General features: G+C 40.3%; 1 protein-coding gene across 2 annotated transcripts; it reads left to right on the top strand.

The window, feature by feature from the left end:
• The first annotated feature begins 15,496 nt into the window (after window positions 1-15,496).
• Window positions 15,497-46,183, top strand: SOX30 (SRY-box transcription factor 30). 2 transcript variants are annotated; one of them, XM_005558395.5, is made up of 5 exons: window positions 15,497-21,084; window positions 23,271-23,510; window positions 25,335-25,514; window positions 33,525-34,017; window positions 45,143-46,183. In XM_005558395.5, the coding sequence occupies exons 1-5, from the start codon at window positions 20,118-20,120 to the stop codon at window positions 45,522-45,524; spliced, it is 2,262 nt and encodes a 753-aa protein (XP_005558452.2). In that variant the 5' UTR covers window positions 15,497-20,117; the 3' UTR covers window positions 45,525-46,183. The 2 variants fall into 2 exon arrangements, with proteins under 2 accessions (XP_005558452.2, XP_005558453.2); XM_005558396.5 differs by lacking the exon at window positions 33,525-34,017 and having other exon boundaries at window positions 45,143-45,377.
• The last annotated feature ends 20,257 nt before the right edge of the window (window positions 46,184-66,440 follow it).

Here is a 66,440-nt window from a genome sequence, read left to right as displayed (position 1 = left end):
TTAGAACTATTATTCCAGAATAAATTTATGATTACCGAGAGTTATAATTAGTATATTTGTCCTGCATTTTTGAGGCATTGCTTACATAGGTCTGGGGGAATGGATTTTTTTTCTAAAGAGTCATTGATTGTGTGTCCTTAAAAGGACACATTCAAGTTAACTACTCATTCTTTCTCTACTTAACAGGGGTTCCAGAAGTCATGAGGAAGTGGTTGATGGAGGGCTTGGAAAAAGACGTTAGGAAAAGAGAAAGAGGAAATTAAATGTATGTTGCCTATTCACACTTAACCTCGTTCCCTTTAATTCCACAAATGTACTCATTCATTTAACAAGTATTTCTTGATTTATTTCTATGTACCACGCACCACGGCTATCATGCAACAGCAAACCAGACAGCCATGCTACCTGCGCTGTGGGGTTCGCCGTCAGTTGGGAAAGACAGACCTGAGGACAGACAATTGAGTGAAGTGTTGTGAATCAGGCTGGAGAACTGGGGCAGGGGGTGGGTGTGGCTGGGGATAGTCCATGAAGTTTCCCCTGAGGAAGCAGTACTTACATTGAGACCCAGTAATGAGATCACCAGACAGCTGGCTTACAGATTTCTGGAATCCTTGAATTTTAATGTTGGGTGAACGTTTTGACACAACATTTTGCTTGTGTAAGACTTTGGAAAGGAACCCTGAGTCGTGTGAATTTCTATATCATGGGTCAGCCAATTAATAAACACTGATTGAGCCCCTTCAATGTGTGAGGGCACTGGACAATGTGTGAGGTGTCTGGGCCAACTGAGAATCTATTCTGATTTTTCAGATATCCAGGACTGATTGAATGGAAGAGATAGACAAAAGAAAAAAAAAAAAAGAACTTTGTGTCCATAGGTACTGACTAGGAGGATATAATTGATAATAATAATACCTTTTGGATATAAGAAACATTCCAAACCATATTCTCATACGTTATTAATTTTTTCCTCTCTCAGTGAATCTGTAGGGGAGGTAGGACAATAGTGTTCTCCATTTCATAAGAAAGGAAACAAATGTTGTGGGAATTAGTTAAGTGATTTGCCTAATGTCCAAAAACTTCCCAAACTAGGATTAGAACTCAGGCCTTTTGACACCAAGTCCAAGGTCCCCTCCACTCTGCCACCTTGCCTTTCCATGCTTCTAAGGAATGAAGTAGATAGCTGTTGTCTTTGCCTGCCCAGCATTTAACTTTTCTGACTTTGAACCAGGGAAGCCCAACTGTCCTTTCCCCACCTTCAGGCCATGTAGTCCAGGTGGAGATAATCCCTCCTCACCTCTTGCTCCAGGGTGAGCACACGGCCAAGACCACTGTCAAGTCCTAGTGTGAACTGGGTAAAGATCCCTCTCTCCTGCCACACACAGTCCTGCACCAGGATAAAGCCTTGCTGAATGCGGCCCTCGCTGGATTTCAGCCCCTGCTTGTCCTTTTTGCAGTGAACAACCTGCACCAATATTTGTGGCCTTACTGATGACTGAGATCTAGCCAGTCAGGTTCTGAGATGTGGATGTGACCCAAGCCAGATAAATTAGACAGTCTGAACTTTTGCTAGGACGATCAGGAAAGACAGGCTCTCTTCCCATTAGAATTGTTACACTGGTGGCCATTTGCCTTCAAGAGGGAAGAGACCACCCGAGATTTCAGTTTACAGAAAGGAAAGAAAATATGACAGATGGAGAAAAAAATTGTGATAACATTGAGCACCATGCTTGGAGCCAGTGCTACCCCTGGACTCATACGTTCCTGAAGGGGAGGACTTTGCTTAATATTTTTCAAAGCCTAGAACAGTACCTGGCACAAGGGAAGCAATCAGCAAATATTTGTTGAACGATTGAGCTGATAAATTCTTTTTTTTTGTTTTTGTTTTTTTGTATATGTAACTGGTTTGTTAGAAGTCTCAATTCACTGGGGAGTATAAATAAAAGGTAACTTTATTTTTCCCAGTAACTGTTCTCTCATGTTCTCCTTTCTTACTGGTTAGCAATTTCCTTGGAGCATGGCTGGGTGCAGTGGCTCACACCTGTAATCCCAACACTTTGGGAGGCTGAGGTGGACAGATTGCTTGAACCCAAGAGTTCTAGACCAGCCTAGACAAATGTGGCGAAATCCCATTTCTACCAAAACAAACAAACAAACAAGCAAACAACCAGAATCTCGAGCAGATCCCACAACTTCCCAGGTAGAAAAATGTTCTAGTATTCGTTTTCAAGATTGGCTAGCCGGGCATGGTGGCTCATGTCTGTAATCTTAGCACTTTGGGAGGCTGAGGCCCCACTCACTTGAGGTCAGGAGTTCAAGACCAGACTGGCCAACATGGCGAAACTCTGTCTCTACTAAAAATACACAAGTTAGCCGGGTGTGGTGGGCACCTGTAATCCCAACTAATCATAAGGCTGAGGCACAGAATTGCTTGAACCTGGGAAGTGGAGGCTGCAGTGAGCCAAGATCGCACCACTGCACTCCAGCCCGAGACTCCATCTCAAAACAACAACAACAACAAAAAGATTGGTTACAAGTACTGTGCACCCCCAATACAAGTGTCTTTCTCCCTCTCAGTCCTATTTATTCTTCTATCAATGCAGGGTGGGGAGGTTATATGTTGGTAGAGAGATTGACACACGCAGATATTTCAATTTAATCTTTTCCAGTGACTAGGCTGGCTTATCGATTAAAAGAATTTGAAATCTTCATGCCCATGTAAAAATGGAATCTGGAATGTGAATTGACTTTCCAGTTTGGCTTATACTATTACTCATTCCCATGTATTAGAAATTAAAGGTAGAAGAAAGTCCAATAAATAATTCATGAGTTTTTTGCTTGGGAAGAATTATTTCCTAATCTGAGTTCAATGACATCTTTCATTGTATTTCTAATTTTAATTTTAATTTTAATTTTTTTTTGAGATGGAGCCTTACCCTGTTGCCCAGGGTGGAGTGCGGTGGCGCAATCTCTGATCACTGCAACCTCCACTTCTTGGGTTCAAGTGATTCTCCTGCCTCAGCCTCCCAGGTAGGTGGGATTACAGGTGCCCGCCACCATGCCTGGCTAATTTTTGTATTTTTAGAAGATACAGGGTTTCCCCAGGTTGACCAGGCTGGTCTTAAACTCCTGACCTCAGGTGATCCACCTGCCTCAGCCTCCCAAAGTGCTGGGATTATAGGCGTGAGTCACCGCACCTGGCGAAAGCTTTCATTTTAGCAATCAGAAAAAAAGTGCATGACCAACACTACTACTCATGCTTGATTTTTATTACTCATTCTGGTTACTTGAGGAACAAAAGTGGTTCCTTAAACATGAATACACAGAATTTTCCCTGTAGATATTTCAGGCATAGTTTTCTTCTGCTGCATAGTAGTCTGTAAAGAAACATTAAATTAGGAAGAGAATTCAAAGGATATCAAAGACTGAACTACATCACGTCACTGACACTGCACACATTTACACCATTTAAGTAAACCTTTTTCTTTTTCCTGTTTTCAATGTGCTTTCTTAGGTTGAAAAACAAATCTTTTCTATCTATGATATTTTGTTTTTGAAGATTACTACCTGAGGACACATTTTTAGGCAAAATCTCAGCGACTCCTGCCCTATTGGATTTGACTCATTTAGGATATAATCCAAAGACACAACATACCAGAATCTCTGGGACACATTTAAAGCAGTGTGTAGAGGGAAATTTATAGCACTAAATGCCCACAAGGGAAAGCAGGAAAGATCTAAAACTGACACCCTAACATCACAATTAAAAGAACTAGAGAAGCAAGAGCAAATGCATTAAAAAGTTAGCAGAAGGCAAGAAATAACTAAGCTCAGAACAGAACTGAAGCAGATAGAGACACAAAAAACCCTTCAGAAAATCAATGAATCCAGGAACTGGTTTTTTGAAAAGATTCACAAAATTGGTAGACTGCTAGTAAGACTAATAAAGAAGAAAAGAGAGAAGAATCAAATAGACGCAATAAAAAATGATAAAGGGGATATCACCACTGATCCCACACAAATACAAGCTATCATCAGAGAATACTATAAACACCTCTATGCAAATAAACTAGGAAATCTAGAAGAAATGAATAAATTCCTGGACATGTACACTCTCCCAAGACTAAACCAGGAAGAAGTTGAATACCTGAATAGACCAATAGCAGGCTCTGAAGTTGAGGCAATACTTGATAGCCTATCAACCGAAAAAAGTCCAGGACCAGATGGATTCACAGCTGAATTCTACCAGAGGTACAAAGAGGAGTTGGTACCATTCCTTCTGAAACTATTCCAATCAATAGAAAAAAAGGGAATCCTCCCTAACTCATTTTATGAGGCCAGCATCATCCTGATACCAAAGCCTGGCAGAGACACAACAAAAAAAGAGAATTTTAGACCAATATCCCTGATGAACATCCATGCAAAAATCCTCAATAAAATACTGGCAAACCGAATCCAGCAGCACATCAAAAAACTTATCCAGTATGATCAAGTGGGCTTCATCCCTGGGATGCAAGGCTGGTTCAACATACACAAATTAATAAACGTAATCCATCATATAAACAGAACCAAAGACAAAAACCACATGATTATTTCAATAAATGCAGAAAAGGCCTTTGACAAAATTCAACAGCACTTCATGCTAAAAACTCTCAATAAATTAGATACTGATGGGACGTATCTCAAAATAGTAAGAGCTATTTATGACAAACCCACAGCCAATATCATACTGAATGGGCAAAAACTGGAAGCAACTTCAGCAAGGTCTCAGGATACAAAATCAATGTGCAAAAATCACAAGCATTCTTATACACCAGTAACAGACAGAGAGTTTGTTTCCCTGACAAATTCTACCATGAATGAACTCCCACTCACAATAGCTTCAAAGAGAATAAAATACCTAGGAATCCAACTTACAAGGGATGTGAAGGACCTCTTCAAGGAGAACTACAAATTACTGCTCAACAAAATAAAAGAAGACACAAATAAATGGAAGAACATTCCATGCTCGTGGATAGGAAGAATCAGTATCATGAAAATGGCCATACTGCTCAAGGTAATTTATAGATTCAATGCCATCCCCATCAAGCTACCAATGACTTTCTTCACAGAATTGGAAAAAACTACTTTAAAGTTCATATGGAACAAAAAAAGAGCCTGCATTGTCAAGACAATCCTAAGCCAAAAGAACAAAGCTGGAGGCATCACACTACCTGACTTCAAACTACACTACAAGGCTACAGTAACCAAAACAGCATGGTACTGGTACCAAAACAGATATATAGACCAATGGAACAGAACGGAGCCCTCAGAAATAATACCACACATCTACAACCATCTGATCTTTGACAAACTTGACCAAAAACAAGAAATGGGGAAAGGATTCCCTATTTAATAAATGGTGCTGGGAAACTGGTTAGGCATATGTAGAAAGCTGAAACTGGATCCCTTCCTCACACCTTGTACAAAAAGTAATTTAATTCAAGATGGATTAAAGACTTAAATGTTAGACCAAAAACCATAAAAACCCTAGAAGAAAACCGAGGCAGTACCATTCAGGACATAGGCAGGGGCAAGGACTTCATGTCTAAAACACCAAAAGCAATGGCAACGAAAGCCAAAATTGACAAATGGGTCTAATTAAACTAAAGAACTTCTGCACAGCAAAAGAAACTATCATCAGAGTGAACAGGCAACCTACAGAATGGGAGAAAAATTTTTGCAATCTACCCATCTGACAAAGGGCTAATATCTAGAATCTACAAAGAGGTTAAACAAATTTAGAAGAAAAAATCAAACAATCCCATCAAAAAGTGGGCAAAGTGTATGAACAGACACTTCTCAAAAGAAGACATTTATGCAGCCAACAGATACATGAAAAAATTCTCATCATCACTGGTCATCAGAGAAATACAAATCAAACCACAATGAGATACCATCTCACACCAGTTAGAATGGCGATCATTAAAATGTCAGGAAACAACAGATGCTGGAGAGGATGTGGAGAAATAGGAACACTTTTATACTGTTGTTGGAGCTGTAAACTAGTTCAACCATTGTGGAAGACAGTGAGGCAATTCCTTAAGGATCTAGAACTAGAAATACTATCTGACCTAGCCATCCCATTACTGGGTATATACCCAAAGGATTATAAATCATGCTGCTATAAAGATACATGCACACATGTTTATTGAGGCACTATTCACAATAGCAAAGACTTGGAACCAACCCAAATGTCCATCAATGATAGACTGGATTAAGCAAATGTGGCACATATACACCATGAAATACTATGCCGCCATAAAAAACGATGAGTTCATGTCCTTTGTAGGTAATGGATGAAGCTGGAAACCATCATTCTGAGCAAACTATTGCAAGGACAGAAACCCAAACACTGCATGTTCTCACTCATAGGTGGTAACTGAACGAGAACACCTGGATACAGGATGGGGAACATCACACACCGTGGCCTGTCGTGGGGTCGGGGGAGGGGGGAGGGATAGCATTAGGAGATATACCTAATGTAAATGATGAGTTAATGAGTGCAGCACACCAACATGGCACATGTATACATTTGTAACAAACCTGCACGTTGTGCACATGTACCCTAGCACTTAAAGTATAATAAAAAAAAAAAAGAAAAACAAGCCAACCATGAATTTCATATCGTTAGCTAACCTTTCAATAATGAAGGTAAATAAAGATATTTACAGGTAAACAAAAATTGAGAGAATTTGCTGCTAGGAGAACTGTCTTCCAAGAAATATTAAAGGAAAGACAGTGGACAATAACTTGGATATGCATGAAGGAAAGAACAATGTGGGAAATGGTAAATATGTGGCTAATGAGGACTAAACTCTGATTTTTTAATCTTGCCCAAATTCCTATCTGGGAGGTCTGAGGAGTCGTTCCTTACAAATCATAAATTCTCATCAGATGGGTTTTATTTAACCCTATATATTGTGACTTACTTTCCAGTCTGACTCTGGCATAACATTACAAGACAAAGAAGAAAATCAAAATATTTTACCCCAAAACATGTTTCTTTTCCATATCTTGAAATGGCCCTGCAAAGCTGTCTTTTGTGGGGGAAAAGTTGCATCTGTAAAGAATCTCTAGTAACATAGCTATATCTTTTTCTTCTAGGCCCTCCCAATCCTAAAGAGGTTAACTAAAAGTCTTGCACGTTTTAAAGATCTGAATAGGAAACATTTGTCATCTATGGTCTCTAAGGGCAGCCACTATAAGACTTCAAAAGAACCTTGATCTCCAGTCTTTCATCTTAACTGGAACATTTCCTTTCTATGATCCCAGGTCTTTAGATAAACTCAACAAATTGTCAACCAGAAAATGCTTAAATTTACTTATAACCTGGGGCCCTGACTTTGAGTTGTCCTGCCTTTCTGGACCAAACCAATGTATTTCTTAAATGTATTTGATTGATGTCTCATGCCTGCCTAAAATGTATAAAACCAAGCTGCGCCCCAACCACCTTGGGCACATGTTCTCAGGCCCTCCTGAGGGCTGTGTCATGGGTCATTGTCTCTCATATTTGGCTCAGAATAAATCTCTTCAAATATTTTACAGAGTTTGACTCTTTTCATTAACACTAGATTTAAAAAATAATATAATTTCTCTCTCTTAATTTCTCTAAACAATCTGTTTAAAGCAATAAATGTATTATTGTATTACTTGGTTTATAATATATATAGGCACCATATCAACGTCAATAATAGCATACAGGGAGGAGGAGGAAATGGAGACCTACAGGTGAAATGTAGCTATATTGGACCAGAATTAAGTTAGTATTAACCTGGAGAGGACTGTGATGGGTTAAGGATGCATGCAAACACACTTGCACACACTAAACCTCAAAAACTTGCTTTAAAAAAAGCTAACACAGGAATTGAAATGGTAAGCTAAAACATATTTGTATAACCAAAGAAAAGTGATATAAGAGAACCATAGGAACAAACAAGCATGTAGAAAAGTTCTAATATGACAAACATAACTCTAAGTATACCAATAATTTTTTACATTAAATTTTACTGGACTAGAAAATCCACTCATAGGTAGAGGCAGTAATATAATATTAAGAGTATATTTTTTTCATAGAAAAAAAACTTTATATTTAAAATACAATAGAAAGAAAGTAATACAATGGTAAAAGATACATGAAGCAAACAGTAGACACAAGAGATCTGGAGAGACTATATTTAAATATATTTTAATACAAGAACCATCCTAGAGACTGAGGAGAACATTTCATAATGATAAAAAGGGTTAATTAATCAAAAAGATACAGCATTATAAATATAATTGCACCTAACTAGAGAGCCCCAAAATATGTGGAGGAAAAATGGACAGAATAAAAAAAAAAGAAACATTATCCACTAATTATATTTGGGTTTGTCAGTATTTATTTTCAGTTATTTCATTTCATTTCATTTCATTTCATTTCATTTCATTTCATTTCATTTCATTTCGTTTTATTTTAGATGGAGTCTCGTTCTGTCGCCCAGGCTGGAGTGCAGTGGTGTGATCTCGGCTCACTGCAACCTCTGCCTCCCAGGTCCCAGTTCAAGCAATTCTCCTCCCTCAGCCTCCCGAGTAGCTGGGATTACAGGCACGCACCACCATGCCCATCTAATTTTTGTATTTTTAGTAGAGATGAGTTTCACCATGTTGGCCAGGCTGGTCTTGAACTCCTGACCTCGTGATCTACCCTCCTCGGCCCCCCAAAGAGCTAGGATTACAGGTGTGAGCCACCATGCCTGGCGGGTATGTCAATATTTCTTTAAACATATTCTGATGGCAATTGATAGAAAAAGTTATTATCAGTAGAAAGGAATGTCTAGGTTATGATAAAGGATTGTGAAGACCTAGGTTTTATCATGCAGACAAAGCCTCCAGCAGGCATTAGAGAGAAGACTGTAAATGTTTCTTATCAGATATAAGGTTTGTGTTGATTAATGCTGGAGGAGTATAATGAGGCATGTCAAACCCCTACTTCCTTTCATGGCCTGAACCAGTCTTTCAGGTTAAATTTTAGAGTGCCCTGGCTGAGAAGAAAGTCCAATCAGATTTTTGTGGGGGAGACTTTTGAATTTTATTTTTGGTTTACACGTCAAAGAAAAAATCTCCAGGGAAATTATAAAATATTTTCTACTGAATGAATATAAGATCAGAACATATCAACATTAATGCAGGTAAAGCAATATTTAAAGAGAAATTTATAGCTTTAAAAATTAGAAAGGAAGACTTTAATAACCTAGAAAAATTAATTAAGCTTCCACCTTAAGAAACTACAAAAAGAAGAGCCAAAGTAGGATGAACGACTAAAGACCACAGCGGAAATCAATACAAATAAAACAGTGAAACAATAGAGGAAATTAGTGAAACTTACAATTGATTCCTTGAAGAGATCTACAAAATTGATAACATTTTAGTCAAATGACCAAGAAAAAAAGAGAGAAGATAGAAATTACCAAAACTGGGATTAAAAGAGGAAGTATTCTGAACCCTATGGAAATTAAAAGGCTTATAAAGGAATATTTTGAACAATCTTATGCCAACAATTTGTCAACTTAGATGAAATGGGCAAATTCATTAACAGAAATGATCAAAGTAGACTCAAAAAGAAATTATAAAATTTGCATATATATATCAGTGAAAAATATTAAAGTATTTAATTAAATTATTTTAAAATCTTCTTCAAAGGGAAGTCCAGGCCTGCATGGTTTTACTGGGAACTCTATTGACATTTAAATAATTAATAATACCAATCCAATGGAAATCTTTTCAAAAATAGAAGAAAAGGGGACACTTTACAGTTCATTTTACCCTGATACTAAAAGCCACAAAGATATCACAAGAAAACTATAGAACAACACTCCTCATGAATGTAAATGCTAAAATTGTTTAAATAACAACAAATTAGATCCAGTAATGTACAAAAAGGATTATATACTATTACCAAGTGTGGTCGGTTTATTACAGGAATGTTCTTTAGCTTAACATCTGAATATCAATTCGTTTAATACATACGTTAATAAAATAAATCAGTGGTCAGCAAACTATAGCCCCTGGGCCAAATCTGGCATGACATTTGTTTTTGCAAATAAAGTTTACTGAAACAAAGCCAAGCCCATTCATTTACATATTATCTATGATTGCTTTCTGCTACAAAAGCAGAGCTGATTGGTTGCAACAGAGCTCATGTGGCTCACAAAACCAAAAATATTTACTATATAGCCTTTTCTGGAAAATTCTGCTGACCCTTAAAGGAAAATGCCATATAATCATCTCAAGAGACACAGACAAAGCATTTGATAAAATTGAACTACCATTCATGGTAGAATTCTCAATAAACTAGGAATAGAAGGAAACTTTCTTACTTTAATAAAAGGCAGCTACATAAACCTATGACTAACAACATGCTTAAAGGTGAATGAATGCTTTCTTCCTAAGATTGGGTACAAGGCAAAAGGATGTACACTCTCACCACTTCTATTTAACCTTGGACTGAAGGTTCCAGCCAGTGCAATAAGGTAAGAAAATAAAAATGCAAAAATCAACATACAACCAACTGCAAAGGAAATTTAAAAAAAATTACATTCGCAATAGCATAAAAAGAATAAAGTATTCAGAAATAATGAAAGAAGTACAGGACAGTACACTGAAAATTACAAAAATTTGTCAAAGGAAATTAAGACCGAAACAAATGGAGATATGTCCCATGTTTGCAAATAGGAAAATACAGTATTGTCAAGGTGTCAGGTTTCCCAAAATTGATCCATAGATTCAATACAATTTCTATCTAAATACCATTAGTGTTTGCTGTAAAAGACATTGATAAGATGAACCTAACATTTGTCTTTTAAATCCAAAGGACCAAGATAAGCCAATATGATTTTATGAAAGAACAAAGTTCAAGGACTTACATGATTTCAAAATTTCAAAATTTACCATAAAGCTAGAGTAATCAAGACTGTGGTATTGGCATAAAAATACATATATAAGGCTGGGTGTGCTGGCTCACGCCTGTAATCCCAGTACTTTGGGAGGCAGAGGCGGGTGGATCACGAGGTCAGGAGATTGAGACCATCCTGGCTAACATGGTGAAAACCCGTCTCTACTAAAAATACAAAAAATTATCTGGGCATGGTGGCATGTGCCTGTAGTCCCAGGTACTTGGGAGGCTGAAGCACAAGAATCACTTGAACACGGAAGGCAATAAGGTAAGAAAATAAAAATACAAAAATCAACATACAACCAACTGCAAAGGTTGCAGTGAGCCGAGATTGTGCCACTGCAATCCAGCTTGGGCAACAGAGTGAGACTCTGTCTCAAAAAAATAAAAAAATACATTAATGTATTTTGGCATGGTGGTATACATATTTGGCATATATGTATATAGCTTGGCATGGTGACTCATGCCTATAATCCAGCCTGGGTAACAGAGTAAGACCCCATTTTTAACAAAAGAAAAAAAATAGATACTGTAAACCAAAAATAATATTCTAAGTTCCCCAACCAATGGAATGGACCCCTCCTTTTGGCCAAGGGTATTTTATTTTATTTTTTTGAGACAGGGTCTCACTCTGTCACCCAGGCTGGAGTGCACTGATGCAGTCTCAACCTGCAACCTCTGCTTCCTGAACTCAAGCAATTCTCCAGCCTCAGCCTCCCGAGTAGCTAGGACTACAGGCACAGGCCATCACGCCTGGCTAATTTTTGTATTTTTTTGTAGAGACGAGAGTTTGCCACGTTGTCCAGGCTGGTCTAAAACGCTTGGACTCAAGCAATACTTTTGCCTCAGCCTTCCAAAATGCTGGGAATACAGGCATGAACAATTGTACCGGGCTAGAGCATTTTAAAGTAAACCTAAAACACTAGATCAGGCTACCATGGGAATGGGTGGTCAGACATGCCTCATTAAACATTCCTCCCTTTGGAATTCAGGCACAGCTGACCGGCATTAACATAGAAACAGCGACCTTCAGACTGACAGAATAGACTTTTTAGGTCTGATATGCTCTGAAACCTGCTATCTGGAGGCTTTATCTGCACAATAAGAACCTTTGTATCCACAACCCCATCTTTTTTTTTTTTTTTTTTTGAGACGGAGTCTCGGTCTGTCGCCCAGACTGGAGTGCAGTGGCCGGATCTCAGCGCACTGCAAGCTCCGCCTCCCGGGTTCACGCCATTCTCCTGCCTCAGCCTCCCGAGTAGCTGGGACTACAGGCGCCCGCTGCCTCGCCCGGCTAGTTTTTTGTATTTTTTAGTAGAGACGGGGTTTCACTGGGTTAGCCAGGATGGTCTCGATCTCCTGACCTCGTGATCCGCCGGTCTCGGCCTCCCAAAGTGCTGGGATTACAGGCTTGAGCCACCGTGCCTGGCCCACAACCCCATATCTTAACCCAGACACTCCCTTCTGTTGATTCTAGGTCTTTAGATAAATCTTTCAACCAACTGCCAATCAGAAAATCTTTGAATCCACCTGTGATCTGGAAGCCCTGATTTGAGCTGTCACCGCTCTCTGGACTGAAGCTATGTACATTTTACAGTATTGAATGATGTCCTACATCTCCCTAAAATGTATAAAAGCAAGCTGTAGCCCAACCACCTTGGGTACATGTTGTCAGGATTTCTTGAGGCTGTGTCATGGGCATGTCCTTAACCTTGGCAAAATAAACTTCTAAATTGATTGAGGCAGATACTTTTGGTTTACAGTACATAGATGGAAGGAATGGAAGGAACAGAACAGAGAGTTCAGAAAGAAACCCATGCATCTACTGTCAATTACATTTTGATAATTGAAATCAGAATATGAACTGAAATCTTGCACAAAATTAACACCAACTTTCTTATTGGACACCACCACTTACCCAAAGTTAGCCTTTGGGTTGGGGGTTTCCACAGGATAGTGGGACCATTCCATGGTCACCAGAAAGATGTTACAGGATCCTAGCACTTACTGGGAATATCTATAGGCCCATCTCGGTTGCCAGAAAGATGTTATAGGAAAGGGGTCCAGATCCAGAACCCAAGAGAAGGTTCTTGGGTCTCACACAAGAAAGAATTCAGGGTGAGTCCATAGAGTAAAGTGAAAGCAAGTTTAAGAAAGTAAAGGAATAAAAGAATGGCTACGCCGTAGACAGAGCGCTGGTTGCCCATTTTTATGGTTAGTACTTGATGATATGCTAAACAAGGGATGAATTATTCATGCATCCCCTTTTTAGACCATATAGGGTAATGTCCTGGTGTTGCCATGGCATCTGTAATCTATCATGGCACTGGTGGGAGTGTAGCAGTGAGGATGGTAAGAAGTTACTTTTGTCGCCACCTAGTTTTTGGTGGGTGTTAGCCAGTTTCTTTACTGCAAACTGTTTTATCTGCAAGCTGTTTATGACCTGTATTTTATGCCAGCCTCCTATCTCATCCTGTGACTTAGAATGCCTTAACTGTCTGGGAATGCAGGCTAGTAGGTTTCAGCCTCATTTTACACAGCTTCTACTCAAAATGGAGTTGCTCTGGTTCACACGCCTGACATTACCCCTCCCTTTTTTAATCCTAAGGGTTTGTATAATTTTAATCCTAAGGGTTGCAGAGAGTTGAAAATTCATCTTCTGTAACTTCTTCATGATGAATAGGAGCCATGATATTCCTGCCTAACTATGAGAGTCTCTTGTATTCAGGGTAGAGAGGAGCTCAGTCGGAAAGCATCAGTATGGTGAGGGCAATTAATGACTCTGAGTTTTGACAAAAGGTGATATTTGGAAGATTCATAAGTGTTTAACTTAAGAAAATGAGTAAGCTTATCCTAACACAAATAGCACAACAGCAATATATTCCACAACAGTAAAGCAAAAGAAATAAAATTATTCCAAGTAAACTAAGTTAGAGAGCTTTCCATGAACTGGGCACCTGTTGGAACCAAGCTGACATGGGGTTGTTATCTGATTCCAATATGTGCTCAGAATTAGAATGCTGATTTAGATTTTACATTACCCATCCCTCTTGTTTCCTCTGAGCAACAGTCAGATGTCACTAGTTGGTTCACAGGAATAAGCAGGGTTAGTCTAAATTGCAGAAACAAACTTAAAAACAACTGATGAGACTAGAATTTAATAACAAGTGTACCACAGTTTTTGAAACATAATTTCTCTCCAGTGTCCCATTTTTACTAAAGACAAATCATGGTAAGTCTGATTTGCTTTATTATACATGGCCTGATTATTTGTATAAAGTGCAATAAGAATAATTATTTTTTACATAAACTCTTTTTAAATTGGCTTTGATGGAACTTTATTCCATAGAAGGAATCTAAGACTTTTTTAGAGCCCAGCCCTGCCATAGGTTTGTACCTCAAATACCTATGAGGTGAGTAAATTCCCCTGCTCAGGGTCCCAAGATAACCTGGGGATCCTGGACCTGTTAGAAAGTGACATTCTTTACTTACCACAGGTCAGAAACCCTGTACAGTGGCTGTTGTAGACAAGGTCTGAGGTCAATTCCCCAAGGGGCTTTTATTAGCTTTACAAGACAAGTTTGATTCCTTAAAAGAAAACATGCCATTCCAGTCAAAGCCTTGGTAAAATATCCAGTGTTTCCAATTGTGTCCTGTTGCAAAAGAAAACAGGTTCTTATTTCAGTTATGCAAATAACTATATTGCCATAACATAAGAATACTCACAAACAGTTTCCAAATTCTGGAGAAATTAGGTTGAGAGAACCAAATACACTTCAAATGTTATTCACAGCAATATACTTTACTCAACTGCTAAGAGCTGCAAATAGCTCAAAAGATAAGTTTCCTTGACTCTGAAAAACAAAACAAAGGATCAGCAGCATTTTAAGCAAAGCTAAAATGATTAGTCTTCTATTGGTTCAGTCAATTCAGTTAACTTCTGTTCTGCTTCATATGCCTGAACATTTCAGCTCTCCATGAGTATTCTGAAAGTGTTTTCCTTTATTTTAATATCACAATTTCCAAAGTTATCAGAAACCTGCATTGAAGAACACTTGTTAGAGTTCTATAGTTGATTATAAACCAACTTTTGAAGAGGATTAAAACAAGACAACAATTGTGTGTGGATGACAAAAAATCTTAGGACAGCCACTATTAAAGTCACAATTGATAAGGAAATTTGCTTCCTTCTGTGGTATACAATGATTTTATGTAACAATTATAATTATTCATAATATACACTAAGTCATATCAGAATTATAAGACTTTTAAAAATAATTTTGGATATATACCAATAATACATTTATACAATTACAGCCCCCCAAAATCTAAACACCATTTTACATTTGGTAATGCTTCCTGTATGATTTTTGTACCAAATAAGCCAAACATGACTGTTGCATTAGTGCATTATTGATGACAAACCCCATTCTTTATAAAACGTTATAGACAAATGTATTCAATCTTAATGAGTTTGACTTTTAGGTAAGATTTTCACAAACCTTTTATAACCCTTCATTTTTTTTTTTTTTGTTAAGGAGCAAATTATAGCAGGTTTTTGCTCTAAAAAACTTGTGCTTTTATTCCAATGCTTAATTTATAGAAAAACTGAATACCCCTTTAACTTTAGTCAATATATTCACACACAGAATGTCTTACAGTTAATTTTTCACAACTTTCCAAAACTTGCTTAAACCTTCAGCTTCATTCTATCTAACTTAAAACAATAATTTAACCATTTAATCTAAGGAAGAAAATTTACATTCCCATGACTTCTAATAATCTTTTACCGAAAGCACATTTCACTTTCCTTACACACCTTATGTGTAGAACTATTCTTCAGTAGTCTCAATTACATGTTACAACGTTAACTCTCAGCGATTTTTACTTTTGGTGAAATCCCTGGTTAGTAAGCATTTTAATTATGTACTAGGTGTGGAGCCTAAGACACAGACACAAGTGCAGATAAGGTCTGACTTTTTCTCGCATTGCCGGGGGTATGGCTAACATCACATGTCTCCAGGTCTTATCTAGACTCTAATGTCATCAAAGTAGGTAAATTGAACAATTTTCAAAATGAAAGCAGCAGCTTATGACCTTAAAGCATTTAGCAAACCTAATATCTGACCTGCATAATTTAGACCAAATGTTTACATTTTTAAGATATTTTCATTTTACCAGTAATCTTTAAAACTGTCTTCATTTCTCAAAGATTACTTAAGTCACATTAACTAAATAAAAGGCATTATACATTTAGTTTTTCTTACAAAAATAGGACTTAAGCACTTATTATTTTTAATCAATTAATCAAAGCTCTTTTATATACAAACACCACACCCATTATACACATAAATACACAAACTGACAGAAGATAAAGGACTCATCTCCTAAGATGGGAATTGAACCCTGAACCCGGGCCACCACTGTGAAAGAGAAGCACAGCCACATCGTTATAAGGTCAAGCTCCCAAGGACATACAAGACAAGAGGGAAACCTCATCCAGTTTTTTTGGGGGACCTGCACCAAAGTTTGTAACTGACCAGTTTGCTGGGCCATCTTGAACAGCAGGCTTAAAGATGTCCTAAGTCCATGTTCTATCCTAAGGTACCCCTCTTTATGACAGAATAATACAGAATGACACAGGAAACACACCAGATTGGCTACAGCTTAAGACTAGCCTCACAAATCCTTTCTTCCATTAATCAAAACTTTGTAAGAAATAGTGATTTTTACCATTCCTACAACCAGTTTGCACAGAGAGAGACGATAGCATTGCCTGAGGCAAGGTGGGGAAGGCCAGGTGTTCAGGGAAGCCATACAAAGACCCACCCATTGCAGCGACAGTGAAGAGTTCAGGTGGTCACTTCTCAGTAGTGAAGGGATGTTTTCCAGCAGTCCCATCGGCTCTCAAGTTTTCCCTTTATGGGAGGAAAAATCTCCTCATGTCCCATGATCCTGTACCTGCCTAACCCTGTCACCCACATCCGTCAGCAAAGAGTACAAGGCAAATTATTCCAAGGAGAATAGAAGTTAACATCCTGTAGTGCCGAATCTGTTCTTAGCCAAAAGGGACTTTACCGAGAGGGTCTTCTAGCCCCCTAAATCTTAGAAGGGACTCTAACCCTCCTAAGTTGGGCCTCTAACCCAATCCCATTCTTTATCTGGGTACCCCACCACTTACCCAAAGTTGTCCAATCAGTGCTGTAGTCTATTTCCTTTGAGTCAGAAGTCTCGTCAGTATCGTCCCCTTAGGGTTCACCAGAAAGACGTTACCAGACCCCAACACTTACCCAAAGTTAGCCTTTGGGTCAGGGTTTCCATACTATAGTCCATTCCATAGTTGCCAGAAAGATGTTATAGGACCTTGCCACTTACTGGGGGCTTACGCAGTATAATCCCATCTGGGTCACCAGAAAGATGTTACAGGAAAGGGTTCCAGATCCAGACCCCTAGAGAGGGTTCTTGGATCTCGCACAAAGAAGAATTCAGAGCGAGTCCATAGAGTAAAGTGAAAGCAAGTTTATTAAGTAAAGGAATAAAATAATGGCTACTCCATAGACCTAGCAACCCCAAGGGCTGCTGGTTGCCCCTTTTTATGGTTGTTTCTTGATGATAAGCTAAATAAGGGGTGGATTATTCATGCCTCCCCTTTTTAGACCATATAGGGTAACTTCCTGACATTGCAGTGACATCTGTAAACTGTCATGCTGCCAGTGTGAGTGTAGCAGTGAGGACGACAAGAGGTCATTCTCGTCACCATCTTAGTTTTTGTGGGTTTTAGCCAGCTTCTTTACTGCAACCTGTTTTATCAGCAAGGTCTTTATGACCTGTATTTTGTGCCAGCCTCCTATCTCATCCTGTGACTTATAATGCCTTAACTCTCTGGGAATGCAACCCAGTATGTTTCAGCCTCATTTTACCCAGCACCTACTCAAGATGGAGTTGCTCTGGCTCACACACCTCTGACAACTTAATTTATTTGCCTCTTTTATCAGCTTTTGCTCATGCATACAGTTGCCTCTCCCATTTAAACCTTAGTACAGTGGTTCTCAAAATGTGGTATGGGGATGGATACTTTCAGAGTCGGCTAGGTTAAAACTAGTTTCATAATAATCCTAATGTAATATTTGCTCTTTTCACTTCGTTCTCTTGTGAGCATAATGTGGGTAAAATATATTTTTTTCCTATGAAAACGTGTTACCACATAACAGTTTTATTGTTGATGTTTTAAATGAGTTGGTAATGATCTTTAACATTTGTTTTTATTTACAACACGGTAAATATTGATAGATAAAATCCACGTGAACAAAATCTTTTTTTGATCTTCAATAGTTTTTATGGGTATAATGAGTTCTTGAGATAAAAGTTTGAAAACCATTGCCCTTGTCTATCTGCCAGGTGTAAGAACTCCTATTGACCACATTTGTTACCAGAGGATTAGACAAAGAATTGGAGTGGTTTTCTTTGAGTGATAACTTGTCTTGATTGCAAAAATCATCTACGTCAAGATAAACTATAGCTTTTGGCCAGAATGTCATTTAGAAATGCAACAAATGTTAATACAGGATTTCTTTTTGTTTTTCTTGGTGATGTGTAATGGAAATAAACACAATCCTAATAAAAGGAGAAGCATAAACACGGAAAGGATTTGGAAGAGTGTCTAGCATAAGAGTAAGCCCTTAACACAGGTAGTGATTATTACTATTTTATTATTACCCTACCACAGTTGCTATTCAGTTATTTATTCAACAAGTATTTATTGAGTACTATATGCCAGGCTCAATGATCTGCATTGGGGATTCAGTGATGGGGAAAACACAAACAGTTCTGCCTTCAAGGACTTTATAGTCAAGTGAGAGAGGAAGTAGAATCATCACATAAAAATTCTAATTACAAATCGTGGTAAGCAAATGAAGTGATAGAGGTATAAGTAGACCAAGATTTGCTCTGATTTTCAGAGTCAGTAAAAGCTTCTTTGAAGAAGTCCCAGTTAAGCTGAAATTTGAAAAATGGGAAGGAGGAATTAAGGAGACACAAAGGAAAGAGTAGCACGCTGAGCATGTTTACAGAGCCCACAGTAAAGAGAATGATGAGGGGGCCAATGTGGCTGAAACCCAAAGACTCAGTAACTATTTAAGAGCAAAAGCCACAATTACTTTTGCACCAATCTAATAGTAGTAGTAGTAGTAGGTTAGATCCCAAGCCATTGGGGGGATTTTTAAGGCTTTGCTAAGAATTTTAGACTTTCATCACATGATCAGTGGGGAGCCACGGAAAGCTTTAGGAAAAGTGTGACAACCTCAGATTTGCGTTTTCGAAAGATCACTGGCAGCTGGAGTGTAGTGGGGCAAGAGTGACAAACAGGGAGACTATGTACAGGGTTAAGGCAGTATCCCAGTGAAAGATGGTGGGAGCCTGCAACAGGATAATGGCAGGTAGAAACACAAAACAGTGGACGAATTTGGGATGTATAATATTTTGGAAGTAGGACCACAGGGCCTGGTGATTAACTGAAACTTTAGCACAATAATCACACAAAGTCGAAAAGCCTCCCCAGCAAGATCAGCTAATGGGTTATTGATAATTTGCAAAATCTTCACCATTCTCCCTTGGCAAAGATTCAAAAGCCCTGGTGATACAAAAGCCCTGGTGATACTCAGGGCCGACAGATTACTCATTCCGCACAGAGCGGGCCCACAAGTCGTCGCCCGCCTTGTGACGCAAGACTTTATTCCCTGGACGTCAGTGGCCTGGAAGCGCAGCGTTTCCTGGGCAACGCCATTGTCGCAGCTCCGGGCGGGGTAGGGATAACTAAAGACAACGGCCGGGGAGAGAACTCCACAAGAGAGGGAGAGTCAGAGAAAATGGGCAACAAGTGCGGCGGCTTCCGCCATGGCAGGTGATTCGAGGACTCAGCACGAGGCGAGAGTAGGGACCGGGAAGAGCCGGAAAACCCGCCTGTGATTGGCCGTCCAGGGGTATCGGTCGCTTGTGATTGGTGAGGCCCAAACAGACAGCTGCGTTTTGAACCGCGTAGGGTTCTGGGTAGCAAAGGCCTTGCAAGGGTCTTAACCGAAAGGGGGAGGGGGAAGGTCGCCAACAAACGGCTGAGCTCACAATCCAGGCCGGGGCGTCCCCCTCCCCCATGGAGAGAGCCAGACCGGAGCCTCAGCCTCAACAGCGCCCGTTGCGTCCCGCTCCGCCCCTGCTGCCGGTCGAGGGCACCACCTTTTGGGCAGCGGCCGTGGAGCCCCCTCCGTCGCCTCCCACACTAAGCGCGGCCGCCAGTGCGACCTTGGCCTCGTCGTGCGGGGAGGCCGTGGCGTCCGGCTTACCGCCCGCGGTGCGGCGGCTGCTGCAGGTGAAGCCAGAGCAGGTGTTGCTGCTACCACAGCCTCAGGCCCGGGACGAGGAAGCCGCTGCCTCGCCCGCGCAGGCGCGGCTGTTGCCGTTCAGGCCCGACCTTCGGCTCCTGCCGCCGCCGTCAGCGTCCGAGGGCGCCCCCTCCAGGCCGGAGTTGCACCCGGTGCAGCCCCGGGCGCTGCACTTCAAGGCCAAGAAGCAGGAGCTGGGGCCCGGCCTGGACCCGTCAGTGGGTCCTCGTGGGGGCGTCGAGACCGGTCCTAGAGCTTCCAGGGTGGTCAAGTTGGAAGGTCCGGGACCGGCCCTCGCCTACTTCCGAGGGAACGAGAAGGGCAAGCTGGAGGCCGAGGAGGTCATGAGAGACGCGATGAAAGGCGGGGATGGCAAAAGCCCGGCGGCCATCCGAGAAGGTGTGATCAAAACGGAGGAACCCGAGAGACTCCTCGAGGACTGCAGGCTCGACGCGGAGCCCGCGTCCAATGGCCTAGTTCATGGCAGCGCGGAGGTCATCTTGGCCCCAACGTCCGGTGCCTTTGGGCCGCACCAGCAAGACCTCAGGATCCCTTTGACTCTCCACACGGTCCCCCCTGGGGCCCGGATCCAGTTTCAGGGAGCTCCGCCTTCAGAGCTGATAAGATTGACCAAAGTCCCCCTTACACCAGTGCCTATTAAAATGCAGTCCCTACTGGAGCCTTCTGTAAAAATCGAAACCAAAGATGTCCCGCTCACCGTGTTGCCCTCAGATGCAGGTATTAGACAGCAGGGGAGAGGGGTTTTCAAAACTGCACCTGTGTTGCCCATAGCTGTTTTGTCAGCAGTTCCCAAGTCTAAACTACAAAAGTGAAGTCATGGAACCTATTATTTTCAGGGCAGAGTCTGCACAGGTTATCACTTCTGATCGACTTGTATATGTAGCAGTAAAATACACGAATGCCTTCAAGATTCTCAAGTATTTTTTAAAAAATCGATTTTAAGGCCCAGTATTTAGATAGGACTAATTTTTGTACACAAAAATAGAGGTATTTTCTAGACAGCACAGAGCCCTCAGTTTATATGCTACAAATAATCAAGATTAAAAATATTGTATTATAATAGCTCAGTACTTTTATATGTGTCAAGATATAGAGGAAATTATGGTGTTTAATGAAAAAAGGGATTATAGTTAAATAGGAAAGTTTATATCCATTATAGAGGCTATCTTTAAAAATGAACAGTAAACATTCTTCTAGCAGAAAACAGTACGTGATTCGATGTAATATTTTAGTGTTTATTCCTCTGAAAGGTAAGGACTTATAGAAATACTGAAAAGAATACGGTAGAATGAGCCATAAATATTGTTTTTAAAGAAATGACTAGTTGTAGCGGTAACAAGTACAAATAGATGTTTTTATTTCTATCCAGTATTTCCAGATATAAAGTTAGCAAATTCTTATTTTACGATTTAGTTCACACAGAACACTTTGCCAATGAACATCTTGGAAAGTCATATTAATCTTTGGTTCATATTTTCTTTATTTATTTTTTAAATTTTCTGTGTTGATTCTTCCTCTCCACTCCACTCTGTTGCTTTTCTCTTTAGTATTTTTTAGATTTTTGTTTTCTAAAGGAAAGAAAGGGAAAGCTTTCTTTATACTACTTATTTCATCCTTAGTGTTTTAAAGAAATTTTTAATATATCAGGCAATCCTAAAATATAAATTTATGGACAGTTATTTTTGATGAAATACATGAGAGATGTGAATTTGATAGCTTCCTTTGTTGAAATTTCAACTGGCTCTGTGACTTTCTTCTTTTAAATTTTATTTTATGAAAAAGAGATGCTCGTCTTGAACTCCTGAGCTGAAGCAATCCTCCGCCTCGGCCTCCCAAAGTAATGGGATTACAGGTGTGAGCCATTGTGCCTGCCTTCTCTGACTTTCAAAAAAATTACTTTTATTATTTTCTCTCATTTTTTTTCTGAAATATTGGCAGAGAGGTTCTAGGAACGAAGGTCAGAAGCAAATGTGAGCCATTGCATCTGCCTTCTGTGACTTCCAAAAAACTTTTTTTGAGACCGAGTCTCACTCTGTTGCCCAGTCTGGAGTACTGTGGCGTGATCTCAGCTCGCTGCAACCTCCACCTCCTGGGTTCAAGCGATTCTCCTGCCTCAGCCTCCCAGGTAGCTGGGACTACAGGCATGAGCCACCACGCCCAGCTAATTTTTGTAGTTTCAGTAGAGATGGGGTTTCACCATGTTGGCCAGGCTGGTCTCAAACTCCTGACCTCACATGATCCACCTGCCTTGGCCTCCCAAAGTGCTGGGATTACAGGCGTGAGCCACCTTGCCTGACCCAAAAAATTATTTTTATTGTTTTCTCTCATTTTTCTCCCAGTACACGGGACTAGTGTTGATGATTCCACTTGGTGGGAACTTCATCTTCATAGTGAAATACAACTAATATAGTATTATAGTTTGATAAATATTTTTGCTTGAAAGGACACAAGAGCAGCATGTAGATGAGTTCCTGTGAATGTTTAGAGAACCTCTACCTAGCTAAGATTATAGTCATGAGTAAGTCATGCATGGTTCCTGTCCCTTAATGATAGAATATTTTTATTGGTAAATAAACTAAATGTTAATTATTGTTAGAGGTACTAATAATACAGATCAAAGAAGTAATAAGCCAACAATTTACTCTCTTCAACATGATTATTTCCACAGTATCTTCAACAGTATTATTCTCTTTGAGGAAAAGGAGTCATTCTAAACTACAGTTCAGAATGGCGAGTTCAGGGGATGTAAGGAATTGTGGAATACTGGCAGGTTTTTTTGGTTATACTGAAGTGTGTATTTCCTCCACATATTTCAAAAATAAGTATAGATGGAGGTGCACTTTACCTTAAAATTGTGTGTGTGTGTGGCACATTAATTTAGCCTCTTAATTTTTGTCATGTAGGCATACCAGACACTCCCTTCAGTAAGGACAGAAATGGTCATGTGAAGCGACCCATGAACGCATTTATGGTTTGGGCAAGGATCCACCGACCAGCACTAGCCAAAGCTAACCCAGCAGCCAACAATGCAGAAATCAGTGTCCAGCTTGGGTTAGAGTGGAACAAACTTAGTGAAGAACAAAAGAAACCCTATTACGATGAAGCACAAAAGATTAAAGAAAAGCACAGAGAGGAATTTCCTGGTAATCAAATGAAATAATGCCTCTTACTTCTTTTACATGAATTTATTTAGTTAAAGATTAGGGTAGGTTGAGTTTGAAAGACAAAAATGTATAATTTTTTTCTGGTATGTACAAAAAAGAGAATAATGACTAATATAACAACAATTGACATGACACTGGGCATGAGTTTCCTTAAGTGGAACCAAGCAAAGGGATATCTGATTTCATATTCACCAACCCATACAAATCAGAGGACACTCAGTTTCATTGTGATTTTGATTTAGATAGATATAAATTTAATGAAAGTACATCTCGAAAGCTTTAGGCTATGATTTTGCAAGTAAACTATAGAAGTGTTAAAATGATAGCAACAGAAAAAAATGCAGTCTACACTTAATGAGAATGCAGGGATTGTCACCATATTCCGTTTTAACATATGATTGTCAGAACAAAGTCCTGCCTTCTGATTGACAGATTTAGCCCTGTCATGATATAGTGTGAAATAAATCCGATTTCTCCCTAGCAGTGAGAATGTAGGGATTAAGCTTGGGAAAATGCAAGTATGGCCAGCATGTCTGTGCAAGGTGGGACAAAACTTACTATTTTCTGAAATATTGGGAGAGAGGTTCTAGGAATGAAGGTCAGAGGCAGCAGCTGTAGGGAACCAGTGATTGTTCTGATTACACAGTGGCTGCAAATGCCATAGTTCCACTGGTCTGACTTTGGAAGAAATTGAGTTATTTGTGGACTTGGAGATTGCTGAGTTTAGGAGAGTGACTTTTCTTGAACTAGGCATAAAAATAGTGACTGATCGGCCGGGTGCCGTGGCTCACACCTGTAATCCCAGCACTTTGGGAGGCCGAGGCGGGTGGGTCACGAGGTCAGGAGATCGAGACCATCCTGGCTAATACAGTGAAACCCCATCTCTACTAAAAATACATTTAAAAAAAAAATTAGCCAGGTGGTGGGCATCTGTGTCCCACCTACTTGGGAGGCTGAGGCAGGAGAATGGCGTGAACCCAGGAGGCAGAGCTTGCAGTGAGCTGAGATCTTGCCACTGCACTCCAGTCTGAGTGACAGAGCAAGACTCTGTCTCAAAAAAAAAAAAAAAAAGTGACTGATTATTAGTGACTATTGCATTGTAAGATACAGACAATTGTATCTTACAGAAAGTGAGGAAATGAGGAGATGAATAATGTCATAGTGAGGCATTGTTTGATAAGGTGGAGGAAAGGCTTTGGGATTCAAGTACAGGGGTTTTGATGTTGACTCTACTACAGATTCATTCTGTGTCATTGGTTATAAAACATTTGACCCTTGGCCGGGTGCAGTGGCTCACGCCTGTAATCCCAGCCCTTTGGGAGGCCGAGGCGCGCGGATCACGAGGTCAGGAGTTCGAGACCAGTCTGGCCAACTAAAAATACAAAAAATTAGTCGGATGTGGTGGTGTGCACCTGTAATCCCAGCTGCTCAGGAGGCTGAGGCAAGAGAATCCCGTGAACCTGGGAGGCAGAGGTTGCAGTGAGCCAAGATTGCGCCATTGCACTACAGTCCAGGCAACAGTGCAAGACTCCGTCTCAAAAAAAAAAAAAAAAAAAAAATTGACCCTCTAACTTTCAAGTATGAGTTGTAACATTGGCCACTAGTCAGGAGCTATTTGGATATGTATGTTAAAATACACAGTGGAGAAGTCATTCACTGAAATAATATCCCGGAGCTGGAAAAGATACTTTAGACAATAATTTGTTTTAAAAACACTTTAAAGTGCTTTGCATTTTAGTATGAAAAAAATTATTTAAAGGCTAAATAGAGGCTACACATTTAAACATATTTTGTCTTCTATAGGTTGGGTTTATCAGCCTCGTCCAGGGAAGCGAAAACGATTCCCTCTAAGTGTTTCCAATGTATTTTCTGGTACCACACAGAATATCATCTCTACAAATCCTACAACAGTTTATCCTTATCGCTCACCTACATACTCTGTGGTAATTCCCAGCCTACAGAATCCCATCACTCATCCAGTTGGTGAGTTAGTTTTATTGTAGATTACTATTTTTTAAATATCTGCAAGAAAATTTTACCTCAAGTTTGAAGTTTTCTTTCTGTTAGTCTTAAGAATTTGGAACAACAATATTAAGGAAAAAAAAGAAGAGGGAAAGTGAGAACGTTAAATTGGAGAAGGAAAAATTTCAGTAGACATCAAAACCAGAGTCTGCCAGAGTAGCAAATAATCCATGTGTAAAACCTCAGACCTTTTAAGCAAATCAGGATGGGCCCATAGATTAGGCAGATAATGCAGGAAATGACTGAGGTAATTCAATAGGAAAAAGGAGAGTCTTTTTACTAACAGCATGAAAGAATGTCTTGATAATGGGGTATGAGGCATCCTGTCCTGGAACTTAGTAATGATGCTGATTTGTTGAGACCATTCTCTCACTGCTCTAGAAAAGCAGTGGAAGTAATCTATTTTCTACCAAATATTTGTTTGGTTCATTATATTAATCTTTCTAAATGTCTCCTCTGAGTTCTTTACATTCCTGTTATTGATTTTAAGAACCAAAAATTGAGAAGCTAATATCTTAATAACTTGTTATAGGGCTATTCATCATTGGTTTGTTTTTCCAGAACATTTTTTTTTTCTTTCTTGAGACAGAGTTTTCACTCTTGTTGACCAGGCCGGAGTGCAATGGTGCAATCTCAGCTCACCACAACCTCCGCCTCCCGGGTTCAAGCAATTCTCCTGCCTCAGCCTCCTGAGTAGCTGGTATTATAGGCATGTATCACCACACCTGGCTAATTTTGTATTTTTTCTGGAGATGGGGTTTCTCCATGTTGGTCAGGCTGGTCTGGAACTCCCGACCTCAGGTGATCCACCCGCCCCAGCCTTCCCAAGTGCTGGGATTATAGGCATGTACCACCACACCCGGCTAATTTTGTATTTTTTGTAGAGATGGGGTTTCTCCATGTTGGTCAGGCTGGTCTGGAACTCCTGACCTCAGGTGATTTGTCCGCCCCAGCCTCCCGAAGTGCTGGGATTACAGGCATGAGCCACCATGCCTGGCCCCCAGAACACGTTTTAACCATTTTTAAAGGAGAGCTTTATACATTCACTACTTGCTGTCACTTTTTTTTTTTTTTTTTTTTTTTTTTTTTTTTTTTGAGACAGGGTCTCACACTGTTGCCCAGGCTGCAGTGCAGTAGCAGGATCACAGGTCACTGCAGCCTTGTCCTCCTGGACTCAAACGATTCTCCCACCTCAGGCTCCCTAGTAGCTGGGACTACAGGTGCACACCACCATGCCCGGCTAATTTTTGTATTTTTTTAGAGATGGAGTTTTGTCATGTTGCCCAGGCTGGTATCGAATCCTGGGCTCAAGTGATCCACCCACCTTGCCCTCTCAAAGTGCCAGGATTATAAGTGTGAGCCACCACACCTGGCCCACATTCTTGAAACTACTAAGACTGCTTAAACCTGCTTTTTCTATTTTTTTTTTTTAACCTGTTTAAATCCTTCTGGTAATAAAGCCACCCATATGAGCTGAGAGTTTTAGATACCTTGGAAACTGACTTACTAGAATTTTAGACATTTTCAGTGTTGTTGTTGTTTTTAATGTATCATTTTAGCAATTGATAGCAACAAGCTACATTCCAGATGTCTAGACTCAAGAGAGAGATGCAGAAAGCTGATCCTATAGCCCTATTCTCTCCTAGCACAGTCAGGCACTCTCAGTCTTCACTATTTGGTAGTGACTTCTTTAATCTTGTATTTCAACCCAGGCTTAATTATGACTTTTTCCGCTTACCTTGTTTTTCTGTTACATTATTTATTTATTTTTTGAGACAGAGTCTTGCTCTATTACCCAAGATGGAGTGTAGTGGCCCAATCTCGGCTCACTGCAGCCTCTGCCTCCTGGGTTCAAGCAATTCTCCCACCTCAGCCTCCCGAGTAGCTGAGACTACAGGTGCACACCACCATGCCCATCTAATTTTTGCATTTTTAGTAGAGATGGGGTTTCACCATGTTATCCTGGCCTCAAGTGATCCACCCATTTCGGCTTCCCAAAGTGCTGGGATTACAGGTGTGAGCCACCATGCCCAGCCTGTGTTATGTTATGATTTCTGTTTTCATAATATAAGTTTCTTCTTTTTATCCCTTTTTCCAAGACCTCACTTACATCTGCTTCTACCCACTGTTAAATGCTGTATATTTTCTCTTCCCAGAAACAGAATTAACAGTGTTCTTATTTGAAGCAGCTGACATTTGATATATTAATTTTATGCCATTCTGAGCAAAGATAAGGGTTGAGTAGAAACTGGAAAATTTTTTCTAATGTTGGCAGGGTTCTTTCTCCATGATGTTGTATTTAAGTATGGTAGGTAGAATTATAGGAAGCATTTCAGAGCTATGCACAACAGTAATCAAATCTAAGACAACAATTATTTTTTTGTTTGTGCTTAGTTTTTTGTTTTGTTTTGTTTTTTACAGTATCCCTTATTTCTGGTGATATATAGTGTCAGTAAAGATTCATTTCTTGGGCCAGCTGTGGTGACTCATGCCTTTAATCCTGGTGCTTTGGGAGCCTAGGAGTTCGAGACCAGCCTGGGCAACATAGCAAGACCCTGTCTCTAAAAACAAACAAAATTATTTCTTGCATCTTAAAAGATAAACAGAGAACATTATCTTATAAGCATAATTTGGGAATTATTAAGATATACACCTTAATAATAAATCATGAAATTTATCTGCTATTTTATTCCCCAATCATATAGCTTTGAAATATATTCTTATAGATTGTTCTCATCAACTTGGTGTTATATTACTTAGAGAAGTCAGTATCACTTGCAAATTTGGAAATTTCACTGTATATTTAATATTCTAAATCATTTGTGAAGCTTTTAGAACAGATTATAGCACATCTCTTGTGTGCTATAATCTTGGGGAATCATAATTTTAATATCTTGTCATGTGCAGATGTTAATTTATATACTTTTTTATTTGTTTCAAGTAATTTCATATTCTAAATATGAAGTTATGATAATTTTGTTTTTCAAGCATGTTTGCTTTATTTCCATGGAAGAAAGATACCAAGATAGTGAGGTATGTGATTTTTCTCATATAGAAACAATTTGCTCTTTTTCTGTAGCAAGCTTTGCGCATTAATATCATACTGTATAGATTTCACCACCATTTCAGGTGTAGCTAATAGACTCACCAAGCTAGAGTTCTCAAGGTCACCAGTTTCAATAGCTGGAAGTCATATTAACTTTCTAAAAATCTCTGGCAGAAGCCATTTGTACCTACTTTGTCTAAAATTTTCTCAGTTCTACCTTGAGGTTTTTAAAAACATTTTTAAATATTTATATTTATATATATATTTGAGATGAAGTCTCACTCTGTTGCCCATGCTGGAGTGCAGTGGCGCAATCTCAGCTCACTGCAACCTCTGCCTCCTGGGTTCAAGTGATTTTCCTGCCTCAGCCTCCCTAGTAGCTGGGATTACAGGCATGTACCACCATGCCCGGCTAATTTTTGTATTTTTAGTAGGGTTTCACCATGATAGCCAGGCTGGTTTTTCAAACTCCTGACCTCAGGTGACCTGCCCACCTCTGCCTCCCAAAGTGCTGAGATTACAGGCTGTGAGCCCCCATGCCTGGACAGAGGTTTGTCTTTTTTTTTTCTTTTTCTTTTTCTTCCTTTTAAAAAAAAAAAAAAGTCTTAGGTGAATGCCATCTAAGATCTATTTATATTCTTTTTGTCAATTGAATTAGAACATTCTTTGAACTTGTCATTATATGGTAGTTGATCTAATATTTTTAACCTATTTGCTTTGAAAATTAGTTAGGGTTCAGAAATCTTCTTAAGGTCTTCTTTAGTAGAAAGAATTTATTGAGTCTGTCTATTCTCTTTCAGTTGCTGTTTATACCGTAATGACTAAATAATTCCACTGATTCTTTCCTTTTTGTAAAAATATTTAGAGTCAATTGGTATTGACTTTGAGGTCTCTCAGATGTGGCTCCTTCTGTTTTCCTTTGGACTGCCTAACGTTTTTGCATTTGCCTCACCGCAGTTGGGCTTATTTGTACATTTGGACAAGCTTTTGAAGGTTTTTTGTTGTTTTTGTTATTTTTGTTATCATTTTTTATTTTTTGCCAGTTAGCCATAGTAACTGTGACTTTGAGGCACATTTCTTTCTTCTGTATTTTTAGCATTGTTGTGTAAAATAATCTCCATTTTTCTATGAACTTTTTATTTTAATCTCTATCAGCCTTTTCCCTAGCCAGTATCAATATTCCAAAAATTGAATAACCCCAGGGTAGATTTTTTTGACTTTCTCTTTAGCCAGGATCATAAATTTATATATGTTGTGATTACTACTGCATAATATTTCACACACTGAATTAATGGATTTTCTAGTAATATTTCTCCATTATTTGGCTCTCAATCAAGCTGCTGCTGCTTTTTTTTTTTTTGAGAGGGAGTCTTACTCTGTCTCCCAGGCTGGAGTGCAGTGGCATGATCTCTGTTCCTTGCAACCTCTGCCTCTCAGGTTCAAGTGATTCTCCTGCCTCAGCCTCCTAAATAGGTGGGACTACAGGCAAGCGCCACCACGCCTGGCTAATTTTTGTATTTTTAGTAGAGATGGGGTTTCGCCACATTGGCCAGGCTGGTCTCGAACTCCTGGACTCAAGTAATTTGCCCATCTCAGCCTCCCAAAGTGCAGGGATTACAGGCATGAGCCACTGCACCCGGCCCTCAAGCTGATTACATTTTACTGGGTATTCTACCAAACCTTTTTGTTCTAATCAATCACTTGTCCTGTACTAGATCTTCCCAGTACACTTTTATCCCATTAAGATATTCAGTAAATATATGTGAATTGTGGCAGTTTAATCTCCCCTGTGACAGTGAGTTTTATCTCAGATATCTTCTGAGTGAATTCCAGTGGCACGTTTGTATGCCTGCTTGCCTGCCACCTTCACTACTAAGGTTTATTAAATCCTATTATGGGGCAAACTCTGCTAGGAAAATATATAAAGTTTTTTTATAGTCTCTGCTGTCAAAGAGTTAATAAGGTAGTCGTAGCAATTATAGATATAAATATAACTACTTTTACTATTTCTTTGATAGAATCTGTCTTGTCTGGTATTATTATGATTATTTTTTGAGATAGAGTTGTGCTCTGTTACCCAGGTGAGAGTGCAGTGGTGTGATCTCAGCTCACTGCAGCCTCCACCTACCAGGTTTAAGCAATTTTCCTGCCTCAGCCTCCCGAGTAGCTGGGATTACAGGTGCATGCCACCATGCCCGGCTGATTTTTGTATTTTTAGTAGAGATGGGGTTTTACCATGTTGGCCGGGCTGGTCTTGAACCTCTGACCTTAGGCAATCTACCTGTCTCGGCCTCCCTCCATCTATCTGTTGGGATTACAGGCGTGAGCCACCATGCCCAGCCCTTGTCTGGTATTATTTTTGTGTCTGGTACATTGTTTACTCTGTCACTCACATTTAGTACCATCTCCCAAGCTCCTCTTCTCTTTCTAGTTCTTTTTTTTTCTGTAGAGATGGGGTCTTGCTAGGTTGCCCAGTCTAGTCTCAAACTCCGGACTCAAGTGATTCTCCCATCTTGGCCTTCCAAAGTGTTGAGATTACAAATGTGAGCCATGGCACCCAACCTGTTTCTAGTTTCTGAAAGTGCTTATGTTACTGGCACAAGGTTCTTGGCTCTCAGTGTAACAGAAATTAACAAGAGACCAGGCAAATTTTTCCTAGACAGGGGTTGTTAGGGCTTATGCCTAGAAAGATTGGGCATTAAGAGAGACAGCGCAGGAGAAAGGGTTCTCTGGCTGGCTCTCCAAGGGAGTGCACTGTGGTGTCTTAAGGAGGGTGATATGCGTAATTCATGAGGCAGGTGAGTGTCATTACATATGCAGGGTGGAGTGCAGGGTACGCAGACAAGTAAGGAATCATGCTAACTCATATGTTGATCATGATCAGAAAATCTCCCTGGGCCGAGATTTTAGTATTTCAATCCTAGAAATTTTACTATTACAATCCTAGGGGTTAGGATTGTCATTCTAATTCTAGATTGTCATTCTAGAATTCGCCAGGAGGCCATTCTCACATGCAGGCGATAGAGTTAACTACCTTGAGTAAGATTTATGGCGGAATGCTGCTTATCTTAGTTTTTTCAGACAGCTTGCAAGCTCTCTGGTCAATGGGTATGGTGTCAGTGGGGGTGGTGCTGCAAGGTCTGGTGGTCAGTGGGCATGTATAGAAAAATACGTAAGTGAAGGTGAGATGAGTCCCCCCACCCCATCCCACTACCGTGTCTCGCTTATAGCATGGTAGTCTGGAATTCTCTTCAGATCTTTGATTACATGTCTTTGATGCCAGTTATGCTAGCATTCTCCTTTTATATGAGTATTCCTATTCATTTAAAGGCTTTGGAACTTTTATAAAAGCTGTATCCATTCATACTTTTCTTAACTATTTTTTATTAACCAGGTTCTGGCTAGATACTGGGATACAAATAGGAATTGAGAGTTCCTGCTCTCAATCTCCCAGTTTAGTAATCATGGTTGAGGTGGCAGACATGCAAATAATCACAAAGATTTACACTATTTCCTGATAAGTGATAGATTTACGAGGTTTGGAGGGAACGTGGACAAGGGAAATTAAGCTGTGCTCGATAAATCAGGAAGGGCCTGAGTAGGGCCTGTGCCTCATAGATAGGAGGGCTAGTCCATATAACCTCATCAGGTGAGAATCAGGGCAGCATCATTACATCCTGTTTCTCTACTTCACTGGGTCAGAGGCCATCTTCAAACAGGTGGCTATGTCCTTTAATTCCCTACTTCCTGCTTTAAGAGGGGTATTATCTGCTTTATCTGGAGAAAAGGAAGGAGAGGGAAGTCACCTGGATGAGGCTGGAAAAAGATCCACATTTCTTTCAGTCTCTGACAGAGACATGTCCAACCACAGAATTTCTTGAACTGCATCTTCTTTATTAATGGATTCGGAACTGTATTGCAATACACTAGATCATGACTCTCTTGCTGTGGCATCCATCTGTCTTTCATCAGGAAAGTTGAATTAAATTTAGGCTAGGTGTATCATTTGGGGCACTTAGCAGCTCAATCAGTAGTCCTGTCTTCTTCAGGAACAGAAAGCTAAAACATAATTGTTTCACCTACCTTTAAAAATTCTGCCATATCTTTCATGCTCTGCTGCAATAGTATTCCTTTTATATCTGTCACCAGTGGTTGACATGTGGCAAGTCCTGTTCTCACTTGGAAATTTCCTTTTGTATTCATATTGAATACAATAGAGGGAAATAATTTTGTTGTTTAAGTTTTTTTGGCTAAAAAAATTGTCATTTGTAATTTAGTTTAATATAGAGAAGTTTATAAAAGAAAAGAAAAATGACCCATACTGCTACTCTGAAACCCCTAGTAATATTAAAAATAAGATTAATATATTTAGGTAAACAGAATATTCAAATAGTACCAGTAGGTATAAAATGAAAGTCTAGCTTTTCCTCCTGCCCCACTGCCCTGTCCCCTGTCTTAGATCATGGCTCCTTAAAGGTACCTAGTGTCAATAGCTTCATATTATTTTTAAATGTGTATATGCATACCAACATTTATGTGTTTTCAGTCTTTGGGTATATCTATCAATAATTTTGCTCATTTGTTTATTCATCTAAAAAATATTTGTTAAGGGCCTCTTCTGTGCCAGACAGAATGTTTCACCCTGGGGATACAGCAGCAAACAAAACAGAAAAGGTTGCTCTTCTCATGGCACTTAGAGTCTAGTTGGGAGAGAGAGACAAAAAATGTAAATAAACAAGAAAATAAGATAACTTCAGTTTGTTCAAAATACTGCAAATGAAACAGAGTGGTTTGATGTGATGATGCAGTTAGGTAAGGTGGTTGATGAAGGCCTCTGCTTATACAATTTATTAAACTTCACTGAAAGAAGAAAAACGTGGAATGACTCAGTTGATTCTTGATTTATGCTATTTTTATTTCTAAAGGTGAAACCTCACCTGCCATCCAGCTGCCCACACCTGCAGTCCAGCGCCCAAGCCCTGTCACACTTTTCCAGCCCAGCGTCTCCAGTGCTGCTCAGGTGGCTGTCCAGGATCCAAGTCTGCCGCTCTATCCAGCACTCCCGCCCCAACGCTTTGCTGGGCCTTCCCAGACAGACACTCATCAGCTGCATTCTGAAGGCACTCACACTGTGAAGCAACCCACCCCTGTCTCTCTAGAGAGCACCAACAGGATTTCAAATAGTGCAAGTACTGCCCATGCCAGATTTGCAACTTCGACCATCCAGCCTCCTAAGGAGTATTCCAGCGTTTCCCCTTGTCCCAGAAGTGCTCCAATCCCCCAGGCTTCTCCCATTCCACACCCACATGTCTACCAGCCCCCTCCCCTTGGCCATCCAGCCACACTCTTCGGGACACCACCAAGATTCTCTTTTCATCACCCTTACTTCCTACCCGGACCTCACTACTTCCCATCAAGGTAAATTAACATTTTTTTTTCCTTTTACCTAAACATTCAACTGATGAGTTTTTACCTGTGACAACATTTTTTGTTTGTTTTTAAATACTTAAAAGGGGACTTCTTCAGTTCTGCTGAATAGGAGACAAGCAGTTAACATAAATAGATGGAGAGGGCCAGGTGAGGACTGGGGGAGCTAGAGAGAGTGCATGCTCTAACTCAGCTCCAGCTGACTCTTGTTATGTAAGAATATAGGCTTCAGGCTGGGTGCAGTGGCTCGTGCCTGTAATTCCAGCACTTTGGGAGGCCAAGGTGGGTGGGTAACTTGAGGTCAGGAGTTTGAGACCAGCCTGGCCAACATGGTGAAACCTTGTCTCTACTAAAAATACAAAAATTAGCCAGGCATGGTGGCATGTGCCTGTGATCCCAGCTACTCAGGAGGCTGAAGCAGGAGAATCACTTGAACCCGGGAGGCAGAGGTTGCGGTGAGCTGAGATCACACCACTGCACTCCAGCCTGGGTGACCATCTCAAAAAAAAAAAAAAAAAAAAGAAAAGAAAAGAAAAAGAATATAGGCTTTAATGTCAGATAGAATTTTTCATGCAAAGTAACTATGAGACCTTAAGATTGTTTAGTCAAATGTATAGAGGTGTGCTTATTGTATAGAGGGTATGCTTCTCAAACTTTAATGTGTATATAAATCATGGTATTTTGTTAAAATGCAGATTCTGATTCATTGGGTCTGGGGTATAGTAGTATCCTATATGGGGGTATAGTATGCCTGATATTTTGCATTTCTAGCAAGCTCCCAAGTAATTGCCAATTCTGCTGGTTTATGGACCACACTTTGAAGAGCAAGGGTATAGAGGAGGGCGCTTGGTCTAAGTGAAAAATTGTTTATTTACCTAGGTTAAATGACAAGACCAAAGTTATACTACCTCTTTGTGCCCTTTTTACCAAACTAGAAAATTTCCCATGTAAATTACCAATAAAGGAATTCATTTTCATAGGGAAATATCTAGGGAAAACAAATGTGTAACTTCATTTTGGAATGATAGAAATTTAACTCCCTTCAAAGTATTCTGATAGAGTGGTATTAGCCTGTACTTTCCTTTTTTTTTTTTTTTGAGATGGGGGTTTGCTCTTGTTGCCCAGGCTGGAGTGCAATGGCACGATCTCGGCTCACCACAACCTCCGCCTCCCGAGTTGAAGCAATTCGCCTGCCTCAGCCTCCTAAGTAGTTGGGATTACAGGCATGCGTCACCACGCCTGGCTAATTTTTTTTTTTTTTTTTTGTATTTTTAATAAAGACGGGGTTTCTCAATGTTGGTCAGGCTGATCTCGAACTCCCAACCTCAGATAATCCGCCCACCTCAGCCTCCCAAAGTGCTGAGATTACAGGCATGAACCACCATGCCTGGCCTAGCCTTTACTTTTCAATTACTGTTAAATGTGTAGACAGAGATGGTTTCTGTTGAGACGGGAGTATTAAAGTGTCTAACACCAATCTTTTTTTGTTTCTTACTTAACAAGCAAATCTGCTTCCCACTAGGGTATACCTACACCTCAATAGAAACAACTTTTGAGGTATATATTATGTTGTTTCAGTTTATAATGGGATTGCCTGCTTTTGGGTCCTTAGCTCAGGACTGGAAGAAAGTGGAACCAGAGGATTAGATAGGGAGAAAGGGAGAATTTTGTTATCTAGGGTTGTTTTGTTTTATGTAGAATCTTTTTATCTTTTGCGGCCTTAAGTATTTTAGTTCAAGGGATCAAACCTTAAGAGACTTTTAATTTAAGGCTGGGGGGTTGATAATCTGTTTTCATTGCTATCTTCTAGGATCTAGGATTTTACAGGAATTTTGGAGAATTTTACAAAAATTTTCCTAGATATAAGAATAATATGAAGGATGTAGATTGAATTTAATAAATGAATAAATTTGGGAACACTTGGCCTTAGTTAGAGCCTTGAGGCCTATAACAAAAATTGTGGAAATTATATTTGTTACATAATTAATTTTGTAATATGGGAAATGCTTGGACCCTATTTACTCACAGGATAGGCGAATAAGAGTCAATTACAATGGGCTGTGTACCACAATCTCACTCTAGCTGTTACTAGTTTTTTCTTTGTTGTATTTTTCTTCGTTTTAGTGTTTTGAGAGCTAAGAATTTTTACATGTCGTTTTTATAACAATCCTGTGACTTGGGTATAATATTCCTCTACTTTTTCAGTTAATGGGATTAGTAAATGGATTAATAAATAACCTCATCAAGATTATACAGTGGCAGAGCCAATAGTCAAATTCAGGTTTGATTGATTTTGAATTTCATATTTGTCTTTTTTACTATATCGGTAAGACTTCTTTTATGATGGTTCCTCTTGATTGACAGCTGTTAGTTGCTAGCAGAGAATCATATGGAAAAAAATATACTTTTGAATAAAAAACTCACATAGTCAAGTGGACGTTGGGGCAGGTAATGTTTCCTTACATATTACATAGATTAAATCCTAGAAGTCTAAATTACTCATTCACGACAAAGCTTGTAAAATTTGGCTGTTAATGTACAAATTATCTGACACTTTAAGGAACATTTTAAAAGGAAGCTCTTGAAAGTAAGTTCTTTGTTTTTGTTTGCTTGTTTGTTTGTTTTTGAGATAGAGTCTTGCTCTGTCACCCAGGCTGGAGTGCAGTGGCGTGATCTTGGCTCACTGCAACCTCTGCCTTCCGGGTTCAAGCAGTTCTCCTATTTGAGCCTCCCGAGTAGCTGGGACTACAGGTGCCTGTCATCATGCACAGCTAATTTTTGTATTTTTAGTAGAGATGGGGTTTTACCATATTGGTCAGGCTGGTCTCGAACTCCTGACCTCAGGTGATCCACCCGCCTCAGTCTCCCAAAGTGCTGGGATTATGGGCGTGAGCCACCATGCCTGCCCAAAAGTAAGTTCTTAGAAGACAAAAACTACCTTTTTCATTAATACTATTATTGCTAATTAATAATAATGCTATTGGAAGAACCAAATGAAGTGACTAAGTAGTTATTATACTGAATTTTATTTCATTTAAGAATGTCAGAGCAGTATGTCAATTATAAACATTAAGCTATGCATAGTTTTTTAGAAAAGAACACTAGCCTTATGAATTATAGTATTTTTCAATTGTTTTTCTGACTTATACCTGTACGTGTCTGATGATAATTTTTCCAAGGAAATAGATTATTTATGACTGTCTAGATAGTATATTTCAGTAAACTCTAAATGCCAAAATTAATTGATTCTCTTTCAGTTTTTCTCTTCTCCCAATTGATAATGGAATCTCCTGTAAAGAATATTTCTGAGTGGGTGCAGTGGCTCATGCCTGTAATCTCAGCACTTTGGGAGGCCGAGGCGGCCAGATGACCTGAGTTCAGGTGTTTTACATCAGCCTGGTGAACATGATGAAACCCCGTCTCTCCTAAAAATACAAAAATTAGCCAGGTGTGGTGGGGGGCACCTGTAATCCCAGCTACTTGGGAGGTTGAGGCAGAGAACCGCTTGAACCCGGGAGGCAGAGGTTGCAGTGAATCAAGATCACACCACTGTACTCCAGCCTGGGCACCAGAGTGAGACCATGTCTCAAAAAACCAAAAAAAATTTTTTTTCACCAAACAGTTCATTTTGCCCTGTGTATGTAGAGTAAAAATCAAGTAGGCTAGGTGGTTTAATCAAGGAGTCACTTTACAAAACAGATGGACACTCAGAAGTGCTGCTCCCCATCTCTGGGGCTAACATCTTATTCCTGCCTTCAGATCTTAACCATCATCATACTGTGTTTATCAAAATGCTCTCTTTCTGTGTACTGCATTATTCTTCAGACTAGTTCTTTTCTCCCTACCCCTTCCTCTCTCTTCTTCTTGCAGTATATTGGGCTTTCATATTCAAGGGCGATACATAGGATCTTCATTCTGTTGGCCATTGAGTAAAAAATATGTGTTTAAAATCTATTGTGATTAGGGATAAAGAAAAGATATGAAGACAAATGGGGATTTACTAGCTTGAAATATATGGAAAATACACTCAGATATATGGTGGGGAAGTTCAAAGAATTCCTGGATTTGTAAAATAGCATCGAAATTGTAAAATTTTAGGCAAATGAATAAAAGGTTAAACCCAATTCTCTTTAACCTTTGTTTGGGTCAGAGACCCATTTGAGAATTTGATGGAAGTTATAGACTCCTTCCATAAAAATGCATATCTACATACATATACAAACTTTTGCCTAAACTTTTATGGAGGAGGGAAACTTACAGTCCTAAAACATGATAGACTTCGTTAACATAGAATACCTTCTGCTGTAACTAGCTAGAAATGTTGAATTTAAATATGAATAATTTAATACCTACTTGAACTCACCAGCAAGGAACTCAACATGTGCCAAAATGATCAACAAGTTGAAAACTAGTTATAATGTTCCTGGAGATGATTTTCAGATTCAGAAATAGTTACATTGGTTATAAACTTGGGTTTTAAGCTGGATATGCTGTCACGCGCCTGTAGTCCCAGCCACTTGGGAGGCTGAGGTGGAGTTCAAGGCCAGCCTTGGCAACAAATTGTGATCCTGTCTCTAAAACAAAAACAAAAACAGAAAAAAACATAAACTTGAGTTTTAATGTCTGCGAAGCGATTAGAGATGAGGTCTTGACCCTGCTCTGCTCCCCTGTTCAAGGTGGTGATAGGTACTGAAACTAAAACCTCTCTATAAAGCCAAGACCCTGGAAGGAATTTTTTTCTTTCTTTCTCTTTTTTTTTTTGACAGAGTCTTGCTCTGCCTGCCAGACTGGAGTGCAGTGGTGTGATCTCAACTCACTGCAGCCTCTGCCTCCAGGGTTCAAGCAATTCTTGTTCCTCAGCCTCCCGAGTAGCTAGGATTACAAGTACAAGCTACCGTGCCTGGTTAATTTTTGTATTTTTATTAGAGACTGAGTTTTGTCATGTTAGTCAGGCTGGTCTTGAACTCCTGGCCATAAGTGATCTGCCCACCTTGGCCTCCTAGAGTGTTGGGATTACAGGCATGAGCCACCACACCGGGCTGGAAGGACTTTTTAACCTTGATAAAAGGAATAGAAAGTTTTTGTCATTGATCCAGGTAAAGCACAGAAGAATCTTGTTTTTACCCAGGGCTCTATGTGACTTTCATTAGAAATAAAATTCCCAAGGTGTTTCACACATTGGTTCAGAGTCTAAAATCATCCTATCCACTGGATGCAGACATTTCTTTTTCTTTTGAGGTGGAGTTTCGCTCTTTTTGCCCAGGCTGGAGTGTAATGCCACGATCTCGGCTCACTGCATTGCCTCCTGGGTTCAAGTGATTCTCCTGCCTCAGCCTCCCGAGTATCTGGGATTATAGGTGCCCACTACCATGTCCAGCTAATTTTATATTTTTAGTAGAGACGGGGTTTCACCTGTCTCTACTGCAAGTCCAGTGAGACCTAGTTAGCTAGACTTTTCAGGATAGAGTACCAGAGAAAAGAGCTACACACAGAGGGAACTCCAAATGACTGTGTAGGGCCCCTCTTGAATATTCAGTGAAGTACTAATTAGTGAATGCTTGTGAAGAAACAACCCAAGGCGGTGAAAGAACCACCTGAAAGGATTAGAGAAAACAGTATCTGACAATCATGCACTAACACAGTGCTGGGAATAGTCCCACCAACTAGATTGGAAAACTTCTATGGGGCACAGAACATTTGGTACTCAGAAGGGTCTTGCTTCAGATAACCTTAGCCTAAATGTAGCTATGATCACAACTAAAAAAATTTTTTTTTTTTATGGGGTGGTTCTTACTATGTCACCCAGGCTGCAGTGCAGTGGCATGATCATAGCTCACTGCAGCCCTGAACTCCTGGGCCTAAGCAATCCTTCTTCCTAAGCCTCCTGAATAACTGGGACTACAAGTGTGCACCACCATGTCCAGCTAATATTTTCATTTTTTTTGTAGAGACAGGGCCTTACTTTGTTGCCCAGGCTGGTTTCAAGCTCCTGGCCTCCCAAAGTGCTGGAATTACAGGCATAAGCCATTGCGCTCTAATTTTTTTTTTTTTTTTTTTTTTTTTTTGAGACGGATTCTCACTCTGTCGCCCAGGCTGGAGTGTGGTGGCACAATCTTGGCTCACTGCAACCGCAGCCTCCCAGGTTCGAGCAAGCAATTCTCCTGCCTCAGCCTCCGGAATACCTGGGACTACAGGCCACACCACCACGCTCAGCTAATTTTTGTATTTTTAGTAGAGATGGGGTTTCACCATGTTGACCAGGCTGGTCTCAAACTCCTAACCTCAGGTAATCCACCCGCCTTGGCCTTCCAAGGTGCTGGGATTACAGGCATGAGCCACCATGCTCAGCTCAAAACTCTTAAAAGCAAGACCTGAAAGGACCAACTTGTTTCTAAGTTATTTAACTGCATCCAAGAGCAAAGTTTAAGAACAGAAATAGAATCAAATGATTAAAAAGGTAAGTGAGAATACAGTTCATTTTTGAGATGGCAGCACAGGGAGCTCCATGGACCTAGTCTCTAGCAAACAAGTGTAACTGGTGAAAACTATTTTTAAAAACCAACCATTCAAGTCTCTGGAAGTTACTGGGTGTGGTGGTGTACCTGTAGTCTCAGCTACTTGGGAGGCTGAGGCAGGAAGATTGCTTGAGCCCAGCAATTTGAGACTGCAGTGAGCTATGATCATGCCACTGCATTCTGGCGTGTGTGACAGAGCAAAATCCCATCTCTTAAATTATATAGATAAAATATATATATAAGTAATGATAATTTTATATATATATATATATATGAAATCCAGAAGGCCACACACATATCCAGAACTAGACCCATGTTCAGAAAACACACGAAAAGACCCCGAGCTTTTAACTCTGACTGATCTGTAGGCTCTGTGTAAGCAGGAAGTAAAGACTAAGGCTGAATTGAAAACAGCCTGGCTAAGTATGTAAGGAGTGCCCCAACTCAAAGCCAATCTGCAAAGACCAGGATAATATTTTTTGTTTTGTTTTTGTTTCTAGGTTTTTAAGGAAATCTCTTTCAAATTTGTGACCGCTAAGCTAATTGAACAGAGATTTCAATGACCATGCATAACAAAGAATACAGTCTTTACAAAAATACTCTAGAAAACCAAATAAACAACTACAATCCCAAACAAGCAACAACAACAGACCTTGGATAAGGGAAATAATTTGATTTCTAGTGGCATCACACTATAATATTCAAAACATCCAGTTTTCAACAAAAAGTTACAAGATATGCAAAGAAACAAGAAAGTAGGGCATTCACAAGGAAAAGATAGTAGTAGTAACTATCCCCAAGGAAGGTGAGACATTGGATTTACTAGACAGTTTAAATCAGCTGTTTTAAATATGCTCAAGGAGCTAAAGGAAACCGGGAGAACAATGTCTTACCAAATAGATCATATCAATAAGGAGATAGAAATAAAAAAAAGAACCAAAGTCAAATCCTCAAGCTAAAGATTGCAATAATTTCTTGTAAGACTTACCAGTCATATATTGAAATAGTGTTTCTAGTTTCCATTACTGATATTTTCCTGTTCCTTATGACAGACCTTTTAGGTTGACAGAACAGGCATTGCTATCCCTATTTTATATAAGAAGGATACAAGGATCAGATAAAGTAAGATTTACTTAAGTTTACCAGGTTCTTATGTGGCATAGCTAGAACTAGAGCCTGGGTAGGGTGGCATGGTAGTTAGGAGAACAAGTTCTGAAATCAAATTGGCTGATTCTGTCTACCACTTACTAATTCTATCATTTTGAGCAAGTTATTTAACCTTTTTAAAGCTCCATTTCCTCATCTGTACAGTGGTGATATTTATAGTATCTATCCGTTAGGGTCATTCTGAGTGTCGTTCAGTGTTATATTGAAATAACATATACACTCCTTGGCCAATGCCTGAAAAATAGTAAATGCTTACCTATTGGATAATATTATTATTTGGACTATTCTAAGTAATGTTTTTCTCCCTACACCATGATGCTTTTATAGTTTTTTACTTTCACTCATGTAACCTTCTAGGATTGCCTTTGTCTTAATTGATCTTTTTGTTCTCTGAACATAACACTAACTCGTCTTTACCAAACCAAAATAGTCACTATAATGCTGGCATTATAGACTTTAGCACATGTCTAATATATACCTAGATTTTATGTTTTTTAAAAAATTATCTACCAAACCTTAACATAGCATCTTGCCTACACTGAGTCCTGAAAAACATAGTTATTAGGTGAATTATTTCTAGCTGAAGTGAAGGCTTTGTGGAAGGGAGAGATTTTTTTTTTTTTTTTTTTTTTGAGACAGAGTCTCGCTTAGTCGCCCAGGCTGGAGTGCAGTGGCGCGATCTCGGCTCACTGCAAGCTCCGCCTCCCAGGTTCACGCCATTCTCCTGCCTCAGCCTCCCGAGTAGCTGGGACTACAGGCGCCCGCCGCCTCGCCCGGCTAATTTTTTGCATTTTTAGTAGAGACGGGGTTTCACAGTGTTAGCCAGGATGGTCTCGATCTCCTGACCTTGTGATCCGCCCGCCTCGGCCTCCCAAAGTGCTGGGATTACAGGCGTGAGCCACCGCGCCCGGCCGAGATTTTTGTTTTATTGATACATAACATTTTACATATTTACGGGGTACATGTCATAAATATGTATAAAATGTGTAATGATCAAGTCAGGGTATTTGGGTTATCTGTCACCTTCATTATTTATCATTTCTTTATATTGGGAACATTTTTAGTCCTCTCTTATAGCTACTTTGAAATACACAAGACATTATTGCTAACTACAGTCACCCTACAGTGCTACTGAGCATTAGAACTTATATCTTCTAATTGTATGTTTGTACCCATTAGTCAGCCTCTTATCATCCTTGAATTATCTGTGGAATTCAATGGATGGAGAGACCTGCTATATGAGCGAAGTTGTGCTAGCCAGAAGCACAGTGTATTTGGCCGTGCGCGGTGGCTCACACCCATAATCCCAACACTTTGGGAGGCCGAGGCAGATGGATCACCTGAGGTCAGGAGTTCGAGACCAGACTGGCCAACATCGTGAAACCCTATCTCTACTAAAATACAAAAAGTTGCTGGGCATGGTGGTGGGCACCTGTAATCCCAGCTACTTGGGAGACTGGGACAGGAGAACTGCTTGAACCTGGGAGGCAGAGATTGCAGTGAGCCAATTTCATGCCACTGCACTCCAGCCTGGGTTACAGAGCAAGACTCTGTCTGAAAAAAAAAAAAAAAAAAAAGAAGCACAGTATATTCAGGACATGTGTATTAAATTTAAAATGCCTGAACTAAGAGTGGCAGTAGGCATGGAAACCTGAAAAATTTTAGAAACTTTACCTCATTTGTTATAATTAACACCAGCAAGGTACCTAGTACTTGAAGATTTGGGGGTAGGGCATAGTTTCAGAATTTGAGATAAAGTCTAGTCTGTCATACTTAGGTTTTTAAAAGTATGGAAACAAAATTGGGGGGTGTGTGTGTGTGAAGGCAAGAAATGAAACACTTAACTTGCCATGGGTTTTGCTGATGAGTATGGTCATTATGTTTATGATTATCTGTCACTAGATGGATGGACTCTACCTCTTCCTATGATTCCTGTTCTATGCCTTTGAAAGAGAATAATACTTTAAAAAAATTGACAAATGGGTCTGAGTAGCAGAATTTTTGAGGTGTAATGTTTTTTAAAAATTATTATTTTTTAGACGAAGTCTCATTATATTACCCAGGCTGGCTTCAAACTCCTGGGCTCAAGTGATCGTCAGCCTCAGCCTCCTGAGTAGCTGGGACTACAGGCATGCACTACTGTGCCCAGCAAGTGGCAGAAATTTTGGATTTGCCATTTTTTTTTTTTTAGACGAAGTCTTGCTCTGTTGCCCAGGCTGGAGTGCAGTGGCACAATCTCCGCTCACTGCAACCTCCGCCTCCTGCGTTCACGCCATTCTCCTGTCTCAGCCTCCCGAGTAGCTGGGACTACAGGCGCCCGCCACCATGCCCAGCTAATTTTTTATATTTTTAGTAGAGATGGGGTTTCACCATGTTAGCCAGGATGGTCTCGATCTCCTAACCCTGTGATCCGCCCACCTTGGCCTCCCAGAGTGCTGGGATTACAGGCATGAGCCACTGCACCCAGCCAAAAAACCGTAATTTGTAAAACTGCAAAATGTCTTTTTGATTCTTCACATTCTTGCCCTCCAAAAAATGTTTTGGAAAAGACCTTTAAGATCATAGTTTACTACCAGTTTTAAATCTTTCTAGTAGTAACAGTGTTTTAAATTTACTTTACTATTGAATGTCAATGAAAAAATTTAAGTTGTCTTCTGTTTCAGTGCCTCAATATTCCGGATCTCTAGATTTCAATGTAGTTATACATTTCCCCCCGCCCCACCATGAGCTTCCTTTTCAAAAAAAAAAAAACCAGGAAAAACAACTATTGCACCATTGCGTTGTTTACTAAGTGTCAATTCTGTTTGTTTTTGTTTTTGTTTTTGAGACGGAGTCTTACTCTGTCACCAGACTGGAGTGCAGTGGCGCAATCTCAGCTCACTGCAACCTCTACCTCCTGGGTTCAAGCGATCCTCCTGCCTCAGCCTCCTGAGTAGCTGGGACTATAGGCACACACCATCACGCCCAGCTAATTTTTTGTGTTTTTAGTAGAGATGGGGTTTCACTATGTTGGCCAGGATGGTCTCAATCTCTTGACCTCATGTTCTGCACACCTCGGCCTCCCAAAGTGTTGGGATTACAGGCGTGAGCCTCCACGCCCAGCCACTAAGTGTCAATTCTTAGCATAGCTCCACACACATCTGCATTTCCAAAACCTTATGTGGTATGAGGCATCATGAGAGAAAGACCAGAATAAGCAATTTTGTTATCATGGTTGTCAAAAGGTAAGAAGCCTGAGGCTAATGATAGATAACAGTGCTGGTTTCTTGTGGATGGGGACTGGGCAGTGGGAAAAGAGCAGAGGAATACATGAAGTGGTTGCAGAAAGGAACTTTCCAAGCCCCGAAGAGGATGCATTAACTTGCTGTGTTAGTCTGTATGCAAGGCAGTATGTGGGCAAGATCTAATTCCTTGTTTGTGTTTTTCTGCTGCAGTACATGCCCTTACAGTCGGCCTCCCTTTGGCTATGGAAATTTTCCGAGTTCAATGCCAGAATGCCTTGGTTATTATGAAGACAGGTACCAAAAACATGAGGCTATATTTTCAGCTTTAAATAGAGACTATTCTTTTAGAGACTACTCAAGTGAACGCACACACAGCGAAAATTCTCGGAGTTGTGAGAACATGAATGGAACTTCTTTCTATAACAGTCATAGCCACAGTGGGGAAGAATACTTAAACCCTGTGCCTCAACTGGACATTGGAGCCTTGGAGAATGTCTTCACAGCCCCGACATCAACTCCTTCTAGCATCCAGCAAGTCAATGTCACTGACAGTGATGAGGAGGAAGAAGAAAAAGTGCTCAGGGATTTATAATTTTAAAACAAATATGCACAGAAAATAAACATTTCTTAAAATATATTCTGGGTCAGTTGGTATGAGAAAAAAAAAGCCTAGAATTCTTTGTTGAAAGTTTTTCAGTCATGATTTGAGGAGTTAAAACCAAATGCAATTTATGTCTTCATAAAATTTTCATTAGTGAAACTAGAGTCTGGATGTTTCATTGTAGGAATATTTAAGTTATTAAGTAGTTTATTTTTAATGGCTGAAATTTGCATCAACCTATATTATTATTACTTTATCCTGGAACATGCAAAATACTGAAGCCTCACAATTGTATGTGAGGGGAAAAGGGGTATAAATCTAGCATAGTGTGATTTTTATTTTATCTCAGGATACATTTTTTTAATGATTTTTTGTTTGCTGTTTATGTAATACTTATGGATGTTGTCAATTTTTGATGTAACATTTTGAAAGTATTTTGACAACTCTTAGTGAACTTGGACTCGGTTGCTAAATTTAACTTACACTAATAACAAATTATAAGTTCCAAATGTGTTTTAATGGCACCTGGGTGATTCCTTCAGCTAAATTTAGTCATTTCTGTTTCTAAATATTTTATCATTTTAAAGTATTTTTTTCCATTTGGCATACATTGTTCTTTGTTGTAATTAAATAAACATAGATAAAATTGTTCTTGTTGAATGTTTTCTGTTTGGGGGATAGAAATAAGCAAACAGAATATTATTCATAGAAGATTATTTTCTATACCATATACAGATACTCATTTTTACCTAATAGTCTCCAGAATTGTATAGATTCTATTAGCTCATATGAGACTTAAACATGTATCAACAAAGATGTGCACACATTCTGATGCCATTTCCAAACTCTACACATATGTACACGTGACTTAAGCATGTCCCAGAATGGAAGAGCTCTTCCAGATTTGGCTCAAGCAGCTGTCTTGAAAACTGTGAAGTTTAAGAGCATGTGGAATTTATTTAATTCACGATCAACAAAAAAAAACTCTACCTGTGACATAACCTCCTGGTAAGTACCCAGTTAGGGATTGAGAAGGCCTTTTTAGAACAGTATCAGGACGGCCAGGGTTGAGATCATGGTAAAAGATCTCTAAGGTACAAAGTGAATTGATGATGGGAAATAGTCACCAACCAATACACTTTTTCTTCAATTACCATATAATTTATGCAAATTGAGATCCTGCTACTTAAAACAGTGTGGAGATTGTGTGTGGAAATCTCTTCTAAGCTTCCACGTTCTTTCTTTACTAAACCTGTATTTGTTTCTTAAACAAAATTTCTTAATGTAATACATTTCATCAGACAACGTTTATTGTACGACATTTCCCAATACAAATTTTGTTTTCATGGTTTTCTTTATTACTACGCTCAATGCCATTTTGATGTCGTTAAAGAGCAAAACTAGAATTTCTTGGTGATAGAAAGCAAACATTATGTCACCTCACATCTGAACTAAAGTAACATTTGATTGTCTACACATTTGATATCTATACCATTAAGGAGAAATGGATGCAACAATTTGATCTATTTTACCTCATCTCATTTAATAGCACCTTTGTGACTAACTGGATTTTTACCATAGACCTTATTATAGACAAATTGGTTGGTGGAATCACTGTATAAAGCAGTGAATGAGATAAAGCATAGGTCAGTATATCCTAACTGCCTGTCTGTAGGGTAGCCCTGCCTCTCTCCAATTCTTTCCTTAAACTTTTCTTTTAATGGCTAACGCTGGGCAATTCTTTTACTCTTCCTCTTCCTCAGTGCTGGGATCAGAAGCCAGGAGTTTAGATTGTTTAGATCCACAGTACGATTTGGGCTGGGAAATATGAGTATTTCATTTAGAAAGTACCTAATTGCAGATAAGCATTCCCAACTACAAATGCCCATATCTGATCATTTACAGCTTTTCAAACCACCGACTAGAGATCTACAGACCAAACAAAGCCCTGCCCCACTGGCAGTAATTCATCTGCCTTTCTAAGTCATCAAGTGAAATTCTCCAAGTTCAAAGCCACAAGTACTTTCTAATAGGTCTCACTGCCTTGTTTGTTAGGTAATGACATTTGTTATAAGAATAGTCTCAAAATATGTTGAAATCTCAATATGTTTAGAATGTCACTCAGCTGTTCTATGCTTTGGGCAAAACTGCTCTGGCTATTTGCAAATGAAAACTAGTTTCACTGCAAATTGACTGAAAATAGAGTTAGTCTGAACTTTCAAGGAGCTGAGTTACCAAATTTAGGAGGACAAGAGCAGTATTTCTTTACATTTGTCGGTGAGATCCAAGCCTTTTAGATATTCTGACAAAATTTGGTCACATAAGTTTGGAAAAAACATGTCACACCCCACCTTAAAGAGTCTCAGTGTCCATTATTATCGTTATGTCTCAAAACTCTTACAGTAAAGAAACATGTTAAACTCTATTTCGGCATTTCCCAATCTTATTTAGGGTGAACTCCCCCAACTTTTTGTGTTAACATATCACCTACTAACATCTCACAGAGCACACTTCAGAAAACAATAATAGCTGGTGGCTTTGGTTTAAAAATTGTTGACTTCGCATATGGTTTTCTGCATTGGGTAGTTCAAACTCCTTAGTGAAAGCACTGGCTGAATAAAGTTTTCTTCATTGTATCTTAATGGTCTTAAAAGATTGAAAAACTGAAACTTATAATTGTTAATTTACCGGCTACTAAACCGGCTTTTTAAATGATACTTTAAGTTCTGGGATTTATGTGTAGAACGTGCAGTTTTGTTACATAGGTATACGTGTGCCATGGTGGTTTGCTGCACCCATCAACCCATCATCTACATTAGGTATTTCTTGTAACGCTATCCTTCCCCTAGCCCCCCACCCCCTGACAAGCCCCGATGTGTAATGTTTCCTTCCCTGTGTCCACGTGTCCTCATTGTTCAGCTCCCACTTATAAGTGAGAAGATGCGATGTTTGGTTTTCTGTTCTTGTGTTAGTTTGCTGAGAATGATGGTTTTCAGCTTCATCCATGTCCTTGCAAAGAACGTAAACTCATACTTTTTTATGGCTGCATACTATTCCATAGTGTATATGTGCCACATTTTCTTTATCCAGTCTATCGCTGATGGGCATTTGGGTTGGTTCCAAGTCTTTGCTATTGTGAATAGTGCTGCAATAAACATATGTGTGCATGTATCTTTATAGTAGAATGATTTATAATCCTTTGGGTATATACCCAGTAATGGGATTGCTGGGTCAAATGGTATTCCTGTCTCTAGATCCTTGAGGAATCGCCACACTGTCTTCTACAATGGTTGAACTAATTTACACTCCCACCAACAGTGTAAAAGCGTTCCTGTTTCTCCACATCCTCTCCAGCATCTGTTTTCTGACTTTTTAATGATTGCCATTCTAACTGGCATGAGATGGTTTCTCACTGTGGTTTTGATTTGCATTTCTCTAATGACCAGTGATGATGAAATTTTTTTGATATGTTTGTTGGCTGCATACATGTCTTCTTTTGAGAAGTTCATATCCTTTGCCCACTTTTGGATGGGGTTGTTTCTTTTTCTTGTAAATTTGTTTAAGTTCCTTATAGATTCTGGATATTAACTCTTTGTTAGATGGATAAATTGCAAAAATTTTCTCCCATTCTGTAGGTTGCCTATTCACTGGGATGATAGTTTCTTTTGCTGTGCAGAAGCTCTTTAGTTTAATTAGATTCCATTTGTCAATTTTGGCTTTTGTTGCCATTGCTTTTGGTGTTTTAGTCATGAAGTCTTTGCCCATGCCTATGTCCTGAATGGTATTGCCTAGGTTTTCTCGTAGGGTTTTTATGGTTTTAGGTCTTACGTTTAAGTGTTTAATCCATCTTGAGTTAATTTTTGTATAAGGTGTAAGGAGGGAGTCCAGTTTCAGTTTTCTGCCTGTGGCTAGCCAGTTTTCCTAACACCATTTATTAAATAAGGAATCTTTTCCCCATTGCTTGTTTTTGTCAGCTTTGTCAAAGATCAGATGGTTGTAGATGTGTGGCATTATTTCTGAGGCCTCTGTTCTGTTCCATTGGTCTATATATCTGTTTTGGTACCAGTACCATGCTGTTTTGGTTACTGTAGCCTTGTAGTATAGTTTGAAGTCAGGTAGCATGATGCCTCCAGCTTTGTTCTTTTTGCTTAGGATTGTCTTGGCTATATGGACTCTTCTTTGGTTCCATATGAACTTTAAAGTGGTTGTTCCTAATTCTGTGAAGAAAGTCAATGGTAGCTTGATGGGGATAGCACTGAATCTGTAAATTACTTTGAGCAGTATGGCCATTTTCACAATATTGATTCTTCCTATCCATGAGCATGGAACGTTTTTCCATTTGTGTGTGTCCTTTCTTATTTCCTTGAGCAGTGGTTTGTAGTTCTTGAAGAGGTCGTTAACATCCCTTATAAGTTGTATTCCTAAGTATTTTATTCTCTTCATAGCAATTGTGAATGGGAGCTCACTCAAGATTTGGCTTTCTGTTTCTCTGTTATTGGTGTATAGGAATGCTTGTGATTTTTGCACATTGATTTTGTATCCTGAGACTTTGCTGAAGTTGCTTATCAGCTTAAGGAGATTTTGGGCTGAGACGATGGGGTTTTCTAAACATACAATCATGTCATCTGCAAACAGAGACAATTTGACTTCCTCTCTTCCCATTTGAATACCCTTAATTTCTTCCTCTTGCCTGATTGCCCTGGCCAGAACTTCCAATACTGTGTTGAATAGGAGTGGGGAGAAACGACATCCTTGTCTTGCGCCGGTTTTCAAATGGACTGCTTCTAGCTTTCGCCCATTCAGTATGCAATATATTGACTGTGGATTTGTCATAAATAGCTCTTATTATTTTGAGAATCATTCCATCAATACCTAGTTTATTGAGAGTTTTTAGCATGAAGGGGTGTTGAATTTTTTTGAAGACCTTTTCTGCATCTATTGAGATAATCATGTGGTTTTCGTTATTGTTTCTGTTTATGTGATGGATTATGTTTATCGATTTGCATATGTTGAACCTGCCTTGCATCCCATGGATGAAGCCGACTTGATTGTAGTGGATAGCCTTTTTGATGTGCTGCTGGATGCGTTTTGCCAGTATTTTATTGAGGATTTTTGCATTGATGTTCATCAGGGATATTGGCCTGAAATTTTCTTTTTCTTGTTGTGTCTCTGCCAGGTTTTGTTATCACGATGATTCTGGCCTCATAAAATGAGTTAGGGAGGAGTCTCTCTGTTTCTATTTAAACTGGTTTTTTAAGGAAAGTTGATATTGCACCCAAGAATTCAAGCAGGCAAATGTGCTAAATAGATACACAAGTATGTTTTTCACTGTGTCAACCAGCTGTTGGTAGGATTACTCCTGAGGCAAAAAATATGAACTGCTTTTGAAAATTGTAGTTTGGAACTGATTTTGAAATGAACTTCTGGAGATTCTATGAACTGCTTGCAATATTTTAAAGTAGTATGATTTTGATGAGGGCGGAGTAGTTCTGAAAATTTTTTGTCTTACATTTTGGAACAGATTTTGCTGGGACACATTTTTTTAGCTTTCTGGGTCTTCTTAACTTTTTAGGATTTAAGAGAATTTTCAAAGGCATCACAATAAAACTACTTATCTAAAAACAAGTGTAGGAGTTGCTTTTTATCACATTCTACTTAATGAAAAATTTCACATCCTCTTGACAAATTTACCCTTTATCTCTGAATTCTGCTTTCAGACCACCCGATTCAACTTTACAAATCTCTCCTTTGTGATGATGAGTTTAACATGCACAAATCTTAGTAAAATTTTCTCAAAGTAATGAATATTTGTAAGAAAAGGTGGGGAATGGGAAAGGGCTGCTTGCAACACCTTTACATCTCTGGCTCTTTCTCTGAAACCACTTAAGGGTAATGTTCTTTTATTTTTATTTTTATTTTTTATTTTTTGAGGCGGAGTTTTGCTCTTGTTGCCCAGGCTGGAGTGCAACGGTATGATCTCAGCTCATTGCAAACTTTGCTTCTGGGTTCAAGCGATTCTCCTGCCTCAGCCTCCCGAGTAGCTGGGAGGGATTACAGGTGCGCGCCACCATGCCCGGCTAAATGTTTGTATTTTTAGTAGAGACAGGGTTTCACCATGTTGACCAGGCTGGTCTCAAATACCTGACCTCAGGTGATCTGCCCACCTTGGCTACACAAAGTGCTGGGATTACAGGCGGGATTACAGGTGTGAGCCACTACACCCGGCCGAAATGTCCCCTTCCCTTCCCTTCCCTTCCCTTCCCTCTCCTCTCCTCCCCTCCCCTCCCCTCCCCTTCTTCTCTTTTTTTTTTTTTTTTTTTGATGGAGTCTTACTCTGTCGCCTAGGCTGGAGTGCAGTGGCATGATCTCGGCTCACTGCAACCTCCACCTCCCCGGTTCAAGTGATTCTCCTGCCTCAGCCTCCCAAGTAGCTGGGATTACAGGCACGTGGCACCACTCCCAGCCAATTTTTGTATTTTTTTAGTAGAGATGGGGTTTCACCATGTTGGCCAGGCTGGTCTCGAACTCCTGACCTCAAGTGATCCATCTGTCTCTGCCTCCCAAAGTGCTGGGATTACAGGCGTGAGCCACCACACCTGGTCTGAAATGTCCTATTTCTTAAAATAATGATCAGCATGTCCGGCCCTGTAGCTCACACCTATAATCCCAGCACTTTGGGAGGCCAAGGCAGGCAGACCACGAGGTCAGGAGATCGAGTCCATTCTGGCCAACATGGTGAAACCCCATCTCTACTAAATATACAAAAATTAGCCAGGCATGGTGATGCATACCTGTAATCCCAGCTACTCAGGAGGCTGAGGCAGAAGAATCGCTTGAACAAGGGAGTTGGAGGTTGCAGTGAGCCAAGATCACACCACTGCACTCCAGCCTGGCGACAGAGTAAGACTCCATCTCAAAAAAATAAAAATAAAAAAAATTATATATATACACACACACACACACACACACACACACACACACACGTATGTATATCTCAGCATCTTACCTGTATTTTTTTTTTTTTATTTAGAAAGCTAAGTTTTTGCCTGTGCTCTCTGGGCACACTGAGGAGGCTGAGTAATCCTCTTGGAGAATGTCTTCTTTTAAGCCGTATGGAAGGTATAGGGTGACCAACTGTCCCGGTCTTGGTTTGCACAGGACTGAGGAGCAGGGGGTTCCTGAACATAAGACTTTCAGTGCTAACATCAGGAAACTCCTGGGCAAACTGTGATGAGTTGGTCACCCTAATGAGAGCGGCAGGCGGCTGCCAAATGCCTAGGCAGATAGGGGTGGGCCTGTGGTGAAACCCCACTCCAAGCCGGAGACAGTTTAAAGCCTGAAAGCCAAGCTACAAGTTAAATCATCGGACTGGATTGAGAAATTATCTTCCCGTTTGGCCCGCTTTCCTCTGATTGGTCCTTACCCTTCACCTATTTTATATATACCTACCCTTTCCTAATTGGCTTTCTACACTATCATGCCCACCTTTGAGTGGTATCTTTGCTTTAAACATTTTTGCGTACTAACAAACCAATCAGCACATAAGCCCTATTCTGAGTCCCTAAAAGGCAGACCCAGCCACACGAAGAACTTTCCCGTCTTGAGGTAGGGGGACCAGCCCCATGTCCCCTCTCTGCTAAAAGCTGTGTCATCACTCAATAAAATTCTTCTCTGCCCTCCTCACTCTTCAATGTCCTGCCTATCTTCATTCTTCTTGGGCGTGGTACAAGAGCTCAAGAAGGCCCAATGCAGGTACAAACTATCACACAGGTGAGCTGGGGCATGCCAGCGTGGCTGAGCGACATCTGGGCGGGGCGTCATCAGCCAGGGGTCCCCAGCTTGCAAAGTGACCGAGAAGAAAAATCCTACATCACTAATAAAGAAAATGAATATTGAAGTATTCAGAAAACCGGCTTATGCAGAGTACGTTATTCAGCTGTAGGACTTGAAATTACCATGCCTTACACTTGAAGGCAGATTACAGCTGAATTTGTGTGGGGCCTGTTAGGAAGGCATGGAATAAGATATAGGAAGTGTGGGACTCTAAGGGAACTGGAAAGGTAACTGTTCAAAATTGGGTTGCTTTTATCAGACACCTTTAAGTTTACTTGGAAGACTCAAAGAAAAATCATCAAAGCTGTACCTTTTAGTGATATTTCACTTTACAAACCAGGGACAGAGTGCATTTTTCTTAACACAGAGTTTTTGTTTTAAACTTTTGTACTGTTTCCCCAACAATGATAGAGGAATATTGGCCTAGAGTCTTTTTCTTTTCTTTTCTTTCTTTTGAGACACAGTTTCATTCTTTTGCCCAGGTTAGAGTGAAGTGGCACAATCTCGGCTCACTGCAACCTCTGTCCCCTGACACCTGGGTTCAAGTGATTCTCCTGCCTCAGTCTCCCAAGTAGCTGGGATTATAGGCGCCCACCACCATGCCCGGCTAATTTTTGTGTTTTTAGTAGAGATGGGGTTTCGCCATGTTGTCCAGGCTGGTATCGAGCTCCTGACCTCAGGAGATCGACCCACCTCGGCCTCCTGAAGTGCTAGGCTTACAGGCATGAGCCACTGCTCCTGGCCTGGCCTAGAGTCTTTGGTGCAACACAAAGCTAGGCTGTTCTGGCACAGATAATGTCCCAACTCTATTTTTAGGTGTCTCTGAGACACCATCTATGGCAGTGGTTTTCAAATGTTGTCGATGCACCACCTCCAACAAAATGACTCTGAATGCTTGTTAAAAATGCAGCCATTCCTCAGACCTATAGAATCAGAATATCTTGGGCTACAGCCTGTGAATATGCATTTTTAGTAAGCTTTTCAGGTGATTCTTATGTATATTTACCATTGACACCATAACATTTTTTTGACAACATGTAATGTTTGCAAGACTTATTTTCAAATTTTATGTATGAAAACAACATAACCACACTAAAGGGAATTTTCCAAGGAGAAACAAGCCTTTAACCATCCAATAATCATTTTTTTATGATGCTCTTTCTAATATTTGTTTATATACACACACATCTTTCACACGATTATAATCACAGCACATACACAGTCTCGCATTTTCTCAATATTTTGTCATGAGCTGTTTCTCATACTCTATGCTTTCATAAATGATCACCTTCCATGTTTGTATAATATTGCTTCAGGCAGATGTGCCATAACTAATCATATCAAAGAGTTGGGATTGTAGTTTCTTCTAAAGAGATTTCAGAAATTTGTCCTGGTAAATGTCAATGATGAGATCTTAGAGTGAGTTCTCTTACTGACAAATGAAAAGGAGGGATTTTCTTGAAGCAGCCATCATTCCAGTGACATGAAGGGCTTTAAGGTCAGAATTGTGCTGAGGTCATTGTAAATCCAAGCACTGAATAGCTAGGGCCAGCAGACTCCTCTCAGGAGGACTTTGTTTTTTATTTATTTATTTATTTTTGAGACAGAGTCTCCCTCTGTTGCCCAGGCTGGAGTGCAGTTGAGCGATCTCAGTTCTCTGCAGCCTCTCCCTCCCAGGTTCAAGTAATCTTCTGCCTCAATCTCCCAAGTAGCCGGGATTACAGGCTCCCACCACTATGCTTAGCTAATTTTTCTATTTTTAGTAGAGACGGAGTTTCACTATCCAGGAGGGCTTTAGATCACAACATGAAGGATGACAACGAAGATGTGGAAAGAAGGGTGCTTCCTGGTGTCCCTCCTGCCGAGGGGGACATGATATGCATTAGTTCTCCTTGTTGGACAGTCTTTGCTATGTGACTTCCCCTGCCTAATTGCTACTCATTCTTCATATCTCAGTGTAGAGGTCCACCAGTTGTTTCCCAATGGCTGCTTTCCTTTTCTTTTTTAGTAACAGAACCTGAGTTTTTAGTTATGTACATGGCCATTCTGAATAAAGACTTTGTTTCATCTCCTCAAGCAAGGTGTGACCAAGTACCCAAGTTCTGGACTATAACATTACAATGGAAGTTTCATGTGCACCTTCCAGAAAATATTTTTAAAGGAAGAGATTATACCCTTCTCTGCCCTTTTGTCCTTCCTACTGTGAGGAATATGGGAGGGATATTTGGAATGTGAACAACCCTTTTGGACCACATAGGACTCATGCTGAGGAAGGTCAAAAAACAAGATGGGAGCATCATACCAGCAATGGATTACTTTCCTCAGGACTTTTATATGAGAGAAAAATGTATTTCTACCTAGTTTAATCCACTATAATTTTGTGTTGTGTGTCACATGCAGCTGAACCAAATTCTAACTCATTCAGAATTCTTCCCTCCGGAAAGCATTCTCTCATTTTCAAAGACTAATTGTTCCTGCTTTGTGTTCCCATAGCAACTTTGTTTATATCTCCCCCTAGATTCTAAGCTCCTTGGGGGCCAACCATGACCCATGTCTTCTCCTAGAAACTAGAAAAAAGAAGTATACATTGACTAGCAGAATAACAAATGCATCCCTGTATTCTAAACCTGACTAATGGAATTCATAGGCTGGCTGGCAAGCAGTGCTTCTTATGTCTGATTGCCCATATAAATTACCATGAAGCTTAAAAATAAAAGAAAGAGGAAAAAAAGAAATTCCCTGAACCGCTGGCATTTGAATATTTGAGGATGCAACCTAAGAATCTGTATCTTTTAAAGGCTTCCGAGGTGATCTTGAAACCCACCAGGTAATGATTTACAAAATGGAATTTGGGGCCAGGAACAGTGGCTCACGCCTGTAATCCCAGCACTTTGGGAGGCTGAGGTGGGCAGATTGAAAGGTCAGGAGTTTGAGACCAGCCTGGCCAACATGGTGAAACTCCATCTCTACTAAAAATATAAAAATTAGCCAGATATGATGGCACACACCTGTAATCCCAGCCACTCAGGAGGCTGAGGCAGGAGAATTGCTTGAACCTGGGAGGTGGAGGTTGCAGTGAGCAGAGATCATGCCACTGCACTCCAGCCTGGGTGACAGAGCAAGACTCCATCTAAAAAAAAAAAAAAAAAAAAAAAAAAAAGGAATTTGGGAGCTAAGGGATAACATCGGGATTTTCCTCCTATCAACATCCCATTTTCCTTTCCTTTCTTCCATGTCACTTTAAGAGCTAATAGTTCAGTCCCTTTCCAAAGTCAAGCTCCAAGCAATTGTTGCACTCTGAGAATGATTTCCAACACATAGATAAATGGGTGGTGAGAGACTAAACAGGGAGGTTCAAACATCGTTGCAGGAGGGTTTTCGCACTAATAATAAATATAAGCACAAAAATAATTTCATTTTTTCTGACCAGGAGTGGTGGCTCATGCCTGTAATCCTAGTACTTTGGGAGGCTGAGGCAGGTGGATCACTTGAGTCCAGGAGTTTGAGACCAGCCTGGGCAATGTGGTGAAATCCCACCTCTACACAAAAACTACAAAAATTAGCAGGCATGGTGGCGCACGCCTGTAGTTCCAGCTACTCAGCGGGCTGAGGTGGGAGGATTGCTTGAGTGTAGGAGGCCTTGGCTTCAGTGAGCTGAGACTGTGCCACTGCACTCCAACCTGGGCAGAAGAGTGAGACCTTGTCTCAAAAAAAAAAAAAAAAAAAAATTCTTTTTTTCAAAGCACTCATTATTACCTGTAATTGTCTTACTTTCTCACTTATTTTTTCCCCACCAACCCCCACTACTAGAAGCTCCAAAAGAATGGGAACATTATATCTCTTGCTTGATGTATTATCCCTAACACCTACCACTGTGCCTGCAATGTATTACATGCTCATTAAATATTTGTTGAATTAATTAGTAGAAGGTACACTTTATTGAGCACCTAGTATATGCCACTGTATCTGATGGTTTATGTGATTATCTCACTTAGTTCTTATAACAAGCTTGTAAATAGGTGTTATCATCTTTATTTAGCCAATGAAAAAAATTGAAGACTCATAGAGGTGAAGCGAATTATCCAACACCACCCCGCAAGTAATGGAAGAGTTAAGACCTGAACTCCAGTCTGTCCGCCTCCAAACTCAGCAGTCTTTCTGCTCTGCCACGTTAACCTTGCCGACAAACAGTCCCGGGGTAAGATCCACGTCAAGCAGAACTCTCAGGCTAAGTCCTTCCTTCCATAGATAGGAACACCCTGTCCAGATCCTGAGCTAGCTTAGGTTGGAAGAAAACATGAAAGGCAGCTGCAAGAATAAAGGGGCCACCAACACATCCCTTATTCCATTGCCACCTGCCAGAGCACAACGGATCCCTGCTACCTTGCCTGCCCGCTTGTGATAACCACCCCCATTCCTGCCTGTTACTTTGAGAGATCCTCAGTTTTGGTGCGGCTGATCACAATAGTACACCCGGTCACAGCGACTGGCCCAGGGCTGGGTGTCCTACCCAGCAGGCCAGTCAGAGCCTTCACAAGGATTTTTCTAAGTGAACATTCCGGGGCAGGCAACTTTGCTTTCCTCATGGAAAATGATTCTCTAAGAATGTGAGTTTGGATCGACTTGTGGCCGTGTTCTCTGGGGTTTGGGTAAAGCCCATCTTTGGGAGGAGCAAATCGTCGCAACACAGAAGCAGAGACAGGAAGACATAGAGCCGACACTGTTGGAGTCTTTGGTTCCATTTCCCGCAGGGCTCATCCTCACTGGTTCTTGAACAGTTAGCTAGTTCGAGGTTGTTTTTTTGGTTGTGGTGATAGTGGGTTTTGATTTATTGCGAATTTGTCTGGACAAACACAGGGACATATAAACAGGCCCCTCATGTGATGCAAGAAGTCAGTCAAGGAAGTCTCTGAGCCTACTCCGGGTGAGAGACTGCCCAATAATGATTAAAAACAAAAAACACACACAAAAAAAAAAAAGAAGAAAAAGAAGCCAGTCAACATCTTGAAGCCCAGAGAATGCTTTTCATACTGCACATTTTTCACCTATCAGCTTTGGGATCAGGCATATCTGAGAAGACTCCTGGCTCCATCACTTTTAGGGCTGTGTGATACTGTGTAAGTAACTTCGCCTCTCTGAACTTCAGTTTTCCATACAATAAGAATAATGATTATACATACCTCACAGGATTGCTGTGGAAGGTTAATGATTATACACAGTGTTGGGTGATAATAAATACTAACGTGTTTGTCATTATGATTAGCAGTAGTTACGTCCCAGTATTTCCCTCTCGTGTTGTTAGCAATAGATCAGTGCATCCCCTCTCTGCTCTATTTTATATGTCTCTGGGACACCCAGTTGAAATCCTCCAAGCTGCTACAACAAGGCCAAGCTTGCGAAAATGATTAGAAGGGAAATAAGTTTATCTTACTTAAGTGTCCACTTGCGCTAGTGTTTAGCTTCTCTCTCTCCTCAAGATGTGATGGGACTATTGTTAGGAGGGTACCGGCCACTACCACCTTCTCATGTTTATATAAAGTCATTCAGAACACTTTGCTTTCTCCTTTGAGCTTCATGAAAAACACAAGGGAAAGGTGAACAAACTGAGGCCCAGTGAGGAGCAATTGACTTAACCAGCTCCTCTTTAATGGAAGAGCAGGACCCAAGTCTGCCAGAAAAGAGCCTAATAATTTACCCTAGCTAGCTCCTGCCTGCGAGTGCTGCATACTCTCACGTAGTGGTGCCAGCATGGTGCAGTGGGTCAACTTCTGGCTCCCTCTGGCCTGACAAGATTGTCTGGAGAACTGACGAATCCAGATTCACTCTCACTTGCCAAGCGTATTACTGAGACGGTAAAAGGATCAAGCAGGTGACTTCATGGAGCTGGGTAGAAGCGACATGAGCACAGGCCCTGTGCTCCTGATGCCCAAGTCTTGGGCAGGACCACACACATCTTGCAACAAATGGGCAGAGATCAGAGTAACCCCGAAGTAGATAAAGATGCTGAATATAAACAAAGATGATTAAAGAGGCTATGGATTCAGGACACTGAATTTTGCTGCCGTGAGAGGAACACTGGAGTCAGCTTTTTAACAGCCTGGCCATGTTTAGTTTATCAAACCTAGGCAGAGCAAAAGCCCTGGGATCCACTCACTCCATCAGAAACAAGTCTGAACAAGCCGGGTACTGTCCATCGGATACCCAGGCATTTTGACGGTTCCGCTGTGGCCACCAGCCAAATGTAAATAGAGAACTCCAAGTCATCCATCATGCTTTAGCCACGCGCGAGGTTAATGCCCTGTCTTTTAAAAGCACACAAAGGGCCATTTGAGTAGGAAAGTCCCACCAAATCCTGCTGAAACACCCGGCCCACTTTCGGATCATTTTTCTGAAGTGTCTTGGTTTGGAAGGCACAGCTGTTGCTGAGATCCCTGAATACAGCCTGCTGTTCTCTGTGGAAGCTATGGTAGATTAGTGTGGTTCAGCTGAGATGCAGTCAAGCCCTCCAGACTGCCCCTTCCTCCAAATAGCAAGCCGCTGACAGCCTGATGTGGGTTTTTACCAAAGAATCCATGTTTGCTTGCCTGCAGGCAGAGCTGGGTGTAGATTGAACTTCATGCGTGATTTTAGGAATGTCACCTCTCCTCTGTAGGCCTTGAGTCAAGAGAGGAATGGGTCCCACTCCATGCTGGAAAGTTCACTAACAAATGTGCGTTTAGCACTTCCACTTTCCAGGAGGGTAATGATTAAAGGTGGCCTTCTCTGAATCAACCCCAGAAGAGTGGCTTTCGGAGTTCCCCAAAACATGAGACATAAACCAAGGACAAAGCCAGGATCAGGTTTATGCCTGCAACAACTGGGACTTTCAGATTGTTTCAGGTTGAAGAGGCTGAAACAACAGCTGCAGATCTATTCTTTGTCCTTGGGATGGGACATAATGGGTGCAAATACAACTGAGACGCCACCACCATGGCCATTTTCTGCTTTAGTAAATCCTAAGTTATGTCTCAGGGTCTGTGAAGTAAGATGGAAAATTAGTGATTCAGTGTAACCTAATCAAAAACGAAAATATGTAGTTAGGTACCCCCAACCCTATGACTTTTCAAATTCAGGTTCATATTTTTGCTTAAAGATGTGCCAGACTCATCAAGTTGTACAAGCCCTTTACATTATGGAGTATACAGGAAGTGGATAGCCTTTCTAGGTCATTCGTCATTCTCAGGTCTCTCGCAGACATTGTTAGTGGCTCACAGAGCTCTCACCTTCTATCAGACATTCCTTCTCATCACAGAGGTGGTCTGGGCAGTCCCAGGCAGTGATAAGGGGTTCGTACTCAAGATAAAAGTCGTTTGCCATCCCTGACCTAGCCCAGCCCATGCATCTGCTTTCCACAGATGGAAAACGGGGCCAGAGATGGAAAGAACCTGGCCAATGTCACCGAGTGAATCAGTGAATTTGTGGGAAGCCAAATAAAAGGCCTAGAATTCTTACAAATGTCAAGGAAAAATCACATTACTGCTTACTTTGCCTATTGTGCTGTATTTGTCCTCTCTTTCGGTTTTCTAGATTATTTGAATTGGTTTTTCCTAATTTTCTGTTTTTTTTTTCTTATGTAAAAGCAATACTCTATAGAAGTACAAATAAATGAAATGAAAAAAATCCACTCAAATACTCACACATAATAAAACCATTGGTGAGTAAGGTCTATATAGCTTTTCTCTCTCTTATATGTATATAGATATTATCTGTAATATGGAAACAATTCAAGCTTCCTTCTTAGAGTTTCTGGTTAATAAAAACATGATTTCAGGCCAGGCACAGTGGCCTATGACTGTAATCCCAGCACTTTGAGAGGCTGAGGCAGGCAAATCACTTGAGGTCAGGAATTCGAGAGCAGCCTGGCCAACATGGCAAAACCCCATCTCCACTGAAAATACAAAAACAAAAACAAAAACAAAACAAAACAAACAAACAACAAAAAAAAACAAAAATTAGCCAGGCGTGGTATGCCTGTAATCCCAGCTACTTGGGAGGCTGAAGCAGGAGAATTGTTTAAATCCAGAAGGCGGAGGTTGCAGTGAGCCGAGATTGCGCCACTGCACTTCAGCCTGGATGACAGAGCAAGATTCCTTCTCAAAAAACAAAACGAAAAAACAAGCCACTATTTCTGGGGAAGGGGAGGATGAACAGAGGTTGTCTAATGGGTCCCAACATACAGTTAGATAGAAGGTAATAAGTTCTAGTGTTCAATAGTACAGTAAGGTGATGGCAGTTAACAATAATTTATTGCATAATTCAAAATAGCTAAAAGAGAAAATTTGAAATGTTCCCAACACAAAGAAATGATAAACGTTTGAGGTGATGGATATTCTAATTACCCAGATTTGATCATCACACATTATAAGCCTGTATCAAATCATATGTACCCCACAAATATGCACAATTATTATGTATCGATTTTTAAAAATCCTACTTCAGGTCATATCCTCGAAATGGACCCACACTGCACATATTGTTTTGTGACCTGCTTTGCATAAATGTTGATCAATCACAATATCTAAATATACATTTAACTTCCGTTGTTAATCATTCAGATAGACTGTTAGCAAATTTTTGCTACTCTCAGTAATATCCAGGAGAAATCTCTGCTCACGGATTTAATTGTTTTCTTATGAAAATTTCTAGAGGGAATCTGGGTGAAAGGGCAAACACATTTTAAAACTTCTGACACATAGTGACACATTGTTTCTCAATAACACTCAAAGCAGGGGACTAGCAGTGTATGAAAGATGAAAGGAGATTTTTTTTTAGCAGCTTCTCCATCACAGGGTAGGGTGTCATCACTTCTGTTGTTCTCTTATTCTCCTGTCTGTACGCTTTGTGTAGCAAGGTAGAATGTAGGATTCTCAAAGGTGAAACAGAATTTTTGCTGTACCCATGGTGGATGGTATAACTGAATGCATAACAGTGATAATAATAACAAATTAATATTCACGTAGAGTTTACTAAGTGGCAGCCACCAGGCATTAGCTCCTAGGGTTGACAGCTCATTTTTTAGGAGAAGCTCAGAAAGGATGAACAACTTACCTGACACCACACAGGGACAGAGCTCAGCTAAATCTGACAGGCGCCTGCCCCCTAAGGCCCTTTGCTATGCCACCTCCATATAAGCAGTGCAAATAAATATTTGTGCATAGGTTGAATCATTCGTTATTTTCCTCCAGTAGAACAACACGAGCAACTCAGAAGGAGGCAGCCATAAAAATGGGCTAAAAAATGCCAGCTCTCCCAGTCAGTCCTAACTTGAATAGTCCCAAAGGATTTGAGCAATGCTAGGTTTGAGGCTATGACCCGAGGGAGTATTTTTATGAAGGGTTTCTTATGACTAAGAACTCTAAGAAGGAAGCTTGAATTATTCCTGTATGAAAATACAGCCATCTAAGATTATCAGTGGCATTTCCTTTTTATAGTGTTTGGCACTAATAATAGCCCCAAACTCCTCAACCCAACTTTCCAGCTTTTTAAAAGAACAGTACTTATGACAATGTCTGAACACTGGGACTCTACCCGAAGGAGAAGGGGAAGGGGCTCGGAGTTGACAGCTGCCTGCCTGAGTGCTGTGCGCCTAGATTCTTAAGGAGGTGAGGTGGGGCACGTGAGGCTGGAGGAGGAGAGAGGCCATGAGGATTTTTATGGAGAACTCAGAACCAAGTCAGATGATCTATCCTGGGCTCCAGGCCCTCTCTCCATGCTCCGTGGCAGCCCTGGTCCTGTTAGGCCCATGGTCAAATTTCTAACAGGGTATCTGAGAAGCAACTGGCCAGCCTCTCTGAGCTCACCTGAAAGGTCTTGGCAAAGCTGAGAGCGATTTTACCAACTAATGTGTTTCTGAGGGTGCCCTGTCCTTTCTCACTTCCATGTTTCTCCCACAGTATGTCTGGCAGTATGTCTCCCTCTTCCTGCCACATGCTCAAGGAATAGTTCATTACATTTCAAGGCTACTTTTGTAAAAATCATTTTTTGAGGTATAATTGACATATATTAATATACATTCATTTTAAGTGCACATACAGCTTAATAAATCCTTTTTTTTTGAGACGGAGTCTCACTCTGTCACCCAGGCTGGAGTGCAGTGGCTCAATCTCGGCTCACTGCAACCTCTGCTTCCAGGGTTCAAGAGATTCTCCTGCCCCAGCCTCCCAAGTAGCTGGGACTACAAGTGCCCACCACCGACTCAGCTAATTTTTGTATTTTTAGTAGAGATGGGGTCTCACCATACTGGCCAGGCTAGTCTCAAACTCCTGATCTGAAGTCATTTGCCCATCTCAGCCTCCCAAAGTGCTGGGATTACAGGCATGAGCCACTGCCCCCCGCCACAACTTGATAAATCTTAACAAATGTGTGCACCTGCCCCAATCAAAATTTAGAACATTTCCATTCCCTCAGAAGTCTCCTGCCACCTCCATCCAGTCCCCTCTCTCACCCCAATCCCAGGCAACCACTGATCTTCCTGTCAGTATAGCTTAGTTTTGCCTTTTCTAGAAGTTTCATATACATTGACTTATAGAGTCGTTTCTGGCTTCCTTCACTCCATATGAAGAAAGGAATCATCAATGTTATTGCATATATTAATAGCTTTCATATTGCTGAGTAATAAACTGTTGTGTGGATGTACCACAATGTATCTGGAATTTGAGTTATTGCCAGTTTTCAATTGCTATGAATACAGTTGCTATGCACATTCATGCACAAATCTTTTTGTGGGCATATAGCACATAGGAAGTACGTGGCCTTTCTGGGCCATTCTCTTGTTTCTAGCAGACATTGTTAGTGGGTCACAGAGCTCTCACCTTCTATCAGACATTCCTTCTCATCACAGAGGTGGTCTGGGCAGTCCCTGGCAGTGATAAGGGGTTCGTACTCAAGATAAAAGTTGTTTGCCATCCCTGACCTAGCCCAACCCATGCATCTGCTTTCCACAGATGGAAAACAGGGCCAGAGACGGGAAGAACCTGGCCAGAGTCACAGAGTGAATCAGTGAATTTGTGGGAAGCTAAATAAAGGGCCTAGGTGATTCATTTCTCTCAAGCCAATAAATACTTAGGAGTTGAGTTGCTGGGTCATAGGGTAAGGGATACATAAACTGCCAAACTGTTTTCTAAAGCTGAGTATTCTTCTAAGTGGTATCTCACAGTGGCCTTACTTTGCAATTCCCTGATAACTAATAATGTTGAACATCTTTTCATGTATTTGTTGGCCATTCATGTATCATTTTTTTTGAAGGGTTTGTTCAAATCTTTTTGCGTGTGTGTGAGTTGCCTTCTTTCATTGAATTTTAAGAGTTCTTTTATGTGTGTTGGGTACAAGTCCTTTATTTAATATTTGCATTGCAAATCTTTTCTTCCAGACTGTGGCCTGCCTTTTCAGTTTCTTAATAGTATCTTTCAAAGTACAGGCAATTTTTAAATTTTAATGAAGTCTAGTTTATCTTTTTTTTTCTCGCTCTCTCTCCTACGGTTTATACTTTTGTGTCCTGTCCAGGAAATCTTTGTCTACCTCAAGACCGTAGTTTGTGAATATTTTCTCCTCTATTTTTTTCTAGAAGTTTTATAGTTTTAGCTTTTACTTTGTCAACCTAAAATAATAAAAGTTAGAAAATATGATTAAACGTAGAGTTTTTTTTTAGCACAAGGCTTGAGGACAGCCACCCAGGGAGCACAAATTCCAAAGATGGAATTGCACTGATGTGTTCTGAAGTGCAGAAGTTTGGGGCTGTTTATATAGACAAAGTTTAGGGGGAAAAAAACAGAATTTTAACATTTTTTAAAATATGAGACTTTTTTTTTTTTTTTTTTTCCTGAGACAGAGTTTCACTCTGCCACCTAGGCTGGAATGCAGTGGCACTATCAGGGTTCACTGCACGCTCTACCTCCTGAGCTCAGGTGATCCTCCCACCTCAGTCTCCTGAGTAGCTGGGACTACAGGTGTGTGCCATCATGCCCAGTCAATGTTTTATAGATACAGGGTTTCACTATGTTACCCAGGCTGACCTTGAACTCCCGGGCTCCAGTGATTCTCTCACCTTGGTTTCCCAAAATGCTAGGATTCCAGCTGTGAGCCACCATGTCCGGCCTTATGTAAGGCTTAATACATAATTGCAATGGTCTGATTGGTGAAGGTCATCTTTTTCTTTCAGGAAAGATACACTTAACATTCCACACTGAAGATGAAACAGTCATGAGGTCTTTTGTGTCATCTGGTTTGAGTTAGGTACAGAATAATGAAGGAGACAATCTATAACAAAGGTCAGTGATTAGAAGGGGAGGACATCTGGTCTCTGGTCTCTCCCAGTCATTTATAGCACAAGAACAATGAGAAAAGAGAGTTGATCTATAATCTAAGAAGCAGAAGTTGCAACTACATGCTAAGTGACTCCAATCACAGTCAGTTCTCTCTCAAGGTTTAAAGTCTTTTTGGAAGCCAGGTGCAGTGGCACATGCCTATAATCCCAGCAAGTTGAAAAGCCAAAGTGGGCTGATTGCTTGTGCTCAGGAGTTCAAGACAAGCCTGGGCAACATGGCGAAACCCTGTCTCTACAAAAAAAAAATACAAAAATTAGCCAGGCGTGGTGGTGCGCACCTGTAGTCCCGGCTACTCGAGGCTAAGGTGGGACTCTGCCTCAGAAAAAAAGTGCTTTGGGGATTCCAGCAGCTTTTGAATGTATTTATTTTCACAACTTTTATCTCTATTATTTATTTCAATTTAAGTTTTCTGTATGATGTGAGCTAAAGGTCAAAGTTCATTTTTTTCATATGGATGTCCAGTTGTTTCAGTAACATTTATTGAAAAGATCACTCTGAGCAGCAACATGGTGATTGGCAAGAACAAGCACCTTATGAAAGAGAGCAAAAAGGGAGCCAAGAAGTGGCTGATCCATTTTTTTTTCTTTTTTTTGAGACAGTCTGGCCCTATCCCCAGGCTGGAATGCAATGGCGTAATCTCAGCTCACTGCAACCTCTGCCTCCTGGGTTCAAGCGATTCTCATGCCTCAGCCTCCCCAGTAGCTGGGATTGC

Source organism: Macaca fascicularis, chromosome 6 (assembly GCF_037993035.2).
Source record: "Macaca fascicularis isolate 582-1 chromosome 6, T2T-MFA8v1.1".
Lineage (NCBI taxonomy): Eukaryota > Metazoa > Chordata > Mammalia > Primates > Cercopithecidae > Macaca > Macaca fascicularis.
This window is presented reverse-complemented; position numbering and strand designations above follow the sequence as displayed.

Bases quoted from the DNA above. Each gene is read 5' to 3' on its own strand.
- SOX30 (XM_005558395.5), top strand. From the start codon at position 20,118: ATGGAGAGAGCCAGACCGGAGCCTCAGCCTCAACAGCGCCCGTTGCGT. The intron at 21,085-23,270 runs GTATTAGACAGC...TTTGTCATGTAG, and splicing joins CGTGTTGCCCTCAGATGCAG to GCATACCAGACACTCCCTTC. The intron at 25,515-33,524 runs GTGAGTTAGTTT...TTATTTCTAAAG, and splicing joins TCCCATCACTCATCCAGTTG to GTGAAACCTCACCTGCCATC.